This window comes from Triticum urartu, chromosome 4A (assembly GCF_056163025.1).
Source record: "Triticum urartu cultivar PI428250 chromosome 4A, HENAU_Tu73, whole genome shotgun sequence".
Taxonomy (NCBI): Eukaryota; Viridiplantae; Streptophyta; class Magnoliopsida; order Poales; family Poaceae; genus Triticum; species Triticum urartu.
Window position 1 is genome coordinate 585,872,007 of NC_141876.1, and position 72,089 is coordinate 585,944,095.

At 43.7% G+C, this 72,089-nt stretch overlaps 2 protein-coding genes and 1 long non-coding RNA gene across 3 annotated transcripts; 2 read left to right on the forward strand and 1 right to left on the reverse strand.

Annotated features, from left to right (window-relative positions):
- Positions 1-12,934: 12,934 nt before the first annotated feature.
- LOC147976860 (uncharacterized) lies at positions 12,935-13,710 on the reverse strand. Its single transcript, XR_015602181.1, has 3 exons — positions 13,416-13,710; positions 13,250-13,307; positions 12,935-13,162 (listed from the first exon to the last, which is right to left on the reverse strand). It is a non-coding gene; the product is annotated as an uncharacterized LOC147976860 (long non-coding RNA).
- Positions 13,711-14,348: 638 nt separating this feature from the next.
- Positions 14,349-16,152, forward strand: LOC147976861 (uncharacterized). The gene is made up of 2 exons (XM_087519080.1): positions 14,349-14,620; positions 15,031-16,152. The coding sequence occupies exons 1-2, from the start codon at positions 14,390-14,392 to the stop codon at positions 15,973-15,975; spliced, it is 1,176 nt and encodes a 391-aa protein (XP_087375206.1). The 5' UTR covers positions 14,349-14,389; the 3' UTR covers positions 15,976-16,152.
- A 25,034-nt stretch (positions 16,153-41,186) lies between these two features.
- Positions 41,187-43,316, forward strand: LOC147976862 (uncharacterized). The gene is made up of 2 exons (XM_087519871.1): positions 41,187-41,524; positions 42,296-43,316. Exons 1-2 carry the CDS (start codon positions 41,342-41,344, stop codon positions 43,115-43,117), a joined length of 1,005 nt encoding a protein of 334 aa, XP_087375997.1. The 5' UTR covers positions 41,187-41,341; the 3' UTR covers positions 43,118-43,316.
- Positions 43,317-72,089: the final 28,773 nt, after the last annotated feature.

Sequence of the window (72,089 nt, forward strand, 5' to 3'; positions counted from 1 at the left end):
ATGTCTATATTACCTTCAATATCATCTTCCGGACGAATATCAAAGGTGATAACCATATCAAGCTCAAATGCATAAGCCTTGCATAGTGCTTGCCAAGTTTTGCATTCAAAATGGGTGTATGTGTCTCCATTATATAATTTGACGTTGAAAGTATACCCATGCTCCGTCTTCAAGTAAACTCTCTTTACCTCCATATCATCTATAGCACTAAAACCTATCTTATCCAAGACAAAAATTCTTGCATGGCAGGGGATACGCTAGTAGAATAGTGAAAATTTAAAATTATAAGTTGAAGCAAATGAAGCATAAGTTTTGCATTCAAATAATAATTGACAAAGTGACTTACTGTATCAACTTCGAATATCTCATCCAGCTTGATGCTGAAGCGCCTACCATCAACAAGGAAATTTTGGTCGCACAGGCCGCGCTGGTCTTCACAGTGTTCGCACATAATAAAATCTTTTTCGTCGTCAGATGACATTTCCTATGTTCATATAGGTGAAACATTAAACACCTATATCTAGCCAAATATATATTCATCTAACATTTGACATTAATATATCTAACTATATATTCAATTGACATTACTATATATTTAACTTTTCTATCTAATTCATCTAACATTCGACATTAATCTAACATTTATATAAACTCAAAATTTATAAAAATTAAATAAACAGAAAAACTCATTAACAAATAATATTTTAATTAGATCATCAAATCTCATATACCTAAATTTTCTTACTAAAAATAAACTAGTTATATTAATTATTCAACTAGTTCTAATCTCATATACCTAAATTTTCTTACTAAAAATAAACTAGTTATATTAATTATTCAACTAGTTCTAATCTCATATACCTAAATTTTCTTACTAAAAATAAACTAGTTATATTAATTATTCAACTAGTTCTAATCTCTAGTTCGACAATTTTTCTATCTAGCTAGCTAATTCATCTAACATTCGACATTAATCTAACATTCGATCATCTAATTAACTTTTCTAAAAAACAGAAAATAAGTAAAAAAATGTGTGTGTGTGTATGTGTGTGTGTATGCATGTGTGTGTATATATACGTATATGTGTGTACGTATGTGTGTATGTGTGTGTGTATGCGTGTGTGTGTGGTATATGTGTGTGTGTGCGGCCCCGTACGCCGCCGCCCCGTACGTACGAGCGGGGGCGCCGACGTACGGGGCGGGGGCGCCGGTGTGTGTGTGTATGTGTGTGTATGTATGTGTGTGCGGGAGCGAGAGAGAGACGTACGGCCGCGGCGATGACGACGGATGGCGGCGGCGTTCGGGGCGGCAGCGCGAGACGACGACGACGACGGGCGGCGGCGGGGACAGCGACGATGATGACGGACGACGGTACGAGCGACGGGCGGCGACGACGGGATCGAGCGGCGCGCGCGGCGGAGGTTGGAGACGAAGTGGGGAGATGAAACTGAAATTTTCGTAAGTGCTATATATATAGGATGGGCCTTTAGTACCGGTTCGTGGCTCCAACCGGTACTAAAGGCCTATTTTCGCCAGGCCAAGCGGCGGGAAACGAAGGCCTTTAGTACCGGTTGGAGCCACCAACCGGTACTAAAGTGGGGCCTTTAGTACCGGTTGGAGCCACCAACCTGTACTAAAGGCCTTGCGCTGCCACCCCAAAGTTTAGTCCCACCTCGCCCGGCGCAGGGCAGCCGCACTGGTTTATAAATCCAGCCGCGGCTACCTCTTTGAACTCCTCTATATAGCAGGCTTCTCGGCCTAATTAATTAGGGCATGCTACCCTGTGAGCCTGCTGGCCCGCCTGGGCCTGCATTTGCACACCCTAGGTCTGGCAGGCCCACTGGGCAGCGTGCCAACAAATTTTTTATATAGTTTTTTCTTTTCTGCATTACTTATTTTCTTCTATTTATTTTTGAGTAGTTTTTTATATAGTTTTTTCTTTTCTGCATTATTTATTTTCTTCTATTTATTTTCTTCTGGAAATTGAATGCTGCATACTGAACAATTAGGTAAATGACCGAAAACAACAAATGATGTCAGAACATGTTGGAAATTGATGACGTCGTATTAAATGCTGCATACTGAACACAAAAGAAGTCCGGAGTTTAAATAAGTTATTAAAAATAAAAAAGAGGTGCAATGCTGGTTAATTTGCTTCAAGCCTTTCGGAATAGTGTAGACTGCACTGCACATAGCTCAGTGCAATCTATGCTATTCCGCAAGGCTTGAAGCTAATCAACATGGATCACAAGATAGTTTGGTTAAATTGCATTACTTGTAAGTCAGTTAACATGGATGCTTATGATGCAAGAGCAATAACAAAAGTGAAAATTTGGCACAAATAGGTAGTTGTGTAACTAAAATAGGTAGGAAGAGAGATCGATAGCTCTTATGTCACAAAAAAGAAGTTGTATCAAACCTTTTATGTCGGATCTAGAACAAACCAATCGGTATCGCCATCATACAGCCCAACCGTTGCTCGTGATGCATATATATGCATATCAAATGCACGGTTGGACGTATGATGGCGAATCCGAATGATTTGTATTCAGTCGATGAACTGGTAGATGTATGCAGTCGATGAACTGGTAGATGTATGTAGTCGATGAACTGAAAGACTTATGCAGGGAAGGCGAGAGGTGGGCTATATATAGGGTCGTCTGGCTCACAAAGTGATTGTGGTAGTTTCGATCCAACGACTCACATGAGCTATGAAGAAACACACCCTTGATCCAACAACTCACAAGAGCTAGAAAGAAACACACGATCCATGTGATTCTTCCTGATTGGTGGGATGCACATTAGTACCCACTCCGTACTCTGAAACCCTGATACTCGGAAAGAGTTTGTCCAGTTTGTACACGAAGTGCGTCCAGTTTTTGCCGTGACCCTCTCTACTCTTTCGCGCATGCTATGCGGGTGATATGATGATACCATGCCAAGTTTCAACATTTTCAGGATTCATTTTGTAGTGATTTTCAATTTCACGGTCATTTAGCTCTCTAAACAATTAGGTAAATGACCGAAAAACAACAAATGATGTCAGAACATGTTGGAAATTGATGACGTCGCTTTAAATGCTGCATACTAAACACAAAAGAAGTCCGGAGTTCAAATAAGTTTAAAAAACATTGAAGTGGCCATGTAACAGATGAGTTCTCGTCCGAAACCCTGATACTCGGAAAGAGTATGTCCAGTTTGTACACGAAGTGCGTCCAGTTTTTGCCGTGACCCTCTCTACTCTTTCGCGTATGCTATGCGGGTGATATGATGATACCATGCCAAGTTTCAACATTTTCAGGATTCATTTTGTAGTGATTTTTAATTTCACGGTCATTTAGCTCTCTAAACAATTAGGTAAATGACCGAAAAACAACAAATGATGTCAGAACATGTTGGAAATTGATGACGTCGCTTTAAATACTGCATACTGAACACAAAAGAAGTCCGGAGTTTAAATAAGTTAATAAAAATAAAAAAGAGGTGCAATGCTAGTTAATTTGCTTCAAGCCTTTCGGAATAGTGTAGACTGCACTGCACATAGCTCAGTGCAATCTATGCTATTCCGCAAGGCTTGAAGCTAATCAACATGTAGATGAGCATTGCAACTCTTCGTCATTGTCTATGCACTCACGGCTTATAAACCGCTCATACTGCCTCTCTCTTGGCAAGGTGGGACTAAAAACAGCTTGCCAGAACCTCATTAGTACCGGTTCGTGGTACGAACCGGCACTAAATGGTGATGGTGGGGCCATAGCCTGACCGCAGGCTGACATAGCCTCTTTAGTACCGGTTCGTGGCATGAACCGGTACTAAAGGTTTGCCACGAACCGGTACTATTGATCGCCGCCACGAACCGGCACTAATGTACACATTAGTGACGGCTCTAATTCAAACCGGCACTAATGTGCTTCACGTTTGACCCTTTTTCTACTAGTGTAACCCCTATTTATCCGTGCCTCGTCCAAACATTATAGTGTGGCATGAAACCCTTGTAAAGCAGGTGGGAGTGAAGGATTTTCCGGTTAGAGTAAGACCTCGTATTCCCACATTCAGTGCATGGACAACACATAAAACCATTCTGCTTGTTTGCCTCAGCCGCATCAAGAAACTCATGCACGCCCTTAATGTACTCGGAGGTGTGTCTATCACCGTACATCCATTGCCGGTTCATCTGCGTGCGTTATATATAATTAAGTGTCCAAATTAATAGAAGTTCATCGTCACATTAAAACCAAAGTACATACATAGTTCTCATCTAACAACATATAGCTCTCCAGAGCATCTAATTGAAGGAAATATGCCCTAGATGCAATAATAAAGTTATTATTTATTTCCTTATATCATGATAAATGTTTATTATTCATGCTAGATTTGTATTAACCGGAAACATAATACATGTGTGAATACATAGACAAACAGAGTGTCACTAGTATGCCTCTACTTGACTAGCTCGTTGATCAAAGATGGTTATGTTTCCTAACCATAGACATGAGTTGTCATTTGATTAACGGGATCACATCATTAGGAGAATGATGCGATTGACTTGACCCATTCTGTTAGCATAGCACTTGATCGTTTAGTTTGTTGCTATTGCTTTCTTCATGACTTATACATGTTCCTATGACTATGAGATTATGCAACTCCCGTTTACCGGAGGAACACTTTGTGTGCTACCAAACGTCACAACGTAACTGGGTGATTATAAAGGTGCTCTACAGGTGTCTCCAAAGGTACTTGTTGGGTTGGCGTATTTCGAGATTAGGATTTGTCACTCCGATTGTCGGAGAGGTATCTCTGGGCCCTCTCGGTAATGCACATCACTTAAGCCTTGCAAGCATTGCAACTAATGAGTTAGTTGCAGGATGATGTATTACGGAACGAGTAAAGAGACTTGCCGGTAACGAGATTGAACTAGGTATTGAGAAACCGACGATCGAATCTCGGGCAAGTAACATACCGATGACAAAGGGAACAACGTATGTTGTTATGCGATCTGACCGATAAAGATCTTCGTAGAATATGTAGGAACCAATATGAGCATCCAGGTTCCGCTATTGGTTATTGACCGGAGACGTGTCTCGGTCATGTCTACATTGTTCTCGAACCCGTAGGGTCCGCACGCTTAACGTTATGATGGCAGTTTCATTATGAGTTTATATATTTTGATGTACCGAAGGTTGTTCGGAGTCCCGGATGTGATCACGGACTTGACGAGGAGTCTCGAAATGGTAGAGACATAAAGATCGATATATTGGACGACTATATTTGGACACCGGAAAGGTTCCGGGTAAGATTGGGACAATACCGGATCACCGGGAGGTTATCGGAACCCCCCGGGAGGTATATGGGCCTTATTGGGCCTTAGTGGAAAGGAGGGGAAAGGAGCAAGGGAGGGGGCGCCCCCCCCAAGCCCAATCCGAATTGGCAAGGGGGCCGGCCCCCCCTTTCCTTCCTCCCTCCTTCCTCTTCCTTCCCTCTCCTACTCCTAATAGGAAAAAGGGGAGTCCTACTCCCGGTGGGAGTTGGACACCCCCCCTTGGGCGCGCCACCCTCCTTGGCCGGCCCCCTCCTCCACTCCTTTATATACAGGGGCAGGGGGGCACCCCAGAGACACAACAATTGATCATTGATCTCTTAGCCGTGTGCGGTGCCCCCCTCCACCATAATCCTTGATAATATTGTAGCGGTGCTCAGGCGAAGTCCTGCGATGGTAGAACATCAAGATCGTCACCACGCCGTCGTGCTGACGGAACTCATCCCTGACACTTTGCTGGATCGGAGTCCGGGGATCGTCATCGAGCTGAACGTGTGCAAAAACTCGGAGGTGTCGTAGTTTCGGTGCTTGATCTGTCAGGCCGTGAAGACGTACGACTACATCAACCGCGTTGTTATAACGCTTCCGCTTCCGGTCTACGAGGGTACGTAGACAACACTCTCTCCTCTCGTTGCTATGCATCACCATGATCTTGCGTGTGCGTAGGAAATTTTTTGAAATTACTACGTTCCCCAACAGTGGCATCCGAGCCTAGGTTTTATGCGTTGATGTTATATGCACGAGTAGAACACAAGTGAGTTGTGGGCGATATAAGTCATACTGCTTACCAGCATGTCATACTTTGGTTCGGCGGTATTGTTGGATGAAGCAGCCTGGACCGACATTATGCGTACGCTTACGCGAGACTGGTTCTACCGACGTGTTTTGCACACAGGTGGCTAGCGGGTGTCAGTTTCTCCAACTTTAGTTGAACTGATTGTGGCTACGCACGGTCCTTGCGAAGATTAAAACAGCACCAACTTGACAAACTATCGTTGTGGTTTTGATACGTAGGTAAGACCGGTTCTTGCTAAGCCCGTAGCAGCCACGTAAAACTTGCAACACAAAGTAGAGGACGTCTAACTTGTTTTTGAAGGGCATGTTGTGATGTGATATGGTCAAGACATGATGCTAAATTTTATTGTATGAGATGATCATGTTTTGTAACCGAGTTATCGGCAACTGGAGGAGCCATATGGTTGTCGCTTTATTGTATGCAATGCAATCACGCTGTAATGCTTTACTTTATCACTAAGCGGTAGCGATAGTCGTGAAAGCATAAGATTGGCGAGACGACAACGATGCTACGATGGAGATCAAGGTGTCGCGCCGGTGACGATGGTGATCATAACGGTACTTCGGAGATGGAGATCACAAGTACAAGATGATGATGGCCATATCATATCACTTATATTGATTGCATGTGATGTTTATCTTTTATGCATCTTATCTTGCTTTGATTGACGGTAGCATTATAAGATGATCTCTCACTAAATTTCAAGATAAAAGTGTTCTCCCTGAGTATGCACCGTTGCCAAAGTTCGTCGTGCCCAGACACCACGTGATGATCGGGTGTGATAAGCTCTACGTCCATCTACAACGGGTGCAAGCCAGTTTTGCACACGCAGAATACTCAGGTTAAACTTGACGAGCCTAGCATATGCAGATATGGCCTCGGAACACTGAGACCGAAAGGTTGAGCGTGAATCATATAGTAGATATGATCAACATAAGTGATGTTCACCATTGAAAGCTACTCCATTTCACGTGATGATCGGTTATGGTTTAGTTGATTTGGATCACGTGATCACTTAGAGGATTAGAGGGATGTCTATCTAAGTGGGAGTTCTTAAGTAATATGATTAATTGAACTTAAATTTATCATGAACTTAGTCCTGGTAGTATTAGCATATCTATGTTGTAGATCAATAGCTCGCGTTTAGCTCCCCTTTTTATTTTTGATATGTTCCTAGAGAAAACTAAGTTGAAAGGTGTTAGTAGCAATGACGCAGATTGGATCCGTGATCTGAGGTTTATCCTCATTGCTACACAGAAGAATTATGTCCTTGATGCACCGCTAGGTGACAAACCTATTGCAGGAGCAGATGCAGATGTTATGAACATTTGGCTAGCTCAATATGATGACTACTTGATATTTTAGTGCACCATGCTTAAACGGCTTAGAATCGGGACTTCAAAGACGTTTTGAACGTCATGGACCATATGAGATGTTCCAGGAGTTGAAGTTAATATTTCAAGCAAATACCCGAGTTGAGAGATATGAAGTCTCCAACAAGTTCTATAGCTAAAAGATGGAGGAGAATAGCTCAAGCAGTGAGCATGTGCTCAGATTGTCTGGGTACTACAATCGCTTGAATCAAGTGGAAGTTAATCTTCTAGATAAAATAGTGATTGACAGAATTCTCTAATCACCATCACCAAGTTAGTAGAACTTCGTGATGAACTATAGTATGCAAGGGATGACGAAAACAATTCCCAAGCTCTTCGTGATGCTGAAATCGACGAAGGTAGAAATCAAGAAAATCATCAAGTGTTGATGGTTGACAAGACCACTAGTTTCAAGAAAAGGACAAAGGGAACAAAGGGGAACTTCAAGAAGAACGGCAAACAAGTTGCTGCTCAAGTGAAAAAACCCAAGTCTGGACCTAAGCCTGAAACTGAGTGCTTCTACTGCAAAGGGACTGGTCATTGGAAGCGGAACTACCCCAAGTAATTGGCGGATAAGACGGATGGCAAAGTGAACATAGGTATATTTGATATACATGTTATTGATGTGTACTTCACTAGTGTTTATAGCAACCCCTTGGTATTTGATACTGGTTCAGTTGCTAAGAGTAGTAACTCGAAATGGGAGTTGCAAAATAAACAGAGACTAGTTAAGGGTGAAGTGACGATGTGTGTTGGAAGTGGTTCCAAGATTGATATGATCATCATTGCACACTCCCTATACTTTCGGGATTAGTGTTGAACCTAAATAAATGTTATTTGGTGTTTGCGTTAAGAATAAATATGATTGGATAATGTTTATTGCAATACGGTTATTCATGTAAGTTAGAGAATAATTGTTGTTCTGTTTACATGAATAAAACCTTCTATGGTCATACACCCAATGAAAATGGTTTGTTGGATCTCGATCGTGGTAATACACATTTTCATAATATTGAAGCCAAAAGATGCAAAGTTAATAATGATAGTGCAACTTATTTGTGGCACTGCCGTTTAGGTCATATTGGTGTAAAGCGCATGAAGAAAATCCATGCTGATTGGCTTTTGGAATCACTTGATTATGAATCAGTTGATGCTTGCGAACCATGCCTCATGGGCAAGATGACTAAGACTCAGTTCTCAGGAACAATGGAGCGAGCAACAGATTTGTTGGAAATCATACATACTGATGTATGTGGTCCAATGAATATTGAGGCTCGCGGCAGGTATCATTATTTTCTGATCTTCACAGATGATTTGAGAAGATATGAGTATATCTACTTGATGAAACACAAGTCTGAAATATTTGAAAAGTTCAAAGAATTTCAAAGTGAACTGGAGAATCATCGTAACAAAAATAAAAATTTCTATGATATGATCGCAGAAGTAAAATATTTGAGTTACGAGTTTGGCCTTTAGTTAAAACAATGTGAAATAGTTTCACTACTCACGCCACCTGGAACACCACAGTATAATGGTGTGTCCGAACGTTGTAACAGTGCTTTATTAGATATGGTGCGATCTATGATGTCTCTTACCGATTAACACTATCGTTTTGGGGTTATCCATTAGAGACATCTACATTCACGTTAAATAGGGCACCATCTAAATCCATTGAGACAACGCCATATGAAATGTGGTTTGGCGAGAAACCTAAGCTGTCGTTTCTTAAAGTTTGGGACTGCGATGCTTATGTGAAAAAGTTTGAACTTGATAAGCTCGAACCCAAATCGGAGAAGTAAATCTTCATAGGATACCCAAAAGAAAATGTTGGGTACACCTTCTATCACAGATCCGAAGGCAAGATATTCATTGCTGAGAATGGATCCTTTCTAGAGAAGGAGTTTCTCTCGAAAGAAGTGAGTGGGAGGAAAGTAGAACTTGATGAGGTAACTGTACCTGCTCCCTTATTGGAAAGTAGTTCATCACAGAAATCTGTTCCTGTGACTACTACACCAATTAGTGAGGAAGCTAATGATGATGATCATGTAACTTCAGATCAAGTTACTACCGAACCTTGTAGGTAAACGAGACAGAGATCTGCACCAGAGTGCTACGGTAATCCAGTTCTGGAAGTCATGTTACTAGACCATGACGAACTTGCGAACTATGAGGAAGCGATGATGAGCCCAGATTCCGCGAAATGGCTTGAGGCCATGAAATCTGAGATGAGATCCATGTATGAGAACAAAGTATGGACTTTGATTGACTTGCCCATTGATCGGCGAGCCATTAAGATTAAATGGATCTTCAAGAGGAAGACGGACGCTGATAGTAGTGTTACTATCTACAAAGCTAGAATTATCGCAAAAGGTTTTCGACAAGTTCAAGGTGTTGACTACGATGAGAGTTTCTCACTCGTATCTATGCTTAAGTCTGTCCGAATCATGTTAGCAATTGCCACATTTTATGAAATCTGGTAAATGGATAAACAAAACTACATTCCTTAATGGATTTATTAAACAAGAGTTGTATATGATGCAACAAGAAAGTTTTGTCAATCCTAAAGGTGCTAACAAAATCTGCAAGCTCCAGCGATCCATCTATGGACTGGTGCAAGCATCTCGGAGTTGGAATATATGCTTTGATAAGTTGATCAAAGCATATAGTTTTATACAGACTTGAAGTGGAGCCTGTATTTACAAGAAAGTGAGTGGGAGCACTATAGCATTTTTGATAAGTATATGTGAAAGACATATTGTGGATCGCAGATAATGTAGAATTATTCTACAAAGCATAAATGAGTGTTTGAAAGGAGTTTTTCAAAGAAAGACCTCGGTAAAGCTGCTTACATATTGAGCATCAAGATCTATAGAGATAGACCAAGACGCTTGATAAGTTTTTCAATGAGTACATACCTTGACAAGATTTTGAAGTAGTTCAAAATGGAACAATCAAAGAAAGAGTTCTTGTCTGTGTTACAAGGTGTGAAGTTGAGTAAGACCCAAAACCCGACCACGGCAGAAGATAGAGAGAGAATGAAAGTCATTCCCTATGCCTCAGCCATAGGTTCTATAAAGTATGCCATGCTGTGTACCAGACCTATTGTATACCCTGCCCTGAGTTTGGCAAGGAAGTAAAATAGTGATCTAGGAGTAGATCACTGGACATTGGTCAAAATTATCCTTAGTGGAATAAGGATATGTTTCTCGATTATGGAGGTGACAAAAGGTTCGTCGTAAAGGGTTACGTCGATGCAAGTTTTGACACTGATCCAGATGACTCTAAGTCTCAATCTGGATACATATTGAAAGTGGGAGAAATTAGCTAGAGTAGCTCCATGCAGAGCATTGTTGACATAGAAATTTGCAAAATACGTATGGATATGAATGTGGCAGACCCGTTGACTAAATTTCTCTCACAAGCAAAACATGATCACACCTTAGTACTCTTTGGGTGTTAATCACATAGCAATGTGAACTACATTATTGACTCTAGTAAACCCTTTGGGTGTTGGTCACATGTCGATGTGAACTATGGGTGTTAATCACATGGTGATGTGAACTATTGGTATTAAATCACATGGCGATGTGAACTAGACTATTGACTCTAGTGCAAGTGGGAGACTGAAGGAAATATGCCCTAGAGGCAATAATAAAGTTATTATTTATTTCCATATATCATGATAAATATTTATTATTCATGCTAGAATTGTATTAACCGGAAACATAATACATGTGTGAATACATAGACAAACAGAGTGTCACTAGTATGCCTCTACTTGACTAGCTCGTTGATCAAAGATGGTTATGTTTCCTAACCATAGACATGAGTTGTCATTTGATTAACGGGATCACATCAGGAGAATGATGTGATTGACTTGACCCATTCCGTTAGCATAGCACTTGATCGTTTAGTTTGTTGCTATTGCTTTCTTCATGACTTATACATGTTCCTATGACTATGAGATTATGCAACTCCCGTTTACCGGAGGAACACTTTGTGTGCTACCAAACGTCACAACGTAACTGGGTGATTATAAAGGTTCTCTACAGGTGTCTCCGAAGGTACTTGTTGGGTTGGCGTATTTCGAGATTAGGATTTGTCACTCCGATTGTCGGGCAGGTATCTCTGGGCCCTCTCGGTAATGCACATCACTTAAGCCTTGCAAGCATTGCAACTAATGAGTTAGTTGCAGGATGATGTATTACGGAACAAGTAAAGAGACTTGACGGTAACGAGATTGAACTAGGTATTGAGATGCCGATGATCGAATCTCGGGCAAGTAACATACCGATGACAAAGGGAACAACGTATGTTGTTATGCGATCTGACCGATAAAGATCTTCGTAGAATATGTAGGAACCAATATGAGCATCCATGTTCTGCTATTGGTTATTGACCGGAGACGTGTCTCGGTCATGTCTACATTGTTCTCGAACCCGTAGGGTCCGCACGCTTAACGTTACGATGACAGTTTCATTATGAGTTTATATATTTTGATGTACCGAAGGTTGTTCGGAGTCCCGGATGTGATCACGGACTTGACGAGGAGTCTCGAAATGGTAGAGACATAAAGATCGATATATTGGACGACTATATTTGGACACCGGAAAGGTTCCGGGTAAGATTGGGACAATACCGGATCACCGGGAGGTTATCGGAACCCCCGGGAGGTATATGGGCCTTATTGGGCCTTAGTGGAAAGGAGGGGAAAGGAGCAAGGGAGGGGGCGCGGCCCCCCAAGCCCAATCCGAATTGGGAAGGGGGCCGGCCACCCTTTCCTTCCTCCCTCCTTCCTCTTCCTTCTCTCTCCTACTCCTAATAGGAAAAAGGGCAGTCCTACTCCCGGTGGGAGTTGGACTCCCCCCCTTGGGCGCGCCACCCTCCTTGGTCGGCCCCCTCCTCCACTCCTTTATATACGGGGGCAGGGGGGCACCCCAGAGACACAACAATTGATCATTGATCTCTTAGCCGTGTGCGGTGCCCCCCTCCACCATAATCCTTGATAATATTATAGCGGTGCTTAGGCGAAGCCCTGCGACGGTAGAACATCAAGATCGTCACCACGCCGTCGTGCTGCCGGAACTCATCCCCGACACTTTGCTGGATCGGAGTCCGGGGATCGTCATCGAGCTAAACGTGTGCAAAAACTCGGAGGTGCCATAGTTTCGGTGCTTGATCGGCCGGGCCGTGAAGACGTACGACTACATCAACCGCGTTGTTATAACGCTTCCGCTTCCGGTCTACGAGGGTACGTAGACAACACTCTCCCCTCTTGTTGCGGTGCATCACCATGATCTTGCGTGTGCGTAGGAATTTTTTTGAAATTACCACGTTCCCCAACACTAATTAATTAAACCATACATTGAAACTATGTAAAACATTTCAATGCGAAAACAAATGCGATCATAATCGCAACCAAGGTAACAATTGATCCAACGGCATAATGATACCAAGCCTCGGTATGAATGGCATATTTTCTAATCTTTCTAATCTTCAAGCGCATTGCGTCCATCTTGATCTTGTGATCATCGACGACATCCGCAACATGCAACTCCAATATCATCTTCTCCTCCTCAATTTTTTTATTTTTTCCTTCAACAAATTGTTTTCTTCTTCAACTAAATTTAACCTCTCGACAATAGGGTCGGTTGGAATTTCCGATTCACATACATCCTACATAAATAAAATCTATGTCACGTTGGTCGGCATAATTTTTATAAACAATAAATGAACCAATAGATATAAAGATAATATATATACCACATCCGAATCATAGACAGGACGAGGGCCGACGGGGGCGGATACCAAAACCATCGCACTATATAAGATGCAATAATAAAAGTAAGAAAATAATACAAGTATCTATGTAACATACAAGTAAGAATATTTTTTCCTTTCAAAAAGAAGATAAGAACAAGAGGCTCACCACGGTGGTGCCGGCGATGAGCTCGGCGCGGGTGATCGACGACGGTGAAGACGGGGACGGGGCGTGACGGACCGCTAAACCTAGACAAATATTGAGGAAAATGGAGTTTGAAGATCGAGCTTGGAGAGGAGAAAGCTTAAGTAGTGTGGCTCGGGCATTCCATCGAACACCTTGTGTGCATAGGAGATGAGCTAGAGCACCACCAAGCCCTCTCCCCCTCGGCCAGAAAAAAACAGAGCAGTGTGCTCTGCTCTTACGCGAGGGGGTATATATAGGCACATCATTGGTCCCGGTTGGTGGCATGAACCGGGACTAAAGGGGAGCCTTTGGACCCGGTTCGTGCCACCAACCGGGACCAATGATGGTGGGCCAGGAGCGAGGCCATTGGTCCCGGTTCGTCCCACCAACCGGAACCAAAAGGTCCAGACGAACCGAGACCAATGGCCCACGTGGCCCGGCCGGCCCCCTGGGCTCACGAACCGGGTCCAATGCTCTCATGGGTCCCGGTTCTAGACTGAACCGAGACTAATGGGCTGACCCGGCCTGGACTGTTGTCCTCTTTTCTACTAGTGAGGCCTTATACAATGGAAGATGCTTAGAGGGATGTTTAGAAAAATAAACCGGATTTTTCTAAAGCATCGGTGCTTATTTGTACAGGGTAGACGCTAGCCTGTACAAATAAGCATCAGTGCTTAAAAAATCTTGATTTATTTCTTTAAGCACCTCTTCTAAACACCTCCTATTGTACAAAGCCTCATTACGTGAACAATCGGCTGCTTGACTCACGACTGCTTGACTGACGAGTGGGCCCCTGCTCGAACTCACACAGTGACACTAAAGCCTTCGTCCTCTCCAGCGGCCTCCTCTCGTATCGACATCCTGCTGCTGCCTCTCACACAAATCTCAAACCCTACCTTGCTCGCTATCCTTCCAGATCCCGGGCTCCCCTCGCGCCCCGCCCCTCCCCGGCCGCCATGCGGATCCGCAGGTCCGCCTCCCGCCTGCTTGGCTCCGCCGTCTCGGGCTCCTGCACGGAGCCGCCCCGAATCGAGCCGCCCCCGCCCCCGCCGCCAGCCCCAGCCCCAGCCCACGAATCCGGCGCCGGGTTCGTGGGGCCGAAGACTTCCTCCGGCGGGGAGCCCTGCTGCGAGCTCAGCCGGTCGCCATGGGACCTCATGGCGCAGCTCGACCTCTCGGATCCCCAGGTAATTTCCTCACCACCCGACCCCCTCGCTCCTTGCCCCGTGCTCTCCCGCCTGGCCGCAGCTTTGTAGCATTCCCGTGACGCCCTGTAGCAGCTAGCATGCCCGCCTCGCTACCTAGCTCGCCTCTGCGGAGGTTACCATTCGGGGTCTGGACCATGTCGCTAGGGTTCCGCTCCCCCAACCCGCGTGGTGCGGGGTCGAGGTCTAGCCGTAGGGCGCGTCAGTTAGCTCCCTCGCGGTAATCTGTGATCGTCTGGCGGCGGCGCGGCGGCTAATCGGGCTGCAAGTTCATCTGTCGGTCGTGAGCCCTACCAACCCGCCCCCCATTTCAGTTCAGCAATATCAGTAGCAGTAGCCGCTAGCTCTTTTCGTTCTTTAACGTTTATTTTCCGAATTACCATCTCATTCAGGTGGAGAAGCTCTTCGTGGAGACTTGCTTCATGAGTGTTTCCTGGCGAGGTAGCTGGCTCTTCCCATCAAGCATTACCATGCCTACTGGCTCCATCAAGGAGGAGGAAGACTTGACCGTAGATATGGTTGACGGGGTCATCTTGAAACTGCACAAAGCTGTGGAAAAGATGGAGAGGAAGCCGAAGCCAAATAAGGGGTTCAAAGTGCAGAAAGGAGTGTGGAGGTGCCGGAAGAATGACGGCAAGAGGTGGTGCTGCCAGCGGCCCGCGAGTGAGCCCAACTCCTACTGCCCGTACCACTTGGACCAGAAGCCCCCCGTCAGCGACAAGCCACGTAGACAGAGGCCCGACATCGACCTGGGCGAGGGGTTCTACTACTATGCGGGGTTCGGCCCCGGCACCAAGAAGCGCCGCACGTCATGCAGCGACAGCGTGCCAGAACCTATTCTGCTTGCTGAATCTCTGAAAGAGGAGGCACCATCTGAAATGCAACTTAATTTTAGTGCTTGTCAGGTACAAGTGAATGAATCAGACCATCAATCAGTGCTCCCGCCATCAGCACACGTCGTCGACGAGCCTGGCACCGCTAGGATGGTGGGCTGTGACAAGGAGAGCAGTGATGATGGCATGCAGGAACTTCCACTGCCTGCTAAACAACCAAAAGAGGAGGCACAGTCCGAAATGCAACTTAATTTTAGTGCAGGTCAGGAACAAGCTGATGACTCAAACCATCAAGAAGCAGCGGCATCAGTACGTGTAGTCAACAAGCCTACGGGCAACGACGGCACCACTGGGATCGCAGGCTGGGACGAGGAGAGCAGCGATGAGGAAGCGCTTGGCTGCAATGGCAAACAACCCTGCGGCACCAAGAGGAAGGGCCCGTTCAAGAAGAGGTGGAGGAAGCCTGTGAAAGCCCGGTCGCTCAAGTCACTGATGATGTCGTAGTGCCTGACTCTCATAGGTTTAGTAGTTAGCTCAGCTTAGTCTGCTCCAGTTTTGGTGCTGAGTTGCAATGTACAAACTGTCCGTAGCATATTTCTTGTGTGTGTACTGTACTGTTTTAACTCTGTGTGCGGCCGTTAGATCAAACTGATTTTTTTTAAAGCTGTCGTTTAATCCTCATGGGTGAGAAGCAGCCACTGTTTTCTTAGTCCTGTGATTCAGTTACCTGACACGTCCAGTGGATGGCCTAATTCAGTCCAGCAATGTGTGCCTGAATGTACTTCAATACGTACAGGTTACCTGCATATATATCCGATCTCCCAATTGATGGCTGCAATTGATGCATGACTGCTAGCTCCGGATGGAAAGAGAAGAGTACACGAATTCACAATGTTTGCATCACTCTTAAAGTCTTAATACAACTCTCTTAAGAACAATATATATAACTGAGACTTAGTAACGTGCTTGAGATGTACTGTCACGGGCGTTGGTACAGAAAAACCTAGGAGCTCCCAACACTTGGTATATGTACGTGTTGGTTGGCGTCGCCAAACAACATTCACTGGAAAAGAACATTTTGGATTTTCTTGGGTTTATTCCGGCCTTTCCGACAATTTGCTTTTGGTAGGAGATGATGTTTCTGTCAACTACAAGGCATTTGTGGTGACTTTGTACTTATTGATTTTTTTTTTGCGAATTGCTGAAACTTTGGGTAGTGTCAGCTGTGTCAAGTTGCAAAATTTGTAGTGAAATCTTTTCTTCCTTTTGGTGAAATCAAGGAAAGACTCTTTCATCCAAAAAAAATATTGGCTATAGTTTGATAATCATGCAGAACGAGGTGCTTGCAAGAATGGATTGTGATACAGAACCATCAAGAGATCTTCCTTTGCATTTAACAAGTGAGAAAAGTGTGCAAATTACAGTGATATGGCAAGGCCATAGAAAGGAGAAAAAAACCTCGTGTTGTACAAGACACTCTTTATCCGGCCTAATTACACAATGAAAGCCCCCCCCCCCCCCCCCAAGCAGCTTAATTTCATCATTGATAAATGCAACAATAGCTGAAGGTGTGGCTTCCTTTTGCTCGAGATTATACGATGAGATATTGAGTAGCCCTGCCCTAGCTTATATAAGATACTGGAGGCCTAGGATTATAAGAGTGCGACTCAGATACCAGAGGTTTAGGATTACAAGAGTTCTAGTCGGCTCCGACGGTGGAGAGGAGTCCTCCGCGGATACGGAGTCCTTGTCTTTAATGCAAGGCTTCCATAGTCTTCTTATTATTTCCATGGGCTGCCCAAAGTGGCCTAAGATGGAACCTAAAGGGGTCCTCAGCCAGGCCCACCAGGCCGAGAGTCGACGTGGTGAGAGGCCCCTTAGTCAGGACACCGTCAATGGGTTCCATCCAATGTTTCAGCAGAGATACATTCGGCTCTCAATTTGATGAACCGGTTTTGTTTTTTCGAAGATCAACAGATCAAACGGAACAAACATAAATAATTCAATGCTGAACATTTGGCATACTTTTTCATTGTCCATTTCCCATAACCACTTACACAACAAAACATATGTGCACTATCTCCAATGGCGATTCATTGATTGAGGTCACTTTTCCACAATAATCATTTCCTCGAGAAATCAATCCTTATACATGGTCCTTTTGTAATTTCATACATGGATATCATGTAATAATGATGTTACGCATATAGAACTTGAGCAAGATTACCCCCCCCCCCCCCCCCCCGCGCGTGCGAAACTAAGGAGTTTCTGTTGCCAGGTCCCTAATTTATTATCTACTTTCTCTTATGTTGGCTTCTAATCCTTGTTGCATATATTTCTATGAACATGGTTCCATTAATATTTCATAGGCTATTTTTGCACATAAAAATATATAAGTACTACTTAATTTCTTAACCTTTCCCAAGAAACAAACTTCAATTTTATGCAAATTGGTACTTAAACCAGAAAATATAAATATAATAAAAATATATGTTTTGTAGTATTAGCAACATCAGCCTCAAACAAGAAAATATTCTACACAATGTAACATAACTAAGCCTCCTTTAACTGAGTTCAACACTATTCTAATTTAGGCATTGATATGTGCCCTCTTAAGTAGAATTGAACTGAATAGGTAAGAGGGTACCACCCGGGTTGCCTCACCTTTTTGTCCTAAAGTATGGTCTTGGTTATCCATTTACCATATAAATTGCACTAACATTGGTAACTCTTACTTTTATCCGTGTTATATATTATCAAGAAAACCTTCTATCTGTGGAAACCCTTAAGAAGGTTACAATTTGTTTTATCATATCTCTTTTCAAAATCAAACTTAAACATTGTAGATGATGTATTAGCCATATGTATCTCACTATAAAGAATTACTTCATCTACGAAAAATCTACCTCTAATAAATGCAATCTCGACTGGTACGGTGATATGACCTACCAGTTATTTTGAAGGACTTTTCTATTCACTGCCTTAGTAAAAATTTTGAGCAATACATTAGTCAAAAATATAGGCCATATACACCTAGAGGATTTGTACTTCAACTCTTTTAGGCAACAAGGTTAAAATGGCATAGTTAATCCTAGCAAGGTTAAACCATTATATGAACACAAGGTACATTATCCCAAGTACATTATCACAAGGTGCATTGTTGAAATTATTGAAAAGAAATGACACATATACATATTGTAGTACTCTCATTCGTGTGCGTAGGGGAAAAACAACAAATTTAGAGTATAAAAGTTGTTGTTTCTTCACTCATTGTATTTTTTTTGAAGAATAAAGCCTAGCATATTTTTTCATGAAATATTGTATATACATATTACAATACCCTATACATGATATATTCTCCCTCCTCTCCTAAACTTGTACTAAAAACATGTTTTTTGATATTTTTTCTAAACTAAAGGGTCCAATATGCTCAAGAGCATTAATACCATTCCATCTATATCCCCTTGTATTATAAGGCCTCGTTTGATTTACAGGATTGGTGAAGTGTGGGAATAGGAAAACTAGAGGATTAGGAGGCCCTGTCCAGTGAAATCCCACGGATAGCAAAACAGAGGAATTCTCACGCAACTGCTATTTTATTGTAGTATATAGGAAAACCACAAGAACTCATGCGTGCGGGTTTTCTTCCTTCCAGGATTTCCATGAAGTCCAACCTCATTTGTTTTCCTGTGAAACTGAAATATGGATTTCCTGTAGGATCGGTTCCAGTGGAACACAATCCTATAAATCAAACGACATTGCATGCCAATTTCTAGAGGATCTAAATCCTACAAAAATCCTATGCAAATCTTGCAAATCAAACGAGGCACAATTTGTGTCTCCTCTTTCTACGCCATTAATAAGATGCCATTGAATGCTCATCTACCAAATTCTTATATTTAGACCTTTGTACCAATTTATTTTATCTTCCTTCAAGATTATATGTAATCTATTGTCTAAATCCATTTCAATAAAATGTGAAGTTAAACTATTAACCCCCATGTCTCTTTTATGAATTTCTTATGTAAGCATCTTTCTATACCTCACACTTTCACTTCCTATATTGTAATTCCACCCTGTTAAAGCTATCATAACATCTCTTACTACTTCGCGAAGATTAATCAAAATAATGTCTGTGCCAAGCTTAACATCAATTTAGTGAGCTCTTCCCTTATAAATGAACAAAATTCAAATCTAAATAGACTAGTTATCCTATTTTTTCCGTGCACATGTTCAAAATCAAAGATATATGATCTGAAAACACCATAGGAAGGGGCCTGCCAAGAACTAAAGGAAACAACCCTTCCCATTATGTACTAATTAACCAGGATCATATGCAACTTTGCAGAAGTGGGGTTTTTATGATTATTCAAAAAAGTGATAAACTCACCATTAAAACTTAATAGAGCACCATCGTATAAACCCTTGCTAGAGAGAGAAAAACCATGTACAGTTATATCTGCCATACACACCAATAATAAGTTTGGTAATATAATATCCTTTTTAGTTTCCTTAGACTCCACAAGCTTTAATTTATAATTTTGTATACTTTCAGAAATGAAGGTTCTCTTTTCAGCACTTTTAGTTTAACCAGATTCCAGAAGCTGTAATTTAGAATCATGTATACTTTCAGAAATGAGGATTCTCTTTTCATGGTTTTAACTCATGATCCAAGGGCATGATGTTTAGTTTCTCCTGACTAGTGGTAAACACTTTTCTTGATTTGCTTGATCTGGTGATTGGTTTTTCTAAATTATACTATCGTTGAGATGGGGAATTCTAAGTGGGAGAGGAATCAGGGATAGGAGTGTGGGATTTTACCCATAGAACCTTCTAATATTTTTGTTGGGTCTATTGGAATAGATTTGTTTTATCCTGGAGGCCCTATGGAATGGAAAAGGGAAACACATAAAGAGAATACGTCATATGCTGCCTTTGGCCATTTTGATGTGTTGGTCCCCTCCCTAGGATAGGAGGTTGTGGATACTTGGGATCTATTGTTAGGGTTCTTCCTTCCACCACAAACTGAAGAGCAAGCTATGGCAACATCTTATGGAGGTCGTGGGGGCATGATAGATTAAATAGAGCGGGACAAACAACAATTTTCACTACAAGAGAATACTAACTCCGTTCAGCTTTATTAGGCCCCATTGTATTTTGGGTCCAACTTTGACCATTTATTTTACAAAAAAATATATAAAGTATATGTTGCACAAAATATATTGTTGGATTTTTATTTAAAAGAGGTTTTCAATGCATAATTTTTGTGACATATAGTTCACATTTTATTAGTTAAATTCATGGTTAAACTTTGGCACAAAAAAAGGGGCCTAATAACCCAGATGGAGGGAGTAAATCAGAGATATCCCGGCAATAGGGGACAAATTAGGCTAGAGGAGGTAAATGGATTTGAGGCCAATAATAACAAGAACACTAAGGAACAAAATAGGTATAGATATGGGCCGACAAACAACATGGGGCTACAAGATTTGACTCACTAGAACTGCAATTGAGGTAGGAATCAGTCAAAAGATCAGGTTAATTAGGCCAAGGAAGTTGTTCAGGATGCTGATAGTTCTAATTTTTCTTTGGGAGACTCCTCTAGTCTTTCACAACAACATAATTAGGTGATCCACAGGCAAACATGATTTAGAAAGGTAACCCCTAAGTTATTTCAGTAGCAGTACTTGATACGAGCTTTAATTTATCAACTTGCATAGAGTAGTCAATAGTTGACCCATAGTGTACTATGTATCTTGCTATACGTTGACATCCAACTTAGAATGTTGCTAGTGCTTTCAAGAAAGGTAGTAGTAGTTTCTATGTAAAGTGGCCCATCTCTTTCTAGGGGTGTTGGGGTGCTACTAGATAAATTCATAATTAAAATGGATAGAACAGGGCTCCACTAATATTGGAACATTTGTTAGGAAGCCCTAAAGTAAGTGTAAGGATATTAGATTTAACACAAAAGGATGTAGGCTTGGACACTATGTGATATGTAGAATGGGGCCACACTTAACTGATGATTGTTCTTGGCTAAAGCAGATGAAGCCAGTTGCTAAGTATGTTGGATACACCTCAAGAACTGGAATGTTTACTAGTGCAAAACTCCAACAAGTACTTCCTCCGCTCCTAAATATAAGTCTTTTTAGTGAGTTTAATAAGAACTACATGTTTAGAGTGTATATTCTGTTGGGGAACGTTGCAGAAAACAAAAATTTTCCTACTCGTTTCACCAAGATCCATCTAGGAGTTCAACTAGCAACGAGCCATCGGATGCATCTACATACCTTTGTAGATCGCGTGCGGAAGCGTTCAAAGAACGGTGATGATGTAGTCGTACACGACGTGATCCAAATCACCGATGACCAAGCGCTGAACGGACGGCACCTCCGCGTTCAACACACGTACGGGACAGGAGACATCTCCTCCTTCTTGATCCAGCAAGGGGGAAGGAGAGGTTGACGAAGATCCAGCAGCACGACGGCGTGGTGGTGGATGCAGGGCGTCACAATAGCAGGGCTTCGCCTATACTACAAGAGAGAGACGTAACGGGGAGAGAGGGAGGCGCCAGGGGCTGGGGTATGAAGTCCCTCCTCTCCCCCACTATATATAGGGGTGCTAGGGGGGGCGCCGGCTCTAGTAGATGGAATCTACTAGGGGGGGCGGCGGCCTAGGGTGGGGGGCTTGCCCCCCAAGCAAGGGGGCGCCCCCCTTAGGGTTTCCCCTCAACCCTAGCCGCATGGGCCCTAGGGGGTGGCGCCCCAGCCCACTATGGGCTGGGTTCCCTCCCACTTCAGCCCATGGGGCCCTCCGGGATAGGTGGCCCCACCCGGTGGACCCCCGGGACCCTTCCGGTGGTCCCGGTACAATACCGGTGACCCTGAAACTTGTCCCGATGGCCGAAACAGCACTTCCTATATATAATTCTTTACCTCCGGACCATTCCGGAACTCCTCGTGATGTCCGGGATCTCATCCGGGACTCCGAACAACATTCGGGTTACTGCATATACATATCTTCACAACCCTAGCGTCACCGAACCTTAAGTGTGTAGACCCTACGGGTTCGGGAGACAAGGAGACATGACCGAGACGACTCTCCGGTCAATAACCAACAGCGGGATCTGGATACCCATGTTGGCTCCCACATGCTCCACGATGATCTCATCGGATGAACCACGATGTCGAGGATTCAATCAACCCCGTACGCAATTCCCTTTGTCAATCGATATGTTACTTGCCCGAGATTCGATCGTCGGTATCCCAATACCTCGTTCAATCTCGTTACCGGCAAGTCACTTTACTCGTACCGTAATGCATGATCCCGTGACCAGACACTTGGTCACTTTGAGCTCATTATGATGATGCATTACCGAGTGGGCCCAGTGATACCTCTCCATCATACGGAGTGACAAATCCCAGTCTTGATCCATGTCAACCCAACAGACACTTTCAGAGATACCCGTAGTCTACCTTTATAGTCACCCAGTTACGTTGTGACGTTTGGTATACCCAAAGCACTCCTACGGTATCCGGGAGTTACATGATCTCATGGTCTAAGGAAAAGATACTTGACATTGGAAAACTCTAGCAAACGAACTATACGATCTTGTGCTATGTTTAGGATTGGGTCTTGTCCATCACATCATTCTCCTAATGATGTGATCTCGTTATCAATGACATCCAATGTCCATAGTCAGGAAACCATGACTATCTGTTGATCAACGAGCTAGTCAACTAGAGGCTTACTAGGGACATGTTGGTGTCTGTTATTCACACATGTATTACGATTTCCGGATAACACAATTATAGCATGAATAAAGACAATTATCATGAACAAGGAAATATAATAATAATGCTTTTATTATTGCCTCTAGGGCATATTTCCAACAGTCTCCCACTTGCATTAGAGTCAATAATCTAGTTACATCGTGATGAATCGAACACCCATGGAATTCTGGTGTTGATCATGTTTTGCCCTAGGGAGAGGTTTAGTCAACGGATGTGCTACATTCAGGTCCGTGTGCACTTTACAAATCTCTATGTCTCCATCTTGAACATTTTCACGAATGGAGTTGAAGCGACGCTTGATGTGCCTTGTCTTCTTGTGAAACCTGGGCTCCTTGGCAAGAGCAATAGCTCCAGTGTTGTCACAGAAGAGCTTGATCGGCCCCGACGCATTGGGTATGACGCCTAGGTCGGTGATGAACTCCTTCACCCATATTGCTTCATGTGCTGCCTCCGAGGCTGCCATGTACTCCGCTTCACATGTAGATCCCGCCACGACGCTCTGCTTGCAACTGCACCAGCTTACTGCCCCACCATTCAAAATATACACGTATCCGGTCTGTGACTTAGAGTCATCCAGATCTGTGTCGAAGCTAGCATCGACGTAACCCTTTACGACGAGCTCTTCGTCACCTCCATAAACGAGAAACATTTCCTTAGTCCTTTTCAGGTACTTCAGGATATTCTTGACCGCTGTCCAGTGTTCCTTGCCGGGATTACTTTGGTACCTTCCTACCAAACTTACGGCAAGGTTTACATCAGGTCTGGTACACAGCATGGCATACATAATAGAACCTATGGCTGATGCATAGGGGATGACGCTCATCTCTTCTATATCTTCTGCCGTGGTCGGACATTGAGCTGAGCTCAATTTCATACCTTGTAACACAGGCAAGAACCCCTTCTTAGATTGATCCATATTGAACTTCTTCAATATCTTATCAAGGTATGTGCTTTGTGAAAGACCTATGAGGCGTCTCGATCTATCTCTATAGATTTTGATGCCTAATATATAAGCAGCTTCTCCAAGGTCCTTCGTTGAAAAACTTTTATTCAAGTAGGCCTTAATGCTGTCCAAGAGTTCTATATCATTTCCCATCAAAAGTATGTCATCTACATATAATATGAGAAATGCTACAGAGCTCCCACTCACTTTCTTGTAAACGCAGGCTTCTCCATAAGTCTGCGTAAACCCAAACGCTTTGATCATCTCATCAAAGCGAATGTTCCAACTCCGAGATGCTTGCACCAGCCCATAAATCGAGCGTTGGAGCTTGCATACCTTGTCAGCATTCTTAGGATCGACAAAACCTTCCAGCTGCATCATATACAATTCTTCCTTAAGGAAACCATTAAGGAATGCCGTTTTGACGTCCATTTGCCATATCTCATAATCGTAGAATGCGGCAATTGCTAACATGATTCGGACGGACTTTAGCTTCGCTACTGGTGAGAAAGTCTCATCATAGTCAACCCCTTGAACTTGTCGATAACCCTTAGCGACAAGCCGAGCTTTATAGATGGTCACATTACCATCCGCGTCTGTCTTCTTCTTAAAGATCCATTTATTTTCTATGGCTCGCCGTTCAACGGGCAAGTCAGTCAAAGTCCATACTTCGTTTTCATACATGGATCCTATCTCGGATTTCATGGCTTCTAGCCATTTGTCGGAATCCGGGCCCGCCATCGCTTCTTCATAGTTTGAAGGTCCACCGTTGTCTAACAACATGATTTCCAAGACAGGGTTGCCGTACCACTCTGGTGCGGAACGTGTCCTTGTGGACCTTCGAATTTCAGTAGGAGCTTGATCAGAAGTATCTTGATCATTAACTTCCTCTCTAGTCGGTGCAGGCACCTCAGGAACATTTTCTTGAGTTGTGCCAGTTTCCGGTTCAAGAGGTAATACTTCATCAAGCTCTACTTTCCTCCCACTTACTTCTTTCGAGAGAAACTCTTTCTCTAGAAAGGACCCATTCTTGGCAACAAAGATCTTGCCTTCGGATCTGAGGTAGAAGGTGTACCTAATAGTTTCTTTTGGGTATCCTATGAAGACGCATTTTTCCGACTTGGGTTCGAGCTTTTCAGGTTGAAGTTTCTTGACATAAGCATCGCATCCCCAAACTTTTAGAAACGACAGCTTAGGTTTCTTCCCAAACCATAATTCATACGGTGTCGTCTCAACGGATTTCGACGGAGCCCTATTTAAAGTGAATGCGGCAGTCTCTAAAACATAGCCCCAAAAAGATAGCGGTAAATCAGTAAGAGACATCATAGACTGCACCATATCCAATAGAGTGCGATTACGACGTTCGGACACACCGTTACGCTGAGGTGTTCCAGGCGGCGTGAGTTGTGAAACTATTCCACATTTTCTTAAGTGTGTGCCAAACTTGTGACTCAAGTATTCTCCTCCTCGATCTGATCGTAGGAACTTGATTTTCCTGTCACGTTGATTCTCAACCTCACTCTGAAATTCCTTGAACTTTTCAAAGTTTCAGACTTGTGTTTCATTAAGTAGACATACCCATATCTACTCAAGTCATCAGTGAGGGTGAGAACATAACGATAGCCACCGTGAGCCTCAACACTCATTGGACCGCACACATCAGTATGTATGATTTCCAATAAGTTGGTTGCTCGCTCCATTGTTCCTGAGAACGGAGTCTTGGTCATTTTACCCATGAGGCATGGTTCGCACGTGTCAAATGATTCACAATCAAGAGACTCTAAAAGTCCATCTGCATGGAGCTTCTTCATGCGTTTGACACCTATGTGACCAAGGCGGCAGTGCCACAAGTATGTGGGACTATCATTATCAACCTTACATCTTTTGGTACTCACACTATGAATATGTGTAGCAATACGCTCGAGATTCATTAAGAATAAACCATTTACCATAGGAGCATGACCATAAAACATATCTCTCATATAAATGGAACAACCATTATTCTCAGATTTAAATGAGTAGCCATCTCGAATTAAACGAGATCCCGATACAATGTTCATGCTCAAAGCTGGCACTAAATAACAATTATTGAGGTTTAAAACTAATCCCGTAGGTAAATGTAGAGGCAGCGTGCCGACGGCGATCACATCGACCTTGGAACCATTCCCGACGCGCATCGTCACCTCGTCCTTCGCCAGTCTCCGTTTATTCCGCAGCTCCTGTTGTGAGTTACAAATATGAGCAACGGCACCGGTATCAAATACCCAGGAGTCACTACGAGTACTGGTAAGGTACACATCAATTACATGTATATCAAATATACCTTTTGTTTTGCCAGCCTTCTTGTCTGCTAAGTATTTAGGACAGTTCCGCTTCCAGTGACCGCTTCCCTTGAAATAAAAGCACTCAGTCTCGGGCTTGGGTCCATTCTTTGGCTTCTTCCCGGCAGCTTGCTTGCCGGGCGCGGCAACCTCCTTGCCGTCCTTCTTGAAGTTCTTTTTACCCTTGCCTTTCTTGAACTTAGTGGTTTTATTGACCATCAACACTTGATGTTCCTTCTTGACTTCTACCATCGCTGATTTCAGCATTGAGAACAACTCAGGAATGGTCTTTTGCATCCCCTGCATGTTGAAGTTCATCACAAAGCTCTTGTAGCTTGGTGGAAGCGACTGGAGGATTCTGTCAATGACCGCATCATCCGGGAGATTAACTCCCAGCTGAGACAAGCGGTTATGTAACCCAGACATAGTGAGTATGTGCTCACTGACAGAACTATTTTCCTCCATCTTACAACTGAAGAACTTATCGGAGACTTCATATCTCTCGATCCGGGCATGAGCTTGAAAAACCATTTTCAGCTCTTCGAACATCTCGTATGCTCCATGTCTCTCAAAACGTTTTTGGAGCCCCGGCTCTAAGCTGTAGAGCATGCCGCACTGAACGAGGGAGTAGTCGTCAACACGTGTCTGCCAAGCGTTCATAACGTCTTGGTCCTGTGGGACGGGAGCTTCACCTAGCGGTGCTTGCAGGACATAATCTTTCTTGGCAGCTATGAGGATGATCCTCAGGTTCCGGACCCAGTCCGTATAGTTGCTGCCATCGTATTTCAGCTTGGTTTTCTCTAGGAACGCGTTGAAGTTGAGGACTACGTTGGCCATTTGATCTACAAGACATATTGCAAAGATTTTAGACTAAGTTCATGATAATTAAGTTCATCTAATCAAATTAATGAACTCCCACTTAGATTAGACATCCCTCTAGTCATCTAAGTATTACATGATCCGAGTTAACTAGACCGTGTCCGATCATCACGTGAGACGGACTAGTCAACGTCGGTGAACATCTTCATGTTGATCGTATCTTCTATACGACTCATGCTCGACCTTTCGGTCTTCTGTGTTCCGAGGCCATGTCTGTACATGCTAGGCTCGTCAAGTTAACCCTAAGTGTTTTGCATGTGTAAAACTGTCTTACACCCGTTGTATGTGAACGTAAGGATCTATCACACCCGATCATCACGGCGTGCTTCAAAACGACGAACTTTAGCAACGGTGCACAGTTAGGGGAGAACACTTCTTGAAATTGTTATGAGGGATCATCTTATTTACTACCGTCGTTCTAAGTAAACAAGATGCAAAACATGATAAACATCACATGCAATCAAATAATAAACTTGACATGATATGGCCAATATCACATAGCTTCTTTGATCTCCATCTTGGGGCTCCATGATCATCTTGTCACCGGCTTGACACCATGATCTCCATCATCATGATCTCCATCATCGTGTCTCCATGAAGTTGCTCGCCAACTATTACTTCTACTACTATGGCTAACGCGTTTAGCAATAAAGTAAAGTAATTTACATGGCGTTTCTCAATGACACGCAGGTCATATAAAAGAATAAAGACAACTCCTATGGCTCCTGCCGGTTTTCATACTCATCGACATTCAAGTCGTGATTCCTATTACAATAACATGAACATCTCATACATCACATATAGATCATTCATCATTCATCACAACTTTGGCCATATCATATCACAAACCACTTGCTGCAAAAACAAGTTAGACGTCCTCTAATTGTTGTTGCAAGTTTTACGTGGCTGAATTAGGGTTCTAGCAAGAACGTCTTCTTACCTACGTTAAAGCCACAACGTGATTTGTCAACTTCTATTTACCCTTCATAAGGACCCTGTTCATCGAATCCGCTCCAACTAAAGTGGGAGAGACAGACACCCGCCAGCCACCTTATGCAACTAGTGCATGTTAGTCGGTGAAACCGGTCTCACGTAAGCGTACGTGTAAGGTTGGTCCGGGCCGCTTCATCCCACAATACTGCTGAAGCAAGATAAGACTAGTAGCGGCAAGAAAGTTGACAAATCTACGCCCACAACAAATTGTGTTCTACTCGCGCAAGAAGAACTACGCATAGACCTAGCTCTGATACCACTGTTGGGGAACGTTGCAGAAAACAAAAAATTTCCTACTCGTTTCACCAAGATCCATCTAGGAGTTCAACTAGCAACGAGCCATCGGATGCATCTACATACCTTTGTAGATCGCGTGCGGAAGCGTTCAAAGAACGGTGATGATGTAGTCGTACACGACGTGATCCAAATCACCGATGACCAAGCGCCGAACAGACGGCACCTCCGCGTTCAACACACGTACGGGACGGGAGACGTCTCCTCCTTCTTGATCCAGCAAGGGGGAAGGAGAGGTTGACGAAGATCCAGCAGCACGATGGCGTGGTGGTGGATGCAGGGCGTCACAGTAGCAGGGCTTCGCCTATACTACGAGAGAGAGACGTAACGGGGAGAGAGGGAGGCGCCAGGGGCTGGGGTATGAAGTCCCTCCTCTCCCCCACTATATATAGGGGTGCTAGGGGGGGCGGCGGCCTAGGGTGGGGGGCTTGCCCCCCAAGCAAGGGGGCGCCCCCCTTAGGGTTTCCCCTCAACCCTAGCCGCATGGGCCCTAGGGGGGTGGCGCCCCAGCCCACTATGGGCTGGGTTCCCTCCCACTTCAGCCCATGGGGCCCTCCGGGATAGGTGGCCCCACCCGGTGGACCCCCGGGACCCTTCCGGTGGTCCCGGTACAATACCGGTGACCCCGAAACTTGTCCCGACGGCCGAAACAGCACTTCCTATATATAATTCTTTACCTCCGGACCATTCCGAAACTCCTCGTGACGTCCGGGATCTCATCCGGGACTCCGAACAACATTCGGGTTACTGCATATACATATCTTCACAACCCTAGCGTCACCGAACCTTAAGTGTGTAGACCCTACGGGTTCGGGAGACAAGCAGACATGACCGAGACGACTCTCCGGTCAATAACCAACAGCGGGATCTGGATACCCATGTTGGCTCCCACATGCTCCACGATGATCTCATCGGATGAACCACGATGTCGAGGATTCAATCAACCCCGTACGCAATTCCCTTTGTCAATCGATATGTTACTTGCCCGAGATTCGATCGTCGGTATCCCAATACCTCGTTCAATCTCGTTACCGGCAAGTCACTTTACTTGTACCGTAATGCATGATCCCGTGACCAGACACTTGGTCACTTTGAGCTCATTATGATGATGCATTACCGAGTGGGCCCAGTGATACCTCTCCGTCATACGGAGTGACAAATCCCAGTCTTGATCCATGTCAACCCAACAGACACTTTCGGAGATACCCGTAGTCTACCTTTATAGTCACCCAGTTACGTTGTGACGTTTGGTATACCCAAAGCACTCCTACGGTATCCGGGAGTTACACGATCTCATGGTCTAAGGAAAGATACTTGACATTGGAAAACTCTAGCAAACGAACTATACGATCTTGTGCTATGCTTAGGATTGGGTCTTGTCCATCACATCATTCTCCTAATGATGTGATCTCGTTATCAATGACATCCAATGTCCATAGTCAGGAAACCATGACTATCTGTTGATCAACGAGCTAGTCAACTAGAGGCTTACTAGGGACATGTTGGTGTCTGTTATTCACACATGTATTACAATTTCCGGATAACACAATTATAGCATGAATAAAGACAATTATCATGAACAAGGAAATATAATAATAATGCTTTTATTATTGCCTCTAGGGCATATTTCCAACATATTCACTCATTTTGCTCCGTATGTAGTCCCAGTTGGAATCTCTAAAAAGACTTATATTGAGGAATGGAGGGAGTATATGCTATTGAGCATGCAAATCGAATGGCTATTGTGAAGATTCATTATAGATAAATGAAACTCAATAAAATGTCAGAGATGTCATTGTTGCAAAAGTTGTGACTGAAACTGGTTAAGAGAATGTTCTGAATAAAAGACACAAGGCACATGAAGGTGAAAAAGTGTGATAGCGTGGTGGTTGGTTTTCATTATGAAAGTTAAGATGATGAAAGATGACATGCCTAGGGATAATTCTTTGAGAACCTGGAAGAGAAAAGATTAGAAGATCTAGAGACAGAAAAGGAAATACTGGAATTGGATGTCCAAATATAAAACAATTTTTATAGCTACCCGCTTGTCAATATCGTGAGGAGGTAAGCCAATCACATATTATTTCTGTGTGCATATTTAACCATTTTATTCAAATTAATAATCCACATTCAGGGTAAAGAGGACTAGGGAGAGGGGGCCTTGTTTGACTCCTTTATGACCTTCAAAACATGCACGAGTTGTTGTATTCAACTTAACACTCACAGTGCCATTATGATGTATGTTTTCTATCCAACTACACCATGCATGACTTAAACCTAAATTTTCAAGACATTACATAAGGAAGTCTGAATTCACCTTGTTGTATGCTTTTTCATAATCAATTGAGCACGATACCCACTCACTTCTTAAATTGGCCCACTATAATTTCTAAAGCCTTAGTGATCCACTTATATAAAATTTTAAGCAGACATATAGGTCAAAATTGCTAAATTTTATTACCCCAACCACTTTAGGAAGTAAAGTTACAATACCACAGTAGTTTTCTGGCATGAAAGGCATTAAATGCCTTCATAATATCATTATTCACAATATACCAACATCATTTAAATAACTCTGTAGGTATGTTGTCAAGTCCAAAATATCTATTACTGTCCATCGAAAAAATGCCTCTTCAACCTCATCATCAATAAAAGGCCGAGTTAAAGATTAATTGTCTAAATAAGAAAGTTTTGCATTTTAATTCCAAGTATCAGGATGCAGATAAAATATCTTAGCAAGGTCAAGAAGTATGAGCTAGGAGATTAGCCCCATCTACGGTAAGGCAATGAATTAGTAAAAAAACTTTTAGAAATTTTATGAATATATGAGGTATTTTGATCACTTTTCAGTAGCCACCTCTCATCAGATTGCAGCAACCAATAGAATTCCTCATTAACAAGAATTCCATTCAAATCAACACAAATACTGGTTCTTCTATAGTGCAACTCGGTTCAAAAGGTATGATTTCCTCCAACTCCTTGATAGCAAAAATTTGAGTTTTTTTTTCTATTTTTGGAATGTCCCAAAGAATTGGAGCCCCAACCCTTGAAAAATATTTTACAACTTTTGAGTTTCATGTTAAGAATATCAATATGGTTGTATCTAACAAGTTTATTCCAAATTTGTTCTACAGGGGGAAGAAATGCTTCATTCATAACCCAGGCTTATCTCAAAACAAAATTATCTATTTTTAGGGGGATTCACATTCACATCACCTCTTGAAATAAAAAGGGGGATTATAATCACAAACATCTCTCGCCAACTTCCTGACAATTACTAAGCGGGACACATTTCTTCCCAATGACTAGACATCAAAAATATATTTAGGTTTTCGAGGGTAAGATGAGACTGTTTGTTGCACTAGGCATATTTACCACCACTATTGTGTATCTCTCAACATTATTTGTTCGACTTCTAGTCATAGGTCATGACACTACCACATTAACTTTTAAAAAAATGTCGGACTTAACTAGAGTGAAATTATCATTATCAACATCTTTATCAAAACACAAGATCATATGAATAGAGGTTCCTCATTTTCATTAGTAAGAACCCCCAAGTGGGTTGTTGTCAGCCAGGTTAGCGCTAGATTTCTCTGTTTCTCCAATAATATGCACACATGAAAAGTTGTTCTCACGGAAGCTCTAAGCATCATACAAAACCTTCTAAATTCCTCTACCTAGTTGTTCCGGCAACTTTGTCCTCCATTTTCTCCAGATTATTCTGCACATTCCTTATGAATGAACACAATTCAAATCTAAACAGATTAGTTATCTTAGATTTTTCCAAGCTCATGTCCAAAATCAAATATATATGATCTGATAAACACCCTAGGAAGGGGTCTTACAAGAATTAAAGGAAACTGCCCTTCACATTATGTAGTAGCCGGTATCGTATATATACAACTTTGCAAACATGGATTTTTTTGTGATAATTTGAAAACTAATAAACTCACCATTAAAACTTAACAAGGCCCCACTATATAAACCCTTGCCAGAGAGAAAAAAGCATGTACAGTTAGATCTGCTACATGCATCAATAAGAAGTTTGGTAATAGGATATCCTTTTTAGTTTCCTGAGACTCCACAAACTTTAATTTGTAATCGTATATTTTCAGGAATGAAGTTTCTCTTTCCAGGGTTCCACTTTTAGTTTTGTTGGATTAAACCAGCTGTAAATTATAATCGTGTATAATTTTAGAAATGAGGATTCTCTTTACATGGTCAACACTCTCTAGTTTTGACTCCTAATCAAAAGCCATACTGTTTGGTTTCTTCTTACTAGCAGTAAACACACTTCACACCATAATAGTATGTACGGTGTCCAAATATTTACCTTAATATCTCTTAATCAAGCTAATACTTTATCAGCACTACCAACTAAAGTATGATTGCTAAAATTTGGAGCAGTAGGTAAAACACACGGGAAAGTAGACTGACCGGGCACACCCACCAAATTCTTCCAGTTGCCTCTATTAATGGATTTTCTGTTACCTTTTTTATGAAGATTCCAATCATTCTCACTCCCTCACATAGATATATATCCTCCATTTTTTCATTTGTGGATAGCTGAAATATTTTCTTGGTAGTCTGACCAACTTGATCTTTTATCCTGCACTCTGATGGTCTGCATAACATAAGACTCTGATCGATATTATTCAGATGATATGTGATATCATGCACGTACACATGATTATCATTGCAAGTTTACAAAGTAACGGTAATGAATCATGAGGAGCTAAGGAATTCATTGTTTATCTCTCGTTGAGTTTCTTCACTTGTGCCTACAAAAAACTGTTTGTACCCCAAGCAATATGGTGGTGTAATTGAGAAAATTATAGCAATTTACTATAATAAAGAGTAAAAAAATTAAGATTAATCTCAAGAGCACAAAACTGATGAAGTTGATGTTGAGTTGAATGGGTCCCCTCTAATCAAAAGTGAAATTAAATGGGAAATGGTCTATAATTGTCTTTATTCCTTTATGGGATTCGTCTAATCCTAAGAAAGATATGCACTAATTTCTTAGTAACACATCAGTGAGAACTAGTATTGCCCCACCTAACATTTTCACTTACGTATGATAGTAGTTCAGGGTTTCTCTATGATGCAGAAAAGGAGAATTGGTCACCATGATCTTCATGTCAAGAGTGTAATAAGGTGCAAGGTAGCTTATGCCATCAGTGTGCCTCATACCATGTATCCCCATGACATTGACATCATTCGTGTCGCCTTAAGGAAAAATCATATGCAGTCAACATTAGCACAACATCATGAAGAACATCACCATATGCATATAACACATCTTGAATAAATTACTACATTTTAGTAATCATTTATCTAGAGTATCTACATAGCCTAACAAACAATATGGATTCTACTCAAGCATCAAGATATAAGGCATAAACGAGATAATCAAATAGAACAAGGGTGAATGCTTCTAATAATCCACACACAAACCCACAACAGATTGACAACAAAATGGAAAAGTTCGGATATTACAAAGAGATGGAATGGAGAGCAATGTTGGATGTGACTATGGAGGTAGGGATGATGGATATCTTCGTGCCTAATCTCCTCTCTTAAATTATTGGTGGAGATGACTGATCCCTTGACTAGATTGGGTAGGGCGTGTTTGTTCAGCCAATCCCATGAGGGTAGAGACATGGTGCGTATGATTCTACATGGCGGCTAGGGCTTTGATACTGGAATAGCCTTCCACATACCTTAATTTGTAAACTCCCGGATCAAATCGTTTGGCTGCAATAGAATTGACGGTTGGAATTGAATTGACGTTTCCACCCAAATCCCTCCCCCCTCAGCCATACTATACCAAAATCACCTCCCCTTCCCCGTCATTTATTTGGAATTTTCTGCAGATCTCCTCCTCATCCCCGAGACCACTCTCCCTTCCCGATCCCGCTCCCCCACCTTACCTCGTCAATCCATGGTGCTCCGATTCCCCGTATCTAGAGAGCCCTACCCATCTCCTATTCCTCCTGTCCTCTCTCTTATTCGTCCCCTCCCCCTCCCCTTCACCATGACCCCCTATTGCTCCGCCCCAACCCTCTATTCTCCGTGACTCTATCTTTCCGCCGATGAGCGCCACCGTCCGCCTAACCTCATTGCCTTAGTAAGTATCCTCCTCCACCTCTTCTCTCTTCCACCCTCCCATAAGCACTTTTATTTTTCTTGAACCCTAACCCTAAATTCCCCAATTCAGCAGGTTTCACCCGAACTCATCGAAGGCCAGGACCAACCGCCAAGACCCATTCTCCTCTTCATTTCCACTGCATGCCAGATCTCATACCCCTTTTCTGTGGGCCAACATGGTGAGCCCTTTCTCCACTTCCTACATTATCCCCTCCGCATCTCACACGTTTTCCTCCCTTCCTTCCTATGGACTAGCAAATATATTACCTGAATAAGTTTGTTTTCAAAAAAATCGTCAGGTACGCCCCTGGATTAATTACTGAAGAGTTGGAAGTGTGAGATAGATGTGTTGCTTGAAGTTGTAGTTGAGGTGGTCTAGAAGCCATCCTGCTGCTCATGGGCTTCATGTGTCTTGCCATGGTTGAGGGTTTTAGGGTTCAGGGTTGCCATTTGGTGCTCTCACCCCGCTGTCATTTCAATGGATTTGCTTTAGCAGATAAATTTGCATGCTGGATGGTTCATAATGTTGGCCCATGACATTGAATGCTTAAATTGGAATCAACTAGCAAGTGTCAGTCACATATAATGTTTTGTTATATAACAAGTTACCCTGCCAACACATCGACGAATTGAGAGTTGAAAAGCGATGTATCCTGAGCATTACATAGTATTATTTCTTTGCACAACCTATTCTCCATATATTTTTCATTTTGACTACCAACTTTCATAGTAGTAGATTTATTTTTAGGTAAGTGATTTTAATCACGAACATGGTGGTGTTGTTTTCTCGTGGAAAGTTATCAATCTGAATATTGATATATGTGGAATTGGTCATGTTAAAGAGGCTTATGTTCTCTTACTTTTCCTTCCAAATTTAGGGTGATGGGTGTTTTAGTGATGTAAGCAAACAAATGGATAGTCATATAGCCTTCTGCTAATTTAATTTATTTTTCCTCCTTTATTTTTTGAATCCATCCTAATATAGATGTCAAACTTGCACATTAGCACATTGCATCATGATGAGAGGAGGAAGAAAAGAAAGCAGACAATAACTAGATTTTTGTGTCAGTGTCACGATGGTTCAACACACGTATTGTCAGGGGAGGATGAGAGAGCTTGATGATTTCAGAGAGGATGAGGCATATATTAGGATTAGAAAATAGATTCTTAAATCAATTTATCAAGGTTCTGATAAGTATTGTGATGATATTTTGTGCCTAACTAAATGGTCCTTTATGGTCCTATTCACTATCTTGTGTGAAAGATCTGGTTGAGGGACACACTTTATGTGTTAGTGAAAGAATTAGTCACAGTGTTCCTGGTTGTGTTAAGCCATGGGATGAAATATGAGTTAATTGAAAGCACGTATTGATGGGCACTTGAGACAATCAGCATACTTTAGTGCGATCTTAAGAGCTATCCTTTCCTTGTCTCATGAGTTTATAAAGATGCTGAGTCCTTTAGCTGAGCAACCAAAGGACAATAGATGGGCTAGGAGCTTTAGATGGCACACGTGTTGAGGTCTATGTTTCCGCTCTGAAGCAAGGTAGATACACTAATAGGAAGCAAGATGTGACCACTAATGTGCTTGGTGTTTGTGACTGGAATATGAACTTTTTGTATGTCTTAGTTGGATGGGAAGGTTCTGGATCAGATTCATGAGTGTTGTGAGATGCAATGTCAAAACAATATGCTTTGGTAGTACCACATGGAAATTTCTCTGCCTTGGTATGATAGAACAACTAAGTTATGATATTTCAAAGGAAATATACTATCTAATAATTATTATTTTTGCAAACATTAGGAAAATACTACCTTGTAGATATTGTGTACACTAATGGTCCAGGCTTCTTTGCTCTATAGCGGTATGTCTGGTACCATTTAAAAGAATGGCTGGTGAATGGAAATAACTTGCACACTCCAATAGAGTAATATAATATGCAACATGCATCAGCTAAGAATATGACAGAGAGAACTTTTGGTCTACTCAAGTTGATATGTGGGCTATTTTGAGGACTAGTTCATTTTTTTGCATACAAAATGAGGTATCACATAATATATTGCAAAACCAAGAAGCCATTTATTTTTTTCTTTTTTATTAATATGCCAATAATACCATCTCACATATATGTGTCATTAGTGCTTGTTGCATATTGCATAACTTCCTAAGAGATAGGATGAGAGAGCTGCATGATATATAATGCTAATTGACGTGGATAATGAGATGCATGATGCTGCCATCGAACATCCAGAAGAACCAAACATGATAACAGATGTTCAATCAACAACCAAGCATGATTATATATGTTCAATCAGCAACGGTGTGGAACAACAAGCAACATAACTTAGCTAATAATATGTGGGCATATTACCAACCGAGCTATTCGGGAGCCAATCATTGAATTCATTTGTATGTTCATATTTTCCATATATCTATTTTTGAGTCTCTCTCTCTCTCAGGCAATGTTGAATGTGTCCGCGGAGCATTACAACAAAGGGGATCATGCTCAAAATGGGTGAAAACCACATGCTTACACTGTAGTTGTCAAGAATGTTCATGAGAAGCATAGTGTGGATATCATAGAGGATAATGTCATGTCAAGGTGCAACACAAGTGATAGACACTATGTCATTGTCAGCAAGATGTTGTCAATGAGTGGTTTTGGGTGGGATTAGGACCCATAACAAGCTTGTGGTTGATAGTGAGGATGTGTGGAGCAACTATTCTATACTTCTTGAGCCTTAATAGATGTGTTTAAGTTTATGAATGATGAGTTTCCTAAGTATGTTTACATACATAAACACTATTTTTAGTCTTTCTCGAGCAAGTAAGGTACTGTAGTGTAGTGACCAAGGAAAACATAGAAAATGAATAGTGTTGAGTATATAGAACCAAGTTTTGCTGTGCCATATAACAAAGGAAAACATAGGTAATTTATGATTGTGTAGTGATTTAATTGATTCCTTGCTTTCTAGACACTGTTTTTTAGTCTTTCTTGACCAAGTAAGCTACTTCCAACATTTATTGTTTACCACCTATGTTTCACTTTTTTGTCTGATACTATTTATCTTCTATTTTGCAGGCAAACAAAAATGTTGCTTAGTATAGGCACAAGGTTATCAAGTCCTAGGGATTCAATCATGCATGTCTTCTCGAAGGACCATGCCACAGGAACAGGAGCTAGAAAAGCTGCTGAAAGTGTAGCCAAAATGGTTGCAGAGAATGCCAACAACATAAAAAATGAGCCTACTACAACTTCTTCAACTAAAACCGGTGAGAAAAAGAAATGGAGAGGATATCAATCAGATGACTCAATTGCATCTATGCTTGGTGAAAACCTGGGTAACTTCACTAGCGACTACAAAGCTAATATTGCTCTGGTTGCTCTTCTCGAGAAACCCTCCTCTCCTGAAGATATACTTGTCATGCTCAATGCAGTTGCGAGGCTAGATAATGATGGTTTTTAGCAACTTACGATATACTCATGGTGGATGACCGCAAGTTCAAGGCTCTTAAGGTGCAGCCAAAAGAATGAAGAAGAAATGAATCCTCAAGCAAACTAACCAATGAGGGTGATGGGGACTAATAGAAATCAGCAAGGTATGTTGTTAAATCCCTCTCTTTTTAGTTATAGTTGTTGCTTACTCTCCGTAGTATTTTCCTGATAGTGCTTTCTTTAACTTTCTAGTATTCCTTCCTAGTGTATTTCATCAAACTTGGTGTTGTTCTTTGATAGTGTTTTCCTAAAATAACACAACCTGCTACTATTCCTTGAGATGCCTCATGGTGGTTCTGATGCATGGTAGTACTTGCTTGGTGGTTCTGATGGATGCCCTCCTTTCTCTACATTTTATTTTTATTTGAGCAATGATAGTAGTAGTACAAGAAGAGACAATAATAAGTTCCAAGAAATTCTCCGGTCTGACGCGCCCTTACCTCCACATGCAAATACTGTTGTAACTATCACCACCAGTGTTGCCCGCGACTGATCAGCCAAGTAGCCACAAAAGTAACACTAGTGTTAGTAGCTACAAATTATGTGTTCTTCATCCAACGCTGTATTTTGTCATGTGGTTTGGTCTCAACCATTGTTTCTTGTATTTTGCATGTTGATATACCAGCAAGACAACATAATGCATTATCGAGTTACTTTTTGCAATGTGACTGTTGGCCATTGTTGTTGTGTTATGTGGCAGTGGCTTCTTCCAATGTTCACTAGAGGGCCCTCATACCATGTGCTACTACCTCTAAGTCTGAACAAATCAGTGTATGTTCAGTACATTTTTTCCTTTCTGGTTATCTTCAATAACCTGCCAATTTCTTATCATTATGTTTGCTCATTCCTTGTTATTTTACTTTTGTTTTTACTTGAGGCATTGGTTGTACCATGTTGATGTGTTTGCACTTGTAGAGCATTGTCAAAATGTTGATCATGTCAAAACATGATGTGTGTTTCATGCCTGAATAATATAACTTATTATTATTTCTTTTATATGAAGTTGGGTGGGTTATTAATTTGTAGTAACAACCTTGCAGATGTGAACAAATATTTAAAGTAAGTGATTAACAATCTTGTAGATTATAATACACATTTTTGCAATAACATAACTGGATCACACATGAAGCATGACTAATTTGTACTACTACGTAGTAATAGAGTCAATCAATAGTAACTTGAATGTACAGATGTCTCTTTCGATTTACAAGTTCCCTATCTGCATAATAGTAGGTTCTAATTTTTTCATGACATGCCATTCTCTAATGCCAATTCATGCAAACTATTAAAATGATACATTTGTGATTCTTTGTCATTCTCTATTGTTGAAACCTGAGATTGGTACCAACCTAAATGAGTTACATTTCTTGATGAGCAATATATTACATTTTTCTTTGATGGGAATGCATTACCTGCTTGATACGTACACTCCGAAAGATATAATATTGTCGATCAATTTTCTTGATGAGAAATATATTCATTTTTTATGAGCATGCATTACCTTTCATTTATGTCTAACTAATGCCTCATTGTTAGATTTGCTAGTTCAGTTGGTGACAAGACAAGGATAAGAAAGTGCGCAGTAGTGATTCTTTCTGAGCTAGAAAATGACATGTTGACGATCTATGACATCATGTTACGATCTCTTTAAGCCTTGCATGATGGAATGAAAAAGAAATGGGTCCTAGAGTCAAGCTATATGACCTTACTTGGATGCAAAAATTCAGTTTTTATTGTCATAATGCACTTGTGATTATAAGGTCTATTATTTTGTCAGCCGAACCTTGCTTAATGCAAACCGCTTGTGCCAAACTACATTTTGTGCTTTTATGGAGATGGACATGTCAGTTGCAATAGAATTTAAATATGTGGATTTGTGCTTTATGGAGCTGCTTCTTATATGAAATATTGCGTGCCGCAACTTGTTTCATGTTTCCCATGAATGTTAAATTTTTGGAAAGATGATGTTTGTGTGTTATGAAGTTCATTTTTGAAGCCAGACTATGTGTGGGTTTATCAGTTCTTGCCAAAATGGCAGCCAAGCAGGATATGATATAGTCATTTCAATCAAGAGTCCTCGTGGCAGCCAAACATGATTTTTGCAACTGGATTTCCATTCCAACCAAAAGAAATCCTCATGGAGATTATATTTCATTTCATTTATATCAAATGAAATGAAATGAGGGGTGCCAAACGAGCTGTTAATGAAATTCGGGTGAAAATCACCTCTTTCGCGAAAAGAAAAGCACTTTTGCTTTAGAGAAATACACTAAATGAGTTATTGATGGTGACTAGGATTGCGACAGTCGGTGGACAACGCGGTGTCGTTCAGTGCAGGGGGTAGTAGAGGTCGGCATATGCAGATGCTACGTATTATCTATGTTCCAAATTACTTGTCTTAATACGGGTCTAAATACATTCGTATTGAGACAAATCTAAAAAAACAAGTAATTCGGGACGGAAGGAGTAGATGTAGTCTCGTGAGGACCGTTGATGGATCGTAATGCCAGCCCCAGGCAGTCTGGACGTGATCGTCTGCGGGCCGCCGCCTACGCGCTGCCTTCAGCACAACGACCGCGGTGAGGATGCGCTGTTGCAGCAGCACAATGCCTGCGTCGCCACTTATTAACAAGAATATTACGGATGCTTCGTCGCCAGGCATCTCGTCGCGTACCCTGATTCTGATTTTGGATACGGTTTTTTCAGTCAGAACAGAGGAGACGGGGAAGAGAAGGTGTGGGTGTGGGCCATCAAACAACCAATCACAGCCGCTAAGCCTGCTGGAGCACGGATGTGAGCAGGCCCTGTCCGCCACTCTCAGCAAAGTCGCTGCCGTCACGGACAAGTGGGGCCTCGTCCACCTCACACTGGTCTTCGCTTGTCCTGCCTTCGTCTCAGTTAGTCCTGCCTCTTGCCCAAATCCCAAACCCTACCTTGCCAGCGCCACCATCCAGATCCCGAGAGCTCCCCTCTTTCTCCGTCCCTCCGGCGCCAGCCATGCGGATCCGCAGGGCCGCCTCCCTCCTGCTCGGCGTCGCCCCCTCCGCCTCCTCCTCCTCCCAGCCGCCCCGACGCAATCTGCCCCCGCTCCCGCCAGCCGACGCCGGCGGCCCGCCGCCCTGCGTGACGAACATGGCGGTAGCGGACCTGATGGACCAACTCGGCGTCCAAGATCCCTTGGTAATTTTCCTCCCCCCGCCCCCACGGTGCATGCTCGTAGCTTGCCGTATCCTGCTCCTGCACCGATTGCACATTTCCGCGCCGCCGGCCGCCGGCCGCTGCACAGCAGCGTGTGGATCCGCCTCCATCGCTGGATCTCCTCTGCCGAGGTTGCCCATCGGGCCGCTGGTACTCGCGCGCGGGTCTGGCTCGTCCGCGCAGACACGTCCCAGCTAGGGTTTCCATCCCTCCACGCTTCGCGCGCTTGCTTGTGTCTGGACGGAATCATGTCCATGTGATGTTTGCTTGCTTGTTTCTGGAGGCAGTCGTGTTGTCCCTCGCGGTAATCTGTGGCCAGTCTGCTAGGGTTGGAAGCGATGCGAGCAGTACCTACGCGCTTACACCCTATTTCACTTACATGTACCTGTGTAGGTCGAAATGCATGTATTTTATGATTACTATTTTTTGCATACCATCCTCACAAAGGATCAGGTTCCAAAATCAAATGATAATGAAACTAAAACAAGGTGTAGCAGCATGAGCATCCAGGTGCAGGAGTTTATCTGCCGCACAATGCTAACAGCAAAGATTAAAACAACATTAACAAAAGTTTTGACCTAACCACAGGGCACCTAAGCCTACATTTCAGACAAACATCCACAAACCCTTTGCCTGCTCTCATGTACTTCCTTCACAGCAGTTCCGCAGAACTAAACATCACTTTTCGTTATTGCATATTTATCTTCTTAAACAGGGGTTCATTTTCGGAATTTTCATTTTCAACTTTTTCAGGATGACAAGCACTTCAAGGAGACTTACTTCTGGGATGGCCGTCCTAGCCTTCGCAGACACCACCCGTGGGGATCTAGGTGCCATTTCCCAGCCACCACCCGTGCCAACTCCATTGAGGAAAATGAGGAGATGGCCGTTGACATGCTCGATAGCGTCATCTTGGAACCATGTATCGTGGAGAAGAACTGTGAGAAAAACAAGAGCACCACAACGAAGGGCGAGGAAGAGAAGAACAAGACCAAGTTCAAGACAAAGGGGAAGAGGAAGGAGAAGGTGGAGGCAAATGAGAGTGACGATGCCGGAGGAGGATGGCCGTGCAAGAAGAACGAGAGCGAAAGGTGGTTCTGCGGGAGGCCTGCGAGCCAGCCCAACTCGTACTGCTCGCACCACTCCGATCAAAAGCCTCATGCCATCTCGAAGCCACCTCAGAGGAAGAGGATCGTCGCCAACCGGGGCTTGGACTTAGGGTTCTGCTACTACGGCGGGTTTGGCCCATCAAGCAGCACCAAGAGGCACCATGGATCAAGCAGCGTGCAAGAACCTGTTGAACAGAAAGAGCATACACCACTAGATCACATTGATTTAAATGCAAGTCTAGCTGGAGCTGATGATATAGAACATCAAGGCGCGTCGGCGTCAGAATGCTTCGATGAGCCTAGGCACGACGACTGCACCGACGTCATTATCGATGGTTGGTATGTGGAAATCAGCGGTGATGACGCACCTGACTACAACAGTGAAACCGTTAAGGTGAGCAAGACCCCGTCAAAGAAGATGGGGAAGAAGCCTGTGAAAGCCCGGTCGCTCAAGTCACTAATGTGATACGAGCACGACCTTAGTCAGCTCTCTGTGGCCCGTGTAAAGAGAAATTTGGTACGTGCCTGCCTCGGCTTAAGTACCAAGTGTATTGTTTACTAGTTTTCTGCTCGAATACCATACAATAGAGTAGAAACTATCTGGTTATTTTGTTGTACTGTTTTTTAACTGTGGTATTGTGGTGCTAGCTTTCGTACTCTTTATTGAAAGAATTCCATATAGTCCTATATAAATTCTACATATGGTGTTTGGTCGTCGTGATGGGCAAGATGCAATCATTTTTACTGGGGGTCGATTATTTATCCATTTGTTGTGTTAGGTTTATGGAGGTGCGTAGGCTGGGCATTCGTTTCCTGAAAACCGATGACCGAGCCCGTACCAAACCGAAATGATCAAATTTTGGGTATTTCAATTTTGGGTCGTCGGGTTGGTCTCGCTTCATGTGTTGTTCGGTCTTTGGGTGGTAGTTCATTTTTTAATCAGAAAAAATCGAAGTTCCGTAAGGTTGGTCATAATTGGAGTAACTTAACCAGTAACATAACATCCCCAAGACAAGTTCACTAATGTGGCAGATAGTTAATGAGGAGACAGGTTTTTGAGCTAACATAATATGTTACCATCACATAGCACTTTCTGAGACAAAATGAGTCTACGAACTAATATATTCAACCACCTATGACACTATCCCTATGATACCTCTCACTATAAGAGAAACTCCAACGCTATAACCCATTTCATCTGCGCGTGTCTGTTTGGGTCCGTGCGAACAAAAAGCATTGCCCAACGTGTAGACCCATTCCTATATTATGTCTGCTTTGTGTCCGCTCGGGCCCATTCCAGTCTCAAATTTGGGATGCATTTGGGGTCCGAGGCGGACACAGAACAGAGGTTTTCTATGTCAGTCTCGTCCGCCTATGTCTGGGCCTGGCCCATCTGTCAGCCACCCACCTCTCTCTCCTTTATTTTATTCACTGGCCCACAACCACCAACCCCCACTTCTCTCCTTCTCCTGCCAACGAAGGATCTGCCACCGGTCACCTACCTCCGACAATTCCAGCAAGATGCCGCCGCCTACCAAGGTTGTCGGCGTGCCCAAGGTCTACCAGGACGACGAGCCGCTCCTGGTGCCCCAGGCCGTCGTGGCTTCAGCGCTTGCGAGACGGGCTTCGGCGCTCGCAGAAGCACGGCATGCTACAAGGTCACCCTGGTGGATCCAGAGCGGTGGCGGCTGAGGGAGTCCTGGACTAAGGGGTCCTCGGGCGTCCAGCCTGTTATCTATAGGCCGGACTGATGGGCTGTGAAGATATGAAGACCGAAGACTGTACCCGTGTCCGGATGGGACTCTCCTTGGCGTGGAAGGCAAGCTTGGCGAACAACTATGAAGATTCCATCTTGTGTAACCGACTCTATGTAACCCTAGATCCCCCGGTGTCTATATAAACCAGAGGGTGTAGTCCGAACATGATATACTCAATACCTTAGTCATACAGGCTAGACTTCTAGGGTTTAGCTATTACAATCTCGTGGTAGATCAACTCTTGTAACACTCATATTCATCTATATCAATCAAGCATGACGTAGGGTATAACCTCCATCAAGAGGGCCCGAGCCTGGGTAAATATTGTGTCCCCTGTCTCCTGTTACCATCAACCTTAGACGCACAGTTCGGGACCCCCTACCCGAGATCCGCCGGTTTTGACACTGACATTAGTGCTTTCATTGAGAGTTCCGCTGTGTTGTCGCTGAAAGGTTTGATGGCCCCTTCAATCGTCAATAACAACGCTGACTGCGGAGAAACTTTCCTCCCTGAACAGATCTTCGTGTTCGGCGGCTTCGCACTGCGGGCCAACTCGTTTGGCCATCTGGAGCAGATCAAAAGCTACGCCCCTAGCCATCAGGTCAGATTCGGGAGCTTGAACTACATCGCAGACATCCGTGGAGACTTGATCTTCGCCGGATTCGATACTGCGGTAGCCGCTCCCGATCACCCCGATAATCATGACTTAAATCTGTCATCGGGCCGCATCCAGGAGATCGCTCCTGCAACCGCTTTGGTCCTAGAGCCGGAGCAGGCTGCGCCATCCAAAGATGGGAGGATTAACCCCACCACGGAGGCCGCAGATTCGATGGCGTTGGAGCCCGCGGACGCCGAGCTTGATCGTTTATCGATCTTCGAATTCAGCACCGCAGACATCTTCCAGCACTCGACTCTGGGCGATGTGCTAAACTCGTTAAAAATTCTGTCCTTAGCGGAGGACTCTCAGTCGAACTATATCCGGCTCGAACTAGGGGCCGACGATGGAGAATTTCGCTTCCCACCCGCCACCCACTTTATAGCCACGGTCGAGGATTCGAACTAAACACTTGATTACTACTCCGAGAATATTGACGGCATCGACAATGACGCCGAAGACAACAAAGACCCCGTTGATACAATTAATGATGAACGTGACGACAGGCAGGATAGCCTCGGTAAACAGGCCACACACGAAGATTCGGAGGATGACGATTACCTTCCGCTCTCTGAGGATGAGGTGAGCCTCGACACCGAAGATTTCATCGTGCCTAAGGAACCTCGCTAGCAGGAGCGCTTAAAATGCTAACTAATAGCCACTGCAAGGAGCCTAAAGAAGAATAAGAAGCAGTAACTTCAAGCTGACCAAGATCTGCTTAATGATAGATGGACCGAAGTCCTAGCTGCCAACAAATACGGCCTTGGTAGCCCAGACAAAAGCTACCCGAAGCATAGATCGCTACCCCAAGGCGACGATAAGGTGTTCGAGCTCGTACAATCGTCACACAATGCGGCAGGTCGACCACAACTTGGTTCGGTCAAAGCGGCAAGTCAAGTCGAACTACAGACCGCCCACCTCACCGTAAAGGCAAGAACAAAACAGCTCAAGGTTGTACATACAACCTTCAACAGGGCTGGGGTAGTAAAACAGGATACCCAAGAGTGATCTACGGATCGCAAGGACACACCTCGACACGCGACTACGGCCACCTATTCGGACGTGACAAACCTAGCCACGCTCGGGCTGAAAACCGCAAATGGACTCCGTCAGAGGTACGTCGCTGCGTGGTCCAACATAGAGGCGCCGCACACCCTCTGTGCTTCACAAATGAAGTAATGGAGCATGAATTCCCAGACGGGTTCAAACCCATGAATATCGAATCATACGATGGAACAACGGATCCCGCGGTATGGATTAAGGACTTCCTCCTCCATATCCACATGGCCCGTGGAGATAACCTTCACGCCATCAAATACCTACCACTAAAACTCAAAGGACCAGCTCGATACTGGTTAAACAGCCTGCCGGAAAATTCTATTGGCAGCTGGGAGGACTCGGAGGATGCCTTTCGCAACAACTTCCAAGGAACATATGTCCGGCCACCGGATGCCGATGACCTAAGTAATATTGTTCAGCAGCCCGGAGAGTCAGCAAGGAAGCTCTGGACCAGGTTCTTAGTTAAAAAGAACCAAATCGTCGACTGTCCGGACGCGGAAGCCCTTGCGGCCTTCAAACAGAGCGTCCGGGATGAATGGCTTGCACGCCACCTCGGTCAAGAAGGACCTAGATCCATGACAGCCCTTACCGCTCTAATGACCCGCTTTTGCGTGGGAGAAGATAGCTGGCTCGCTCATAGAAGCAATAGCGCCAGCAACTCGGGCACTTCCGAAATCCGAGACGGCAATGGCAAGCCACGACGAAGCAAATACAACAGTCGCAATGATAACGATAGATGACGTGACACAGGGGTTAATGCTGGATTCAGCAATCCCAAGCCCGGTCAACGGAAAAAGCCATGCAAGGCGAACAGAGACGGACCATCCAACCTAGACATGCTACTAGACCGACCCTGCCAGATACACGACCACCCCAATAATCTAGCCAATCATACCAATAGAAGCTGTTGGGTCCTCAAGCAGGCCGGCAAGCTCAACACCGAACACAAGGGAACGGGGCCGTAAGGCAATAGGGACGACGGAATGGTTCAACAGCCAAATGCAGAGGACTAGAAGCAACTCCCCCCCGAAGATCGATCAAATCCGGAACAGAAATAGCAGTTCGGCTTCCGCCACCTATCTCATATACACGATGAAGCTATACCGCGTATACATAACTACGCACTTAAGATACCATGGGCAGCGGTGGAAGCACAATACGGACAAGTCTACAAACATTCCGGTAACGTTTTTTTATATACTTTCCTTTTTTTCAATACTTCTTAAAAGCAGGTAGCGCAAAGGAGAAACACTTATGACCGACTCCATCGGAGTTCGGATCCATACACTCACCTACAGGGCTACTTCCTTCAAGGATTCCCCTCGCCGAGGATAGGCGGCGCAGGCGTGCGACAGGAGGTCCAAAATAAACTCTTGTAGAATGCACTCTTTTTTCTAGAGCCTGTAACATGCCTTTTTCCTCTTCCTTCGACACATGGCATATCAAATGACCGAGGTCGTGGCATATATATTAATTAATCATCGGCACATCGCTCAGGTCCCAGTTCACACTATCCGAATTAATTACCCACGTCTTTCTGCAAATAAATACGCCTCCCATGGTTGTTTCACAAACATACCTCGGCTTAACTTGCTAGGGGCTCGGTACGGGAACAAATGAGTTGCCAACAAAGTCCGAACAACTTTTACAGTGTACTTCGGCGTCGCGAGTTTGGCCTGCTACCTCTTGAGCACTGCGTTGTTTTTTCTTGAAGAGGAAAGGGTGATGCAACAAAGTAGCGTAAGTATTTCCCTCAGTTTTTGAGAACCAAGGTATCAATCCAGTAGGAGATCACGCTCAAGTCCCACGCACCTACACAAACAAATAAGAACCTCGCAACCAATGCGATAAAGGGGTTGTCAAGCCCTTCACGGTCACTTACGAGACTGAGATCTGATAGATATGATAACATAATATTTTTGGTATTTTTATGATAAAGATGCAAAGTAAAATAAATGGCAAAGGAAATAACAAGTATTGGAAGATTAATATGATGAAAGATAGACCCGGGGGCCATAGTATTCACTAGTGGCTTCTCTCAAGAGCATAAATATTATAGTGGGTAAACGAATTAATGTCGAGCAATTGATAGAATTGAGCATAGTTATGAGAATATCTAGGTAGGATCATGTATATAGGCATCACGCCCAAGACAAGTATACCGAAATGATTCTGCATCTACTACTATTACTCCACACATCGACCGCTATCCAGCATGCATCTAGAGTATTAAGTTCATAAGAATAGAGTAATGCTTTAAGGAAGATGACATGATGTAGAGGGATAAACTCATGCAATATGATATAAACCCCATCTTTTTATCCTCGATGGCAACAATACAATAGGTGTCGGTTCCCTTTCTGTCACTGGGATCGAGCACCGCAAGATTGAACCCAAAGCTAAGAACTTCTCCCATTGCAAGAAAGATCAATCTAGTAGGTCAAAGCAAACTGATAATTCGAAGAGACTTGCAAAGATAAACCAATCATACATAAAAGAATTCAGAGGAGAATCAAATATTGTTCATAGATAATCTGGATCATAAACCCACAATTCATCGGATCTCGACAAACACACCGCAAAAGAAGATTACATCGAATAGATCTCCAAGAAAATCGAGGAGAACTTTGTATTGAGATCCAAAGAGAGAGAAGAAGCCATCTAGCTAATAACTATGGACCCGTAGGTCTGAAGTAAACTACTCACACATCACCGGAGCGGCCATGGAGTTGATGTATAGGCCCTCCGTGATCAATGCCCCCTCCGGCGGAGCTCCGGAAAAGGCCTCGAGATGGGATCTCTCGAGTACAGAAGGTTGCGGCGGTGGAATTAGGTTTTCGTGGTGCTCCTGGATGTTTGGGGGGGGGTACGTGGATATATATATATATATATATATATATAGGAGGAAGAAATACGTTGGTGGAGCAACAGAGGGCCCACGAGGGTGAAGGGCGCTCCCGGGGGGTAGGCGCGCCGCCCTGCCTCTTGCCTTCCTCCCTTGTTTCTTGACGGCCACTCCAAGTCTCCTGGTGTTGGAAATATTCCCTAGAGGCAATAATAAAATGGTTATTATTATATTTCTTTGTTCATGATAATTGTCTATTGTTCATGCTATAATTGTATTATCCGGAAATCGTGATACATGTGTGAATACATAGACCCCAACATGTCCCTAGTGAGCCTCTAGTTGACTAGCTCGTTGATCAACAGATGGTCATGGTTTCCTGACTATGGACATTGGATGTCATTGATAACGGGATCACATCATTGAGGGAAAGATGTGATGGACAAGACCCAATCCTAAGCATAGCACAAGATCGTGTAGTTCGTCTGCTAGAGCTTTTCTAATGTCAAGTATCTTTTCCTTAGACCATGAGATTGTGCAACTCCCGGATACTGTAGGAATACTTTGGGTGTGCCAAACGTCACAATGTAACTGGGTGGCTATAAAGGTGCACTACGGGTATCTCTGAAAGTGTCTGTTGGGTTGGCACGAATCGAGACTGGGATTTGTCACTCCGTATGACAGAGAAGTATCTCTGGGCCCACTCGGTAAGACATCATCGTAATGAGCTCAATGTGACTAAAGGGTTGGTCACGGGATGATGTGTTACGGAATGAGTAAAGTGACTTGCCGGTAACGAGATTGAACGAGGTATTGGGATACCGACGATCGAATCTCGGGCAAGTAACGTACCGATTGACAAAGGGAATTGTATACAGGATTGCTTGAATCCTCGACATCGTGGTTCATCCGTTGAGATCATCGTGGAACATGTGGGAGCCAACATGGGTATCCAGATCCCGCTGTTGGTTATTGGCCGGAGAGTTGTCTCGGTCATGTCTGCATGGTTCCTGAACCCATAGGGTCTATACACTTAAGGTTCGATGACGCTAGGGTTATTAGGAAGGTTTGTGTGTGATTACCGAATGTTGTTCGGAGTCCCGGATGAGATCCCGGATGTCACGAGGAGTTCCGGAATAGTCCAGAGGTGAAGATTTATATATGGGAAGTCATCATACGGTCACCGGAAATATTTGGGGGTATGCCGGTATTGTACCGGGACCACCGGAGGGGTTCCGGGGGTCCACTGGGAGGGTCCACCTGCCCCGGAGGGCCTTATGGGCTGTCGGTGGAAGGGAACCAGCCCCTAGTGGGCTGGGCGCCATCCTACCCTAGGGCCCATGCGCCTAGGGTTTGGGGGGAACCCTAAAGGGGGGCGCCACCCTTGCTTGGGGGGCAAGCCCCCTCCCCCTTGGCCGCCCCCCCTTTAGATCTCGTCTAGAGGGGCCGGCCCCCTTCCCCCTTCTCCCTAAAAATAGAGGGGCGAGGGGAGGGCTGCAACACGGCGCAGCCCCTCCCCTCCCCAACACCTCTCCTCCTCTGCGTGAGCTTGGCGAAGCCCTGCCGAAGAACTGCCACTTCATCCCCACCACGCCGTCGTGCTGCTGTTGGAGCCTTCTTCCTCAACCACTCCCTCCTCCTTGCTAGATCAAGGCGCGGGAGACATCACCGGGCTGCACGTGTGTTGAACGCGGGGGCGCCGTTGTTCGGTGCTTAGATCAGATTCGGCCGCGATCTGAATCGCTATGTGTACGACTCCTCCAACCGCGTTCTTGCAACGCTTCCGACTCGCGATCTTCAAGGGTATGAAGATGCACTCCCTTCTCTCTCGTTGCTAGTTACTCCATAGATTGATCTTGGTGATGCATAGAAACTTTTTAATTTCTGCAACGATCCCCGACAATGTCATCATGAGCCAGGTTTATGCGTAGTTTCTATGCACGAGTAGAACACAAGTTGTTGTGGGCGTCGATTGTGTCAATTTACTTGCCGTTACTAGTCTTATCTTGATTCGGAGGCATCGTGGGATGAAGCGGCCTGGACCGACCTTACACGTACGCTTACGTGAGACTGGTTCCACCAACTGACATGCACTAGTTGCATAAGGTGGCTAGCGGGTGTCTGTCTCTCCCACTTTAGTCGGATCGGATTCGATGAAAAGGGTCCTTATGAAGGGTAAATAGAAATTGGCATATCATGTTGTGGTTTTGGCGTAGGTAAGAAACGTTCTTGCTAGAAACCTATAGCAGCCACGTAAAAACTTGCAACAACAATTAGAGGACGTCTAACTTGTTCTTGCAGCATATGTCGTGTGATGTGATATGGCCAAAAGGATGCGATTAATGATATATGTGATGTATGAGATTGATCATGTTCTTTTAATAGGAATCAAGACTTGCATGTCGATGAGTATGACAACCGGCAGGAGCCATAGGAGTTGTCTTAATTTATTTATGACCCGCGTGTCAACATAAACGTCATGTAATTACTTTACCTTATCGCTAACCGTTAGCCATAGTAGTAGAAGTAATAGTTGATGCGACAACTTCATGAAGACATGATGATGGAGATCATGATGATGGAGGTCATGGTGTCATGCCGGTGACAATGATGATCATGGCGCCCCGAAGATGGAGATCAAAAGGAGCAAAATGATATTGGCCATATCATGTCACTATTTGATTGCATGTGATGTTTGTCATGTTTTACATCTTATTTGCTTAGAACGACGGTAGCATAAATAAGATGATCCCTCGCAATAATTTCAAGAAAATGTTCCCCCTAATTGTGCACCGTTGCTAAGGTCCATTGTTCCGAAGCACCACGTGATGATTGGGTGTGATAGGTTCTAACGTTCGCATACAACGGGTGTAAGCCATATTTACACACGCAATACACTTAGGTTGACTTGACGAGCCTAGCATGTACAGACATGGCCTCGGAACACGGAAGACCGAAAGGTCGAACATGAGTCGTATAGAAGATACGATCAACATGAAGATGTTCACCGATGATGACTAGTCTGTCTCACGTGATGATCGGACATAGGCTAGTTGACTCGGATCATGTATCACTTAGATGACTAGAGGGATGTCTATCTAAGTGGGAGTTCATTAAATAATTTGATTATATGAACTTAATTATCATGAACATAGTCTAAAATTCTTTGCAATATGTCTTGTAGATCAAATGGCCCACGCTAATGTTGCCCTCAACTTCAACGCGTTCCTAGAAAAAACCAAGCTGAAAGACAATGGCAACAACTACACGGACTGGGTCCGTAACCTGAGGATTATCCTCATAGCTGCCAGGAAAGCATATGTCCTTGATGCACCGCTAGGTGAAGTACCTGTTTTCCCAGCAGAACAAGACGTTATGAACGCCTGGCAGACGCGCAGTGATGATTACTCCCTGGTTCAGTGCGGCATGCTTTACAACTTAGAACCGAGGCTCCAAAAGCGTTTTGAGCAACAAGGAGCATATGAGATGTTCCAAGAGCTAAAAATGGTTTTCCAAGCTCATGCCCAGGTCGAGAGATATGAAGTCTCCGACAAGTTCTACAGTTGTAAGACGGAGGAGAATAGTTCCGTCAGCGAGTACATACTCAAAATGTCTGGGTTGCACAACCGCTTGTCTCAGCTGGGAGTTAACCTCCCGGATGATGCGGTCGTTGATAGAATCCTTCATTCGCTCCCACCTAGCTACAAGAGCTTTGTGATGAACTTCAATATGCAGGGGATGGAAAAGACCATTCCTGAGGTATATTCAATGGTGAAATCAGCGGAGGTGGAAATCAAAAAGGAACATCAAGTGTTGATGGTGAATAAAACCACTAAGTTCAAGAAAAGCAAGGGTAAAAAGAATTTCAAGAAGGACGGCAAGGGAGTTGCCCCGCCCGGTAAGCAAGCTGCCGGGAAGAAGACAAAGAATGGACCCAAGCCTGAGACTGAGTGCTTTTATTGCAAGGGAAACGGTCACTGGAAGCGGAACTGCCCCATGTACTTAGCGGATAAGAAGGCCGGAAATGTCAAAGGTATATGTGATATACATGTTATTGATGTGTACCTAACCAGCGCTCGTAGTACCTCCTGGGTATTTGATACCGGTGCGGTTGCTCATATTTGTAACTCAAAACAGGAGCTGCGGAATAAACGGAGACTGGCGAAGGAAGAGGTGACGATGCGCGTCGGGAATGGTTCCAAGGTCGATGTGATCGCCGTCGGCACGCTACCTCTACATTCACTACAGGAATCAGGTAATTTGCCATCTGTGAATTACAGACGACAAAGACCTAATTACAGACGGCAAATATTTTGCCGTCAGGAAGCAGACGGCAAAGTCAGACGACAAAGATAAGTCGGCAAAGAATACTTTGCCATCAACATTTCATCGGGCAGACGGCAAAGATGTTGCCGTCAGCCACCTACAGATTTGCCGTCTGTCGCAAAAAATAATAGACAGCAAAACCCTGTTCTTTGCCGTCAGTCAAAACTTGTTCTTTGCTGTCATCTTGACTAAAGTACAGATGGCAAAGATTGTTTTTCATATTAAAAAAAATAGACATCAGAGTAGAGCATCTCGTCGGACACATGAACGTCAAACCAAGACAGTAAGTTGAGCTCACATAGATTTTGGATTCGACACGGCGTGCTGCCTTTCATTCATCGTACGTGGAGTTACAGAGAAGAAACAAAGCTGTCCTGAAAATCTACACAAAGGAACCTAGAAAGTAAAAATAAAAGCAATCAGGTCCTTCTCCACTACAGCAACATGGACTTCACCACCAGCCGTCCTTCTTCTGGTCGGGGACAAAACCACAGGGATTCCACAGCCACCGCCTTGCCCTGACCATGCCGACCCGCAGCACCAATTGGAGCCGAACGGAGGAGACGCTGTCCGCTCTGCCCACGCCGGCCCGAAGCACCACCCGGAGCTATTCCCCTGCCCGCAGCGGCCTCCCACACCGGCCGTGCCCTGCTTACGCCGCACGCCCGCCGCCCGCCCGCGTGTCGCTCGAAGCAGCCTCCCATGCCGGCCGCTCTGCCCGCACTGGCCATGTCCTGCTCGCGCCGCCCGCCCCGCTTGAGAAGTTGTAGCGGCCTCCCGTGCCGGTCGCTCTGCCCGCACCGGCCAAGCCTGGCTCGCGCTGCCCGCCCTGCTGGAGGAGCCGAAGCAGCCTCCCGCGCCGGCCGCCCTGCCCACAACGAGGGGAAGGGGGGAGCCGGAAGAGGCGGAGCACAGGAAGGGGAGGACGAAGGTGTGCTGGCGGTGGTGGAGGGTTGGCCGGCTGGAGGAGCCGCGGCTGGTGGCACCGGCAAGTGGATCGGGACGCGGGCGAGGTGGTGGGGGTGGGCTGCGTGCATGCGTCAGAGAGAGAGAGACATGTACGAGAGAGAGAGAGATCGTGCGGATAAGGGAGAGAGCGTGCGGGATAAGGGAGAGAAATAGTGGTGGGGTCGGGCGTGGGATAGTGTTGGGGTGGGCTGCGATTGTGCCCGGGGCTGTGTGGGTTGAGATGCTGCCACATCATTGATCCGCATGGTATGCTTTATCTTTGCCATCTATATTTTTTATTACAGATGGCAAAGAGCTCACTTTGCTGTCTGTAAAAAAAATACAGATGGTAAAGATATTTGCCGTCTGCGTTTTATATTATAGATGGCAAAGTGAGCTCTTTGCCGTCTGTATTTTTTTGCAGACGGCAAGGTGAGCTCTTTGCCGTTTGTAGTTTATTTGCAGACGGCAAAGTCTATTTTACCGTTACTTTTTCTTTGCCGTCTGCTGATGACGGCAAACCCTTTCTTTGCCGTCTGACCCGACGAAATGCTGACGGCAAATCTCCTGTTTCCCGTAGTGATTTATCTACGGGATTAGTTTAAACCTCAATAATTGTTATTTAGTACCAGCTTTGAGCATTAACATTGTATCTGGATCTCGTTTAATGCGAGATGGCTACTCATTTAAATCTGAGAATAATGGTTGTTCTATTTAAATGAGAGACATGTTTTATGGTCGTGCCCCGCTGGTCAATGGTTTATTCTTATTTAATCTCGAACGTGATGTTACATATATTCATAGTGTGAATGCCAAAAGATGTAAGGTTGATAATGATAGCCCCACGTACTTGTGTCACTGCCGCCGTAGTCACATTGGTGTCAAACGCATGAAGAAACTCCATGCAGATGGACTATTGGAGTCTCTTGATTATGAATCATTTGACACGTGCGAACCATGCCTCATGGGCAAAATGACCAAGACTCCGTTCTCCGAAACAATGGAACGAGCAACCAACTTATTGGAAATCATACATACTGATGTGTGCGGTCCAATGAGTGTTGAGGCTCGCGGAGGCTATCGTTATGTTCTCACCCTCACGGATGACTTGAGCAGATATGGGTATGTCTACTTAATGAAACACAAGTCTGAGACCTTTGAAAAGTTTAAGGAATTTCAGAGTGAGGTTGAGAATCAACGTGACAGGAAAATCAAGTTCTTACGATCAGATCGTGGGGGAGAATATTTGAGTCACGAATTTGGCACGCACTTAAGAAAATGCGCAATTTTTCACAACTCACGCCGCCTGGAACACCTCAGTGTAATGGTGTGTCCGAACGTCGTAATCGCACTCTATTGGATATGGTACGATCTATGATGTCTCTTACCGATCTACCGCTGTCATTTTGGGGTTATGCTATAGAGACTGTCGCATTCACTTTAAATAGGGCTCCGTCGAAATCCGTTGAGACGACACCGTATGAATTGTGGTTTGGTAAGAAACCTAAGTTGTCGTTTCTGAAAGTTTGGGGATGTGATGCTTATGTCAAGAAACTTCAACCTGAAAATCTCGAACCCAAATCAGAAAAATGCGTCTTCATAGGATACCCTAAAGAAACTATTGGGTATACCTTCTACCTCAGATCCGAAGGTAAGATCTCTGTTGCGAAGAATGGATCCTTTCTAGAGAAAGAGTTTCTCTCGAAAGAAGTAAGTGGGAGGAAAGTAGAACTTGATGAAGTATTGCCTCTTGAACCGAAGAGTGGCGCAGCTCAAGAAAATGTTCCTGAGGTGCCTGCACCGACTAGAGAGGAAGTTAATGATGATGATCGTGAAACTTCAGATCAAGTTGCTACTGAACTTCGTAGGTCCACAAGGACACATTCCGCACCAGAGTGGTACGACAACCCTGTCCTGGAAATCATGTTGTTAGACAATGGTGAACCTTCAAACTATGAAGAAGCGATGGTGGGCCCAGATTCCGACAAATGGCTGGAAGCCATGAAATCCGTGATAGGATCCATGTATGAAAACAAAGTATGGACTTTGACTGACTTGCCCGATGATCGGTGAGCCATAGAAAATAAATGGATCTTTAAGAAGAAGAGAGATGCGGATGGTAATGTGACCATCTATAAGGCTCGGCTTGTCGCTAAGGGTTATCGACAAGTTCAAGGGGTCGACTACGATGAGAGTTTCTCACCCGTAGTGAAGCTAAAGTCCATCCGAATCATGTTAGCAATTGCCGCATTCTATGGTTATGCACTACAACAAATATGTCAATTTGTGACCTTGACTATTGGTCACTGAAAGGTCATTGTTTTTCATTTGCGACCTTTTTTTGACCAAAAACAGAAGGTCAAAAGCTGGCAGTCGTAATATGAAATTAACGACCTTCTCTGTGAGAAGGTCGTGGACGTTTACGACCAAAATGTGCCTACTGATTTGTTTTGGTCACTAGCAACCTCCCCAGGCCACGTAGGCATCCAGCGTGGCAAGCTGATGTGGCACAAGATTCAACCCAGTCCGATTCCACGTTTTACATGGGCCGAGCCCAACAATTCGGCCTTTTTATATATTTTTTCTGTCAATTTTTATCAGCTTCATGGGCCAGGCCCAACAATTCAGCCTTGTTTGTTTTTGAGATTCATACAATTTGTTGGCCCTCGAGCTTTTTGCAGTCCATTTCTTTTTTCTGTAAGACTTTTCATTTCATTTTTGAAATTGTTCGATGCTTGTTGGTATGTGGCCTGTTTCAGACCAATTATTTGTCCAGTTTGGCCCAAGTAGACTTTAGCCCAATCACACACATACATCCAACATTATTTCATTGAAATTAGGAAAACTCACAGGTTTACATAACACAAAAAGAAAATATCTCCCAGGTTTACATAGCACAAAAAATCATCTCAGGAATACAATTCCTTACACAGGAATATACAATAAGAAAATGATGGTATATCTGCTACTATCATAACAACACAATGTACTTTTTTTTAATGGAACAGTACAATGGATTTCATTGCTCTCTCTTATGCGACATGCTCCAGCTGCCACAACTTGCCATCCTACAATGAGAGAGATATAACATTAGTGGAGCAAACTGTTGTCCAGGCACATTAGTTTTATGAGAAAGCTGATCCATGAAGCAAGACCAGAACACATTCTGTGCAACTTTTGATAACACAATTTGGATTAAACAACAGATTATGCTTAGCTAACTTAGAAACAAGTACTTCCTATGATGCATGTCTATCTATGTGCATTGTATTTTACTTTGTTCAAAAGTAGAAGCTTGATACGTCTCCAACGTATCTATAATTTTTGATTGCTCCATGCTATATTATCTACTGTTTTGGACTATATTGGGCTTTATTTTCCACTTTTGTATTATTTTTGGGACTAACCTATTAACCGGAGGCCCAGGCTAGAATTGCTGTTTTTTTTGCATATTTCAGTGTTTCGAAGAAACAGAATATCAAATGGAGTCCAAACAGAAAAAATCCTTTTTGGAACGTGATTTTCTTCTCGGATAAGACCCAGGAGACTTGGACCCTACTCCAAGAAGTACCGGAGGCGGTCACGAGGGTAGCCCCCCCCCTACAGGGCGCACCCCTGCCTCGTGGGCCCCTCGGTGCTCCACCGACGTACTCCTTCCTCCTGTATATACCCACGTACCCCCAAACAATCAGAACATGAGCCAAAAACCTAATTCCACCACCACAACTTTCTGTATCCACGAGATCCCATCTTGGGGCCTGTTCCGGAGCTCCGCCGGAGAGGGCCGTCATCACGGAGGGCTTCTACATCATCATAGCCCCTCCTATGAAGTGTGAGTAGTTTACCTCAGACCTTCGGGTCCATAGTTAGTAGCTAGATGGCTTCTTCTCTCTTTTTGGATCTCAATACAATGTTCTCCCCCTCTCTTGTGGAGATCTATTTGATGTAATCTTCTTCTTTTGCGGTGTGTTTGTTGAGACCGATGAATTGTGGGTTTATGATCAAGTCTATCTATGAACAATATTTGAATCTTCTCTGAATTCTTTTATGTATGATTGGTTATCTTTGCAAGTCTCGTCGAATTATCTGTTTGGTTTGGCCAACTAGATTGGTAGTTCTTGCCATGGGAGAAGTGCTTAGCTTTGGGTTCGACCTTGCGGTGTTCTTTCCCAGTGACAGAAGGGGCAGCAAGACACGTATTGTATCGTTGCCATCGAGGATAACAAGATGGGGTTTATTTCATATTGCATGAATTTATCTCTCTACATCATGTCATCTTGCTTAAAGCGTTACTCTGTTTTTAACTTAATACTCCAGATGCATGCTGGATAGCGGTCGATGAGTGGAGTAATAGTAGATGCAGAATCGTTTCGATATACTTGTCACTAACGTGATGCCTATATACATGATCATGCCTAGATATTCTCATAACTATGCTCAATTCTGTCAATTGCTCAACAGTAATTTGTTCACCCACCGTAGAAAACTTATGCTCTCGAGAGAAGCCACTAGTGAAACCTATGGCCCCCGGGTCTATTCTTATCATATCAATCTCCGTCACTTTAATCTTGTTTTGTTTTTACTTTGCCTTTTACTTTTCACTTTGCATATTTATATCAAAAATACCAAAAATATTATCTATCAGATCTCACTTCCGTAAGTGACCGTGAAGGGATTGACAACCCCTGATCGCGTTGGTTGCGTTGAGCTCTTTGTGTTGTGTAGGTACGAGGGACTTGTGCGTGGCCTCCTACTGGATTGATACCTTGGTTCTCAAAAACTGAGGGAAATACTTACGCTACTCTGCTGCATCATCCCTTCCTCTTCGTGGAAAACCAACGCAAGCTCAAGACGTAGCAAGAAGGATTTCTGGCGCCATTGCCGGGGAGGTTCGCGCAAGTCAAGATTTGACTCCTGACAATGAGCCATTTCTGGCGCCGTTGCCGGGGAGTCTACGCAAAAAGTCAATATACCAAGTACCCATCACAATCCCTATCTCTCGCATTACATTATTTGCCATTTGCCTCTCGTTTTCCTCTCCCCCCAATTCACCCTTGCCGTTTTATTCGGCCTCTCTCTCCCTATCCTCCCTCTCTTTTTGCCTCTTTTTGCCCATTTGCTTTTGTTTGCTCGTGTGTTGGATTCTTGTTTGTCGCGATGGCTCAAGATACTACCAAATTGTGTGACTTCACCAATACCAACAATAATGATTTTCTTAGCACTCCTCTTGCTCCTCTTGCCAATACTGAATCTTGTGAAATCAATACTGCTTTGTTGAATCTTGTTATGAAAGATCAATTCGCCGGCCTTCCTAGTGAAGATGCCGCTACTCATCTGAATAGCTTCGTTGATTTATGTGATATGCAAAAGAAAAAAGATGTCGATAATGATGTCGTTAAATTGAAGCTATTTCCTTTTTCTCTTAGAGATCGTGCTAAAGCTTGGTTTTCGTCTTTGCCTAAAAATAGTATTGATTCTTGGAACAAGTGCAAAGATGCTTTTATCTCTAAGTATTTTCCTCCCGCTAAGATCATCTCTCTTAGAAATGATATTATGAATTTTAAGCAACTTGATCATGAACATGTTGCACAAGCTTGGGAGAGAATGAAATTAATGATCCATAATTTCTTGACTCATGGTTTAAATTTGTGGATGATTATACAAAAATTTTATGCCGGATTGAATTTTGCTTCTAGAAATCTTTTAGATTCGGCCGCGGGAGGCACTTTTATGGAAATTACTTTAAGAGATGCTACTAAACTCCCAGATAATATTATGGTTAATTATTCTCAATGGCATACTGAAAGATCTTCTAATAAAAAAGTGCATGCGATAGAAGAAATCAATGTTTTGAGTGGAAAGATGGATGAACTTATGAAATTATTTGCTACTAAGAGTGTTTCTTCTGATCCTAATGATATGCCTTTGTCTACCTTGATTGAGAATAACAATGAATCTATGGATGTGAATTTTGTTGGTAGGAATAAATTTGGTAACAATGCTTATAGAGGGAATTTTAATCCTAGGCCTTATCCTAGTAATCCTTCTAATAATTATGGGAATTCCTACAACAACTCTTATGGAAATTATAATAAGATGCCTTCTGATTTTGAATCTTATATTAAAGAATTTATTTCTTCGCAAAAGAATTTTAATGCTATGATTGAAGAAAAATTGCTTAAGATTGATGATTTGGCTAGGAACGTTGATAGAATTGCTCTTGATGTTGATACTTTGAAACTTAGATCTATTCCACCTAAGCATGATATTAATGAGTCTCTAAAAGCCATGAGAGTTTCAATCGATGAGAGTAAAGAAAGAACCGCTAGGATGCGTGCTTCCAAAGATGCCTTTATTAAAGCGTGTTCTTCTAATTCTTATGAAAATCAAGATGAAGATCTAAAAGTTATTGATGTGTCCCCTATCAAATCTTTGTTTTGCAATATGAATATTGATGAAACTAAATATGATCTTCCTTTACCTAGAAGGCGTTCCAAAAATTCGGAGTATTTAGATCTTTATGATGAAATTGACGAAAGTGGGATTGAAAGAAATAAAAATTTAGATGTTGCTAAACCCACTATATTGGATTTCAAGGGATTTAATTATGAAAGTTGCTCATTGATTGATTGTATTTCTTTGTTGCAATCCGTGCTAAATTCTCCGCATGCTTATGGTCAAAAGAAAGCCTTCACCGAACATATTGTTGATGCCTTGATGCAATCTTACGAAGAAAAACTTGAGTTGAAAGTCTCTATCCCTAGAAAACTCTATGATGAGTGGGAACCAACTATCAAAATTAAAATTAAAGATCATGAGTTTTATGCTTTGTGTGATTTGGGTGCTAGTGTCTCCACTATCCCCAAAACTTTGTGTGATTTGCTAGATTTCCGCGATGTTGATGATTGCTCTCTAAACTTGCATCTTGCGGATTCCACTATTAAGAAACCTATGGAAAGAATTAATGATGTTCTTGTTGTCGCGAATAGGAATTATGTGCCCGTAGATTTCATTGTTCTTGATATAGATTGCAATCCTTCTTGCCCTATTATTATTGGTAGACCTTTCCTTAGAACGGTTGCACTGGTAGAAAAAGGGCCTGTTGTGCCAGTTCGTAAGGGCCTTTTGTCCCGGTTCTAGAATCGGGACTAAAGGGTCGGTACTAATGCCCTGTCCCTTTAGTCCCGGTTCAATCCAGAACCGGGACAGATGGGCCTCCACGTGGCCTGTGCGCGGAGCCCAGGCCGGGACCAATAGGCATCCACGCGTCAGCATTTCTGTGGCTGGGGTTTTTGTTTTTTTAAAGGGGGGGGGGGTTTGGGGGTTTTGGGGGGTTAATTTAGGTGTTTCATATATTGTGTTAGCTAGCTATAATTAATAGAGAGAAGTGTCCTCTCTTATGTCCGTGCTTGGTCGACGCTACATACTATACATACGTATAGAGAGGACTAGACACGCTAGCTAGCTAGTAAGCAAACGAAGGAAACAGAAGATCGTCAAGAACATCTATGCATACAGAGAGAAGTGATATCGACCACCTCTCCTTCTCCGAGAGATTGGTCGAACAACAAGTTCTCGTATATCTATCCGACACTACCGGCTACATATATACAATAATTATCTCTTACAAATATAATCATACGGACTCAGGGTCCACATAGAATTCTCCGTCTTCAGGGATCACGTGGTCAAGAATGAATGCCGCCAATTCCTCTTGAATTGCTCGCATGCGAGCTGGTGCTAGGAGTTCATCCCGCTTCCGAAACATTTAATTTAAAGAAGGGGGCCAATACATATATATATATATATATATATGAATGAATGAAACTCAACACAAATGATGGTAATAAAATAAAATTGTGAATGTTGTTATTTACGTACTTCATATTGTTCGTCAGTGTAGCCCCGCTCACAGGTCGTGTGGCGGATGGACTCGCAAACGTAGTATCCATAGAAATCATTCCCTTGTTCCTGCCACAACCACTTTACAAGAAATAGAGGTTAATCAAACTGATAAGCAAGAATGCCAAATGGTATTGATGAAACTAGCGCTTGAATGACTAGTAAATGCGCGGAACATGCTACTATAGTACTTACTTTCGGGTGTCTAAATTGCAGCTCCTTCGGCAGTCCCGGAGCTTTTCTGGTGAATTTTCTCCAAACCCTGCCGGATAAAGAAAACAATTACTTGATATATCAGGAAATGAACAAAGTTGCTAATATGGTGTATAATGATCGATTTAACTTACTTCTCGAGTATTTGAGTCATGTCTGCATAGTCCTGGGGATCTTTTCGTCTTGAGTCTAAGACGGTTACCAGTCCCTGCTCAAGCTTAATCTCTAGGAGAATATAGTGGAAACTACACACGCATGCATAACTCATCAATTACATTACTATAACCTTGACTAATATATAAGGGAAACCAAATACGCACAAGACAGTAACACTCACTTGAAGTTGTAAGGAAAGAGTATTATATCTTTGTTTTCATTTATTACCAACGATCGTAGCAAGTTGGCCTCGGTAGCTGCGGCATGAAATTTAACCTGAGTTGCATCTATGAGATATGTGTTAATGAACCCAATATCACCGACTTGTCTTTTCTTCAATTTGGCGATCTTCAATCTGCATAATATAGTGAGGATGATTATAAATACATGCAATGAAAGAGCTGAGCTATATAGAGAGACTTAATGACAGATGTAGTACTACTTACAGACAGTAGCAGGCGACCGTTGTTTTATCGAGGGCCAATTGATTGAAAAACTGATAGAACTCCTCAAATCTAACAGGCAACAGTTCAATTCCAATGAGGTCATGCTCCTTTTTAACTTTCACATACAAAGTACTCCTCCCCCCAGAGTCTCTGCAGATTTTCAAGTACCAATCATGCAATATTCGCATCATCGTTGATAGAGATCTTTCATCTTTGACGAGAAGCTTCCCATACTCGTATCTTTGTATCTGCACCTCCATGGGTTCATAATGTACATCGTCGGGCAGGTAATCTGCAAGATTGCTATAACCGGGCACCATCCTCGGATCATTAGCGACGTTGTGGCTAGGCACCTTGAGCGGGGGGCACGATTGCTTCGCTTGTTCGCCGAGCTGGGCAATTTTTTTCCTAGCTCGTTGCTCTTTCAGCCTTTGATCACTGACAGTACTTCCCGACTGCTCCGCTTCGGCAAATTCCTTTGCAATAATGCGCTCATAGGTTCCTTTCGGCGGAGACTTGGGTGGTTTTATCAGGGCAGCCAGAGTGCGCTTCGCTTTCACCGGATCTACCTTCTCCTCCGGAAGTGGACGTCTCTTTGCTTTCAACCCTTGAAACCAGTCATCCACTTCGGTTCGTGCGATCTCGGCGTTCTCCTCCGGGGTCCTCTCGTATGGTAACTTCTCTGGAGTCTTCAGAAAAGGACCGAATCTATATGTCCTCCCGCCTCTGGCTGTACTGCTAGACGCCGGCTGAGCAGACGGAGTGGTTGTCTTCTTTACTTGCTTACGAGGCGGAGGAGAAGGACTACAACGCGCCGGAGCAGCCGGAGCGGCGGAAGGTCTCTTCCGCCCTTGCTGATGAGGCGGAGAAGGAGGAGGCTGGCTGCTCGGGCGCGTCGGCGCAGGCGGACAAGGAGGCGGAGTGCCGCCACACGCTGGAGAAGGAGCCGGTCGAGTGCCCTGATCGTCACTCGCCGGAGGAGGAGGCGGTGGAGGAGGCAGAGTGCCCTGACTTGCCAGAGGAGGAGGAGGAGGCGGAGGCGTCCAGTTCGGAAGGTTGATGAGCTCCTTCCGCCATAGGCATGGAGTCTTCAGAGCAGACCCGAGCCTAGTCTCCCCTTCACCGGTAGGGTGGTCAAGCTGGAGGTCCTCAAATCCCTCCGTTATTTCATCCACCATCACCCTAGCATATCCTTCTGGAATTGGCCGGCAGTGAAAAGTTGCGCCGGGTTCAGTAGGATAAACAGAGCCAACAGCCGCCTTGACCTTCAAATTCATCCATTGTGTCATAAGGTGGCAATTTTGAGACTCCGTGATAGCATCCACGGGATAGCTGGCAGGAGCCGTCAAGGCATGCTCCGGCTGAAGCAGCTCGGTGGAAGCCATGCTGCTTATCCGCTGAGATGGCGGGGTAGCTTCGGGGGAAGCTTCGGCAGTACGTTTGCTGCGATTTGCTTCTCGTTCCTCTATCGCTTGTACCCTTGCTTGCAGCGCGTGCATTTGGGTCTGCTGCACTTTTTTCCTCCTCTCATGGGATTTGTAACCGCCAGCGTCCGGAAACCCAACCTTCCACGGAATGGAGCCTGGCGTGCCTCGTGTCCGTCCAGGGTGCTCAAGATTCCCGAGGGACATTGTGAGGTCGTCATTCTCTCTGTCTGGAAAGAATGTCCCTTGCTGTGCTGCTTCGATATACTGCTGAAGCTTCCTGACTGGTATGTCCAGTTGATCGTTCGTCCAAATGCACTTCCCTGTTACAGGGTCCAAGGTTCTGCCAGCCCCGAAGAACCAAGTCCGGCAACGGTCTGGCCAGTTAATTGTCTCTGGTTCGATCCCCTTTATCAATCAGATCATTCTCAGTCTTGGCCCACTTAGGCTAGGCTATGAGGTAGCCACCTGACCCCGTGCGATGGTGATGCTTCTTCTTCGTAGCATTTTGCTTATTTGTCGCCGACATCTTCTTACTCTTTTCCGATGTCTTGTGGGCCACAAATGCAGGCCAGTGATCTTTGATCTTCTCATATCTGCCCTTGAATTCTGGTGTCTCATTATTTTTGAAAAACTTATTCAGCTCTTTCTTCCACCTCCTGAATAGTTCTGCCATCCTCTTAAGAGCAAAAGACTTGATTAATTGCTCTTTAACAGGGTTCTCTGGATTATCCTCTGGCGGTAGGGTGAAATTGGACTTCAGCTCAGTCCAAAGATCATTTTTCTGCATATCATTGACATAAGAGACCTCAGGGTCTTCTGTAGCCGGCTTAAACCATTGCTGGATGCTGATCGGGATCTTGTACCTAACCAGAACCCCGCACTGAGCAACAAATGCGTTCTTTGTTCGGATGGGTTCAATCGGTTGGCCGTCGGGCGCGATTGCTATGATCTCAAACCTTTCATCCGAGCTCAACTTTTTCTTCGGGCCTCGTCTCTTTACCGAAGTTGTGCTCGATCCGGAGGGCTAGAAAAAAGAACAAAGACTTAATTAATATGTGTACATACCAAAACAATGAATGCATCAATTAGCTAGTCAGCACAGGCTTCACTAATATATATACCTGGCCGGACTTGGTTCGGTCACCGGAGCCGTCATCACGGTCTCCTTCTTGCACCGGCATTGGGTCACCGGAGCCGTCCTCATGTTCTTCTTCTTGCACCGGCATTAGGTCACCGTAGCCAGCTTCTTCACCCTCTCCTTCCAGACCATCGGTGTCGTTGAGAAACAATGAGACGACATCACTTCCTTCTGCAATTATGTCCCTCAACAACGCTTCTTTTGCTTCGTCTCGGGCGGTGTCCATAGTTTCTACAAATATTTACAACATGGCAATTATTATTCAAACATGACAGATGGATATATTAGTGGCAAACGTAGAACTAGCTACCTAATCATAGTAAGGAATCATATATATTAATTAGTGGCCTCGACGCTGCTTCTCTAGGGTTTGGGGTGGCCTCGACAACGATTCAAGGGTTTGGGGTGGCCTCGAGAACGCTTCAAGGAGGGGGTAATATCGACCCCCCCCATGTGTTGAAGCTATCGGGAGGGGGTATATCGACAACGACGACACTACACCTATGTCCCTCGACGACCCTCGTTACCGATAAAAAAAGAGGAAGAAGAAGAAAAAAAAGAGGAGAAGAAAGAATAGAGGAGAAGAACTCCTCTATTCTTTCTTCTCCTCTTTTTTTCTTCTTCCTCTTCTTTTTTTATCCTCTTCTTCCTCTCATGTTCGAGAGGATCGCCGAGGGGTCGGGAGGTTTCCTAGTGGCAAAGGATTCAACAAAACCATGTCTTCATCATTAGGCGAAAGTAACAGGTGCATGATGGTACGAAGCTCTCAAAAGTTATTTTGGAACGGAGTCCTAGATAGGATAATTTCCTTTTTGGTACAAAGTTCAGCAAGAACCTTCCAAACATTGTTATTTGGAAGGCCTTTGCTGAAATTCATACAAAAAGGCAAATTATCCTATCCGGGACACCATTCCAAAATAACTTTGGAGGACTTCGTCATGCCCTGGTTACTTCCGGGTAATGATGAAGCCATGGATTTCTTCAATACTTTGACACTAGGAAACCTCTCTCGACCCCTCGGCGATCCTCGACCCCTCGAATCCTCGACGACCCTGGAACCCTTGACCCCTCGGCGATCCTCTTCTTCCTCTCATGTTCGAGAGGATCGCCGAGGGGTCGGGAGGTTGCCTAGTGTCAAAGGATTCAACAAAACCATGTCTTCATCATTAGGCGAAAGTAACAGGTGGATGATGGTACGAAGCTCTCCAAAGTTATTTTGGAACGGAGTCCTAGATAGGATAATTCGCTTTTTGGTATAAAGTTCAGCAAGAACCTTCCAAATATCGTTATTTGGAAGGCCTTTGCTGAAATTCATACAAAAAGGAAAATCATCCTATCCGGGACACCATTCCAAAATAACTTTGGAGGACTTCGTCATGCCTTGGTTACTTCCGGCTAATGATGAAGCCATGGATTTCTTCAATACTTTAACACTAGGAAACCTCTCATATATATCCATCTATAGCCACATACATATATAAATGGAAAAAATGCTATGAACAAAAATACATATATACTTGGTAAATATTCTATGAAACATCGTTTCTCATATATATCAATGCATACATCCATGGATCATCATTGCTCATATATCCATAGTCATATATAAAAACTTTCTGCCTATGAACAAAAAACTTTCTATGAACAAAAAACTTTGTATGAACAAAAAAACATTTTTGACATATTTAGCACATTCTAAATTTTCCTAACTCTTTTACAACCACAAAAATTACTCCAACTTCATGACAGTACCCACACTCCATTTCACCAAAAACCTTCTGATCCATAGTTTAATTTTTTTAAATTTCATTCAAATGAAATTTGAACCAGATTCAAATTCCTTGTTGAAAACCTATTCTAAACCAATCAAAAAATTCTGAAATTTTGTCATCACCTTTGTCTTGCATCAGTACCTCACCACAAAAAATATCATAAATCCTAAAAATGCCCAAAGCCATCTAGCATTTGATCAAACACCCTCTATATGCACTGTTCATATCTGTAAAAAAATTCAAAAATTTCAGAAAAGTTTGCTGCTGCTCCACTCCTTCTCCTCTCCTCTCCTTCTCCCCTCCTTCTGCTCTTCAATGTGTCGGGGCCGGCGGCGACCATGGAGCAGGGGCAGAGAGCAAGGGCCGCACTCGATCGGGACCATGGGAAAGGGGGGGCTCACTTCGAGGGGGGCGGCGATGGCAGGAGTCTGGCAACGAGGACGGCGGTCTCAGGGCGACACGTGGTGACGAGGACGGCGCGCGGCCGGCCACAGGGACGAGGAGGGGTGGGCTCGGGGAGGCATGCAGCGACGGGGACAATGAGGACGGCGAGCTCGGGGATGCCGGCGATGAGGACGGCGCGGGCTCATGGAGGCGACGACGTTGGCGGCGGCGGCATAGACGGCGAGGTGGAGCAGCCTGACGGCGTCGTCGGCGGGGGAGGGGGGAACTGGCGATGCAAACTGAAAATTTTCACAAGTGTTTGTTATATAGTCCAAGCTTTAGTCCCGGTTGGTGGCGTAAACCGGGACTAATTCCCCCTTTAGTCCCGGTTGGTGCCAGCAACCGGGACCAAAGGCCTCTTTTCAGCAGCCCAAAGGGCGGGAAGTGGCGGCCTTTGGTCCCGGTTGGTGGCACCAACCGGGACTAAAGGGGGGCATTGGTCACGGTTGTTGCCACGAACCGTGACCAATGCCCCCTTTAGTCCCGGTTGGTGCCACCAACCGGGACCAAAGGCCTTGTGCTGCCCCGCGCCCAAATGTTCAGTCCCACCTCGCTAGTTGAGAGGGAGCCGCACCTGTGTATAAGGTGCGGTGTGCCTTCCCTCTCGAGCTCCTCTCTAAAGCAGGCTTTCGGGCCTAACCGTGCAATGTGTACCTGTGGGCCTACTGGGCCTCCCGCGGGTCTGAATCCTGGCCCATGGTAGGGTTTCTAGTCGTATTCAGGCCATGGGTGCCTAGTAGCTGGCACTTTTTTGTTTTTTTTGTTTTCTTTGTTGCTTTATTTATTTTATTTTGTTTCTACTTACAACAAAATACTTATTGTTGCTATTTTTATTTTTTTTCCAGTTTTTTTGTTTTGTTTTCTGTATTATTTATTTTCTTTTGTTTTTTGCTTTAATTTTTTAATTCTTTTTGCTTTTAGGTCAGCAAAATTATAAACTTTTTGTTGCTTTATTTATTTTATTTTGTTTCTACTTACAACAAAATACTTATTGTTGCTATTTTTTTCTAGTTTTTTTGTTTTGTTTTCTGCATTATTTATTTTCTTTTGTTTTTTGCTTTATTTTTTTATTCTTTTTGCTTCTAGTTTTAGAAAAATTATAAACTTTCTGTTAGTGCCATTAGTTTTCAAATTTGAAAACACTTTTTTAGTTTTTTTGTTTTCTTTGTTGCTTTATTTATTTTATTTTGTGATTAACTTTACTATAAAAATAGTTTTTTTCCTGATTTTTTGATTTGTTTTTTGCATTATTTATTTTCTTTTGTTTTTTGCTTTAATTTTTAATTCTGTTTGCTTTTAGGTTAGCAAAATTATAAACTTTCTGTTAGTGCCATTAGTTTTAGAAAAATTATAAACTTTCTGTTAGTGCCATTAGTTTTCAAATTTGAATAGTTAAAATTTGAATTCTTTGAAAATTGTTTGAATCACAAGTTTGTGATTAACTTACTAAAAAATGAGAATAGATGCGCTTATAGAGAAAATTCAACCTAAATTCCTAGTAAATTTCTATGAATTTCAGAGAAATTCACTATGAATTTAGGTTAAACTTTTCTCTATTAGGGCATCTATTTTCACTTCGAGAGGAGCTCAACAAGGCAGAGAGGGAAGGGCTTATAAACTGGTGTGAGCCCCCTTCGGTTAGCGAGGTGGGAGTAAACTCTGCCGCAATGAGGACCAACCCTTTAGTCCCGGTTTGTGGCACAAACCGGGACTAATGGTCATGGGCCAGGGGCGAGGAGCAAAATTATAAACTTTCTATTAGTGCCATTAGTTTTAGAAAGTTGAAAGTTGAAAGTTGGCATGGGCCAGGGACTAATGGTCATGGTATTACGAGGGCCGAACCATAAGACATGAAAGCATTTCAAATGAACTCTGAAAAAGTTGAAAATTGGGATGGTATCATAATTTCACCCACATAGCATGTGCATGTACAAAGCGGACAATGGTAGCATGTTCGTGTGTTACAAAGTTGGCATGGTATCATCATAATAGTTGCGGGAGAAAGTCTTCACTTTTTCTTCGCTTGTGTCATTTGCTTATTGTGCCGTAACCATGGATAATCTTCATTGTTTATCAGGATGCTTGGGTCAGCCTTGACATTGAAGGGAGGAATTTCATGAAACTTTTCATAATCTTCAGACATGTCTGTCTTGCCGTCCACTCCCAGGATGTCCCTTTTTCCTGAAAGAACTATGTGGCGCTTTGGCTCATCGTATGATGTATTCACTACCTTATCTTTTCTTTTTCTCGGTTTGGTAGACATGTCCTTCACATAGATAACCTGTGCCACATCATTGGCTAGGACGAACGGTTCGTCAGTGTAGCCAAGATTTTTCAGATCCACTGTTGTCACTCCGTACTGTGGGTCTACCTGTACCCCGCCTCCTGACAAATTGACCCATTTGCACTTAAACAAAGGGACCTTAAAATCAGGTCCGTAGTCAAGTTCCCATATGTCCACTATGTAACCATAATATGTGTCCTTTCCGCTCTCGGTTGCTGCATCAAAGCGGACACCGCTGTTTTGGTTGGTGCTCTTTTGATCTTGGGCGATCGTGTAAAATGTATTCTCATTTATCTCGTATCCTTTGTAAGTCAATACAGTCAAAGATGGTCCCCTGGACAACAAGTACAACTCATCACAAACAGTGTTGTCACCTCTGAGACGTGTTTCCAACCAACTGCTGAAAGTCCTGATGTGTTCACATGTAATCCAGTCGTCGCACTGCTCCGGGTGTTTGGAGCGCAGACTGTTCCCGTGTTCATCGACATACGGGGTCACCAAGGTAGAGTTCTATAGAAATGTGTAGTTGCTTGAGACCAAGAATATCCGTCCCTACATATTATTGAGTCTCTTCCAAGAGTGCCTTTTCCAGTCAGTCTCCCCTCATACCGCGATTTAGGGAGACCTATCTTCTTAAGGCCAGGAATGAAGTCAACACAAAACCCGATAACATCCTCTGTTTGATGGCCCATGGAGATGCTTCCTTCTGGCCTAGCGCGGTTACGGACATATTTCTTTAGGACTCCCATGAACCTCTCAAAGAGGAACATATTGTGTAGAAATACGGGCCCCAGGATGACAATCTCGTCGACTAGATGAACTAGGACGTGCGTCATGATATTGAAGAAGGATGGTGGGAACACCAGCTCGAAACTGACAAGACATTGCGCCACATCACTCCTTAGCCTTGGTACGATTTCTGGATCGATCACCTTCTGAGAGATTGCATTGAGGAATGCACATAGCTTCACAATGGCTAATCGGACGTTTTCCGGTAGAAGCCCCCTCAATGCAACCTGAAGCAGTTGCGTCATAATCACGTGGCAGTCATGAGACTTTAGGTTCTGAAACTTTTTCTCTGGCATATATATTATTCCCTTTATATTTGACGAGAAGCCACTCGTGACCTTCATACTAAGCAGGCATTCAAAGAAGATTTCTTTCTCTTCTTTCGTAAGAGCGTAGCTGGCAGGACCTTTATACTGCTTCGGAGGCATGCCGTCTTTTTCGTGCAAACGTTGCAGGTCCTCCCGTGCCTCAGGTGTATCTTTTGTCTTCCCATACACGCCCAAGAAACCTAGCAGGTTCACGCAAAGGTTCTTCGTCACGTGCATCACGTCGATTGAGGAGCGGACCTCTAGGTCTTTCCAGTAGGGTAGGTCCCAAAATATAGATTTCTTCTTCCACATGGGTGCGTGTCCCTCAGTGTCATTCGGAACAGCTAGTCCACCGGGACCCTTTCCAAAGATTACGTAGTGTAAGTCATTGACCATAGCAAGCACGTGATCACCGGTGCGCATGGCGGGCTTCTTCCGGTGATCTGCCTCGCCTTTGAAATCCTTGCCTTTCTTTTGACATTGATGGTTGGTCGGAAGAAATCGACGATGGCCCAGGTACACATTCTTCCTGCATTTGTCTAGGTATATACTTTCAGTGTCATCTAAACAGTGCATGCATGCGTGGTATCCTTTGTTTGTCTGTCTTGAAAGGTTACTGAGAGCGGCCAATCGTTGATGGTCACGAACAGCAACGCCTTAAGGTTAAATTCCTCCTTTCTGTGCTCATCCCACGTACCTACACCGTTTCCATTCCACAGATGTAAAAGTTATTCAACTAATGGCCTTAGGTACACATCAATTTCGTTGCCGGGTTGCTTAGGGCCTTGGATGAGAACTGGCATCATAATGAACTTCCGCTTCATGCACATCCAAGGAGGAAGGTTATACATACATAGAGTCACAGGCCAGGTGCTGTGATTGCTGCTCTGCTCCCCGAAAGGATTAATACCATCCGCGCTTAAAGCAAACCATACATTCCTTGGGTCCTTTGCAAACTCATCCCAGTAC

What these genes read in the sequence shown, in the direction of transcription:
- LOC147976862 (XM_087519871.1), top strand. Translation starts at nt 41,342, where the DNA reads ATGCGGATCCGCAGGGCCGCCTCCCTCCTGCTCGGCGTCGCCCCCTCC. An exon ending in TCGGCGTCCAAGATCCCTTG is followed by an intron (nt 41,525 to 42,295) that starts GTAATTTTCCTC and finishes CAACTTTTTCAG; the next exon opens with GATGACAAGCACTTCAAGGA.
- LOC147976861 (XM_087519080.1), top strand. Translation starts at nt 14,390, where the DNA reads ATGCGGATCCGCAGGTCCGCCTCCCGCCTGCTTGGCTCCGCCGTCTCG. An exon ending in TCGACCTCTCGGATCCCCAG is followed by an intron (nt 14,621 to 15,030) that starts GTAATTTCCTCA and finishes CATCTCATTCAG; the next exon opens with GTGGAGAAGCTCTTCGTGGA.